General features: G+C 38.6%; 4 protein-coding genes across 8 annotated transcripts; 3 read left to right on the top strand and 1 right to left on the bottom strand.

The window, feature by feature from the left end:
* Positions 1 to 13,517: 13,517 nt before the first annotated feature.
* Positions 13,518 to 35,251, bottom strand: LOC143041163 (uncharacterized). 2 transcript variants are annotated; one of them, XM_076212981.1, is made up of 2 exons: positions 35,149 to 35,251; positions 13,518 to 16,393 (listed from the first exon to the last, which is right to left on the bottom strand). In XM_076212981.1, the coding sequence occupies exon 2, from the start codon at positions 16,248 to 16,250 to the stop codon at positions 14,127 to 14,129; it is 2,124 nt and encodes a 707-aa protein (XP_076069096.1). In that variant the 5' UTR covers positions 16,251 to 16,393; positions 35,149 to 35,251; the 3' UTR covers positions 13,518 to 14,126. The 2 variants fall into 2 exon arrangements, with proteins under 2 accessions (XP_076069096.1, XP_076069097.1); XM_076212982.1 differs by lacking the exon at positions 35,149 to 35,251 and adding an exon at positions 34,999 to 35,120.
* Positions 35,252 to 38,599: 3,348 nt separating this feature from the next.
* On the top strand, positions 38,600 to 45,673 carry LOC143041162 (uncharacterized). The gene is made up of 2 exons (XM_076212980.1): positions 38,600 to 39,303; positions 43,861 to 45,673. The coding sequence occupies exon 2, from the start codon at positions 44,239 to 44,241 to the stop codon at positions 45,667 to 45,669; it is 1,431 nt and encodes a 476-aa protein (XP_076069095.1). The 5' UTR covers positions 38,600 to 39,303; positions 43,861 to 44,238; the 3' UTR covers positions 45,670 to 45,673.
* A 4,618-nt stretch (positions 45,674 to 50,291) lies between these two features.
* LOC143041161 (uncharacterized) lies at positions 50,292 to 59,158 on the top strand. 3 transcript variants are annotated; one of them, XM_076212979.1, is made up of 3 exons: positions 50,292 to 50,846; positions 55,465 to 55,653; positions 55,689 to 59,158. In XM_076212979.1, the coding sequence occupies exon 3, from the start codon at positions 55,843 to 55,845 to the stop codon at positions 57,187 to 57,189; it is 1,347 nt and encodes a 448-aa protein (XP_076069094.1). In that variant the 5' UTR covers positions 50,292 to 50,846; positions 55,465 to 55,653; positions 55,689 to 55,842; the 3' UTR covers positions 57,190 to 59,158. The 3 variants fall into 3 exon arrangements, with proteins under 3 accessions (XP_076069094.1, XP_076069093.1, XP_076069091.1); XM_076212978.1 differs by lacking the exon at positions 50,292 to 50,846 and adding an exon at positions 50,854 to 51,315 and having other exon boundaries at positions 55,465 to 59,158; XM_076212976.1 differs by lacking the exon at positions 50,292 to 50,846 and adding an exon at positions 50,854 to 51,330 and having other exon boundaries at positions 55,465 to 59,158.
* Positions 59,159 to 62,451: 3,293 nt separating this feature from the next.
* LOC143041160 (uncharacterized) lies at positions 62,452 to 69,165 on the top strand. 2 transcript variants are annotated; one of them, XM_076212975.1, is made up of 2 exons: positions 62,452 to 62,815; positions 67,454 to 69,165. In XM_076212975.1, the coding sequence occupies exon 2, from the start codon at positions 67,912 to 67,914 to the stop codon at positions 69,106 to 69,108; it is 1,197 nt and encodes a 398-aa protein (XP_076069090.1). In that variant the 5' UTR covers positions 62,452 to 62,815; positions 67,454 to 67,911; the 3' UTR covers positions 69,109 to 69,165. The 2 variants fall into 2 exon arrangements, with proteins under 2 accessions (XP_076069090.1, XP_076069089.1); XM_076212974.1 differs by having other exon boundaries at positions 62,452 to 63,299.
* The last annotated feature ends 2,924 nt before the right edge of the window (positions 69,166 to 72,089 follow it).

Below are 72,089 nucleotides of genomic sequence, written 5' to 3'. Positions count from 1 at the left end.
TCCTTTATAATTCATGTTTCTCTCATCCAACTTTGTAACCAGTCCCTGAATGCTCCCTTCTCTTCTACCTTCTTCACTTCATCATCCCACCACTCATTACCCTTCTTTCTATTCCCTCCCATCTTTCTTGTTCCACATACAATCTTTGCACACATTGTCACTTCCTCCTTGAAACCCCCCATTCCTTTTCCAAACCAACTTCCATTCTATCCTTCACCACTCCCCACACTTCTCTCAAATTCTCCTTGTACTCTTGATTTTTTTTCCTTCATATTTAAACAGTTTATTCTAAGCACCTTCCACCAAAAAATCTGATATTCCAAAACATGTCCTCTTCTCCTGGGTACCACTATATATATATATATAGTTGATATATTTTCACTTGTTAAATTATATAGACCACGGACTAAAATCTATCATTTCCAAATTTACTGATGATACAAAACTTTGAGGAATGGTAAATGATCAATTAAATCAATTAGATATTCAAGAAGATTTAGATAAATCACAGCAATTGTCTGAAAAGTAGCTAATGAAATTTAACACAAGTAAATGCGAAGGTAATGCACATAGGTAAAAATAACAGTATGATTACAAGTTATTTGGAAAAAAATTAACAAAAGTGGATAATGAAAAGGATCTCAGCATAATTATCAGTAATGATCTCAAATCATCTGAGCAGTGTATTTCAGCCTCTGAGAAGCAAACAAGATTCTAGGACTAGTTCATCCACATTTGGAATATGCTGTTTCCATATGGTCACCGAATCTCATTAAAGACAATGACAGATTGGAAAAAGTGCAATGGCGAGCCACAAAACTGATTCCAAATATCAAAAATAAATCATACAAAAATCAACTAAAACATATGAATCTGTTTTCCCTAAAAAAGCATAGACTCAGAGATGACTTGATACAGGTCTGAGATTCTAAAGGGAACTGACATCAAAAGTGACAGGAAATAGATTTAATTTGGAAGTGGGTAGAAACAGTTTCCCTATGTAGTTAATGAAAGGAATAAACTTCCTACAGAGGCAGTGCAATGTAGTTGAGTTTGAAACTTTAAGAATCATTTAGATAAGCACCTAAGCAAAATGCTGTAATGACTGTCATTTGTATTATTTGTTTGATCAATTGTCTGTTTATTATCATTTACTTGATTCTCATTTATTACCTACATGACAAGTTATTATTTGCTACTTACCTGTTTGATTATTTTATTATTTAACTATACCTTTCCATTTATGTATTTTATTTATTATTATTTACATTATTATAGTTTTTTTATTTATTCATTTAATATATATATTTTTTCGTATCCAACCAGGATATGGAACAAAAAGTCTCCTGTCGGCATGCTCTGCCTTTGTAAACCTTTGTTGATGGCTGCATATTTTGAGGTGACAGTGTTAAATGGGGTTAAATCCCACTGAATTAAATTTGCTTAGGGAGCACCCTTTGTGAAATGTTGATATGGTTGCTAGTTTATTTGGGGTTTGAATCAACATCAATTAATTCATGAAGTCTGTCTGACATTGAAGAGTCATGTTCTTCCCAAGTTGTACTTATCAACAAACTTTGTGTAGTCAAGCAGATTTATTCTCTGCACTCTCTCAATAAGCAGATGCTGAATCATCAATTTGAACACATTAAATTCACTGGTGTACCTGAGATTTTTATGCCTAATAACCATGGTCATGCTACTTTTACTATGGGAACTTCCCAAAAGAATTGAACTTTGCAGGATTTAACACTAACTTGAAAGTGTTCAACATTTTATACTTAACTGTACACAATATAATAGATTTGATAAAAAAAAAAAAACACTCTTTAAAAGGAGGCATGCACATCACATGGACACCATTTAGTGTCCCAGCCATGTGCCCCTTCCATAACAAAATGCTGATTTATATGCCAAGCCTCAAGGTGCCCATCTATGTATCCACACAACTCACCACCAACCACTTCACTGCTGTTAACCACTTCCATATGATGATGCCTGCGTAGGCATCATGAGGCACAAGGATGTCGGCATCTGCATATTGATTATATCTGTTCTGTAGTTGTAACTGAGTGGCCCCCAAATTCTGTGAACTGGTTTGATCCTTTTTTTTTTTTTTTTTTTTTTTATTACTACTCAGACTGAAAGAGAATGAGTAATAATGCAGTGACTCTTGATATTATGATGTGAGCAGTGTGATCCATCATACATTTGGCATTTGATGCTGTATGCTACAATCTGACTTATCACACACACATTATATCAACTTTATATAGTGGAAACTCCAACAATTGTAAACTGGTCATTATAATGGTGTTTCCTTTGACCCATTCCTAACATTTCGTATTACAATGTAAACAAACACATAGTTGCCAGATAAATTCTCTGACATGAACCACTGTCTAATCTGTGTACCAGTTATAATTGCTGGTAATATTACCAATAGGCCCATTCATCCTAAAAGGGGCACGGCAGAGTCAAAGCATACATTTTACCCATCACACACCCTTTCATTGGTCTTGCAATCGCTTAATTATGGGTTTAGATCCCATACCTCTCTCCAATTCTTAATAGTTACTCTTAATTACCTGCCCAAACAATCCAAGCACATATGGTATAGATGATGACGTTGGCCTCAGCCATGCACCTAGTGAAGGCTGATCAACTACCTAATTTCTGCAGAGGCCCACCTGTGCAGGTTGCTGAACACTGACCTATACCTACATAGGCTTGGGTTGGCGGTTAGGTTACTCACCCCCCCCCCTCCACCCCTCAAACAACCCCTGCCAAACAAATTTTGTAAGGTTAGCTTATTGAGTAACAGTTACACAGTGAGAACAGCTGTATTTGTGAAGTTCTGTCTCATCCACTTGCACATAAGAATTTTGTACATTCTTTGCATCTACATTACAACATTCCAACAACTTTTTTCAGTAACGTTTCTTGCAAATATTAATACTAAGGGATGGTGAAAAAATTATTCCCACAACCTTCCCACAAGCCACCATTTCTTCTCTCCCACTCCCACAGAAAATTGTACATTTTTTGCATCTATATGAGTATATCATGACAATAATATTTAGGTCAACATCTTGCAATTTAATATTAAGGGATGGTGAAAATATCGTCACTGCAGCTTTCCCTGCCACATAAGTGGTGTTATGGCTGTACAATGTGCAAGATGTCTGTACCAGCACACAATTTTTTATAGTTTAGGTGGGTAGGTTAGTTTATTTATGTTAGGTTAGAATATGGAGAAGAAAAATCACAAAAAAATTGAGCAATGCCCTCAAAAATGATGCTTCAGTGCTGGGTAGCAAGAATTTTTTTCACCATCCAAGTGCACACCTACGCGACAGAGCAACTGAAAATTAATCATAATTTTTGCAAATTATAATACATCGTAATATATGTTATCCTTGGAGGAAATCATTAACGGAAAAAGTTGCTAAAAGCTATACATAAACTGCTTGACATGCCATCTTTGTTTTGGCAGATGCAGTGGTAGAAGAAATTTCAGTATGATAAATTAATCTATTCTAACCTAACCTACCTATACTGTATTAAATAATGCGGTACCTGTACTTCTAGAGATCATCAAGGTGCTTGTCGTCTTCGACCTCCGAACCCATTTAAACAAAGATGGCGTCCAAAAGTAGATGCGGCTTTGTTTGCTTGTGCATAGCTTACAGCAACATTTTGTTATTAATTCCCATCAATAATTGTTTTTCTATTGATGTATTATAACTTACAAAATTAATATTTCATTTTCTACTATATCACGTTGATGTGCACTTCTAAAAAATACCCAAGAAACATTACTAAGAAAAGTTGTTGTAGTTGTAATATAGATGCAAAAAAATATATATATAAAATGCTGTATGAACCAGAGACAAAACTACACAAATTCCAGAACAGCTGCTATAAGCGAGATACAATTAAATTTGTGTGACAATTTTACTCATAAATTAGAATTACAGCTAAAACTTATTTTAGGTAGTCCAAGATCGTCCACTGATCTGTAACCAAATAAGCTCATATACTTATTTTGTGTTATCCCCGACAGTTGCAATTTCGAACAATGTGTTTTTATCTGTATTTGATGTTTAGTATTACAATTATTATATCTGGTAACTGCATGCCTGACATGCGTGAAGGTAAACACTGAACAAGCGTTTCAAAGGCCGATTTCATTCGGTCTGTAAAATTGGCAGCGGCGATCAAACCCAATGATAAACCAGGCCACAAACAACCCAAAGCGGCGACACGCGTTTCTCTTGTTGAGATCATAGACTATATAGAAAAGATGGGAAAGCTCACGGAGAGCCGCATCGTCCACATACATTTTAGTGTGCGGCTCTCTATATACACCTTGACTGGGCCCGTCGGCCGTCAGGCGTCGCCGCGTCAGTCCGTCACTCAGTACTAGTGCTGGGCAAATACCGCTAATTTCAATACCGGAATTACCCGTGAACAACAATACCGTTACCGAAATTACCGGCAGTTTACCGGTAAAAGATTCGTGAGGTGGTAGTGACGTCCCAAGTTCGAGTCGAGTTCGAAAAACCAATGTTTTTGTCCTTTAATAAGCTATATCTCTGGTTCTATTTTACATATTACTTTTATTGCTGTCATTGTAAAGGGAAAAAGTCATACTTTAATTGGTGCTACTATAGTATGCTATATACCGCGCGAGTGAGTGAATGGAGGGTGTCTTCTCTTGAATCTAACGTACAAATTTGCCACGGCACACGTAAAATTAGTCATATTTGTTTGAAAATAGCTCCCAGCAGATCTAAGAGGCTATTCTTTACAAAAATGTCGTTAACTTCGTACGTTCGCCACCACTGTTATTTTTTATCTCACTGATTATCTTCATATACAGGACGTGACAGTGATATCCATTATTTTTCAACACTCAGATAAAATGCACAAACCGAAATCAACATCCTCTTATTTTTACTGCTCATAGTTACTTCAGTAAAAATAATTACCTATTTTTAGTTTTACCTTATAATTAAATTAACAAAGCCTTAACACACGCCAATAAGTAAAAATTATAACATTAAGAGTCATGTTTTTAATTTTAAATACATCTATGCAGCAATTTATGGCGTATCTTTTTTTAGATATCGGTTTCCAAATTAGCTAAGTCACCCCTTTGCCGCGTGAAATCCGAGACAATTGAAAATTCTAGCACTAATAGGAATCTACGAGCCTGACTTCGAAAGGTCCCATTGGACAGCCTATGTGTGATATTGCAAGGGGAGGTCTACATGAACAAATATATATTTTTCTTGGCGTGAGTTGGACATGTGTATGATAGGAATATCTTGTTCATAGGCGTACTAGAGCTTTTTCAGAATGTCGGTTATTTTGACATGAAGGGTGGTGTAGGCAAGGTTATCATATTTAGACAGCAAGGCTGGACTCAGTAGTGGAATTAAATTTGACAAATTTAGGTTTAAAAAGGAAATAGGCAGGAACTGATTAACAGTGGTCAACAAATGTAATAGACTTTATAACCAGGTAGTGATCACTGAAACAATGGTTTGGCTCAAGGTAAGATTATATAAATTTATGGATAAGAATGCCAGGTGGTAAGGGGCAAGGAACTAACTATTGTAGGCAATGCAGTCTCCTACATTCATATGTTCTTAGGTACTGGTAATGGAGTGAGTCGACTGGTCATCATCATATCTTGTCGCACCAGAACCATGTCCATATAAGGGCAGTTTCATTTGCTTCCCTAAGGTCTTGGTCGGAGCAATGGGGACTCAATGGACATTCCCGGAGGACGTGGACCATCGTCTGTACTTCGCCACAGGGACATTGGGGGCTATTGGTGTATCCCCACTTGTGTTGATTTTCTCTCGTTTTGCCCACCTTGGCTCTTCCTCTGTTTAAGGTAACCCAGTCCTTCCTGGTTAGGTTTGCTCCTGGGGGCAAGGTCTCGTTTGGGCATGGTATGGCCTCGTTATGGCCCAGATTGTCGACTGGTGAGGAAACGGCCTTGGAAGCTTCTTCTCTGCCTTGAACTCCCACGTGGAATGGCACCAAGCAAGATACAGATTTGAAACAGGTAGAAATTTATGAGATCCATGAATGAATTTTGCGGACTAGCAGGTGGCGGAACTTGTTTATAAGTTATTTCGTTTTATTATTCTAAATTGACATCTGTATAACAAGTGAGCGGGTCACTAGCCCGCCAATAGAGGCTTGCTTCATCACGCCCTTTTTTGGAGACAAGAGTCTTTCAGAAAAAAAAAATATATATATATATATATATATATATATATATATATATATATATATTCATACATACATATATATATATATATATATATATATATATATATATATATATAATAATATATAATAATAATAATAATAATAATAATAATAATAATAATAATAATAATAATAATAATAATAATAATAATAATAATGATAACAACAACAAGGTGGAGACACACGGCACGCCACCCCGGATAGTGTCGACGGAGCTGTTCGTGTAATAAATTGCAATGCCTGGGATATCTGCCTGAGCCACATATATAAGCGCGTATTGCACAGGCTCATGCTGTGTGTAGTGTGTCTTGCGTGTGCAGATTGATCATATGGTAATTGTGGCTCAATAATTACAAGAATGTCCGAGAACTTACTTGGTTGAGTTCTCAGACAACAGGTCTGAAGTTGTAGTGAATTCTTGATGGCTTCGTGAGAACTGTAAAAATCCTAAGCCGAGGTTTCTTGAGAGAAGCGTCTGGAACCAGCGCTGAAGGTGACCTGACGGCTGGGATTCTTACGAGCTCGTAAAAAGGCTTCGAAGCCACGGGAGAACTTATACTTTAAGCAAATTCTCAAACTTCCCATTCTATTAACCAAAATTACATCATAGGTTAAATAAAATAAAGAGGGGGAGGGAGTTAAATAGTATCTTAATTAAAGTTACTATAGTATGGTTCGGAGTTTCAGGAAAGGTTCCTGAATCGAAATTAAACAAGCCTTGCGGGAAATCGCCGTAACTTAAGGTAAATAATGCAATTCCCTAACAATAATTACCACAATCACATGGTGGTGGTGCGACGTAGGTGGTGGAAGGCATGTTAGGTCCTCCCTTCTGCAACATTTTGCTGTCCAACAGGGTGTTGGCGGCGTCAGCAATACTTCTCAACAAGCTGTTACGACTGAAGAAGTCTCTTCGCTGTGGAAAAGCCCTCGTGGTTTTCATGTGTGGGGTGGATTCTCCGTTCAGTTAAAGAACTTTGGCTACTCGGCAAGTCACAACCCGCTGGACACTTGCTGTAGTCCATCGAGGTCCACCCAGCATAGCCTGCATTGCATTGTTTTGCACCACTTCGAGCCATTTTTGCTGTGTAGGTGACACAGCGATAAGTACCAGTGCCCTGTAGTCTACTAGTGTACGGATGGCCTGCACATAGTATAGGCGTAACACGGAGAAGGAGGCCCCAGCATGTGCCCTTGTCATAACGTTCGTCCATGAGCGAATTAGTTCTCTCAGGTAGGTGACATGGGTGCTTAAGGTCAACCCTTACACCTAGGTACTGGTAGGTACGGGTAAAGACTTGATGAAAAAACAAATAATAATAATAATCGCGGGGTTTTTTTATTAAAAAAAAAAATTATTATTATTTTTTTATCTCATCTAATTTTTTCAGATATTAAATATTTAGTATATAAAAACAGGTGCAATTATGTTATTCATCCCTCCACATATGTGCATCTATCTTATTCACAGAGGCATTAGATAGAGTATAAAAATAAACAAGTAATTGACCATTTTAGTCACTGTCAGATGCTGCAAGCCTGCAACAAGTGTAGATACTGTATATGGGGCAGTATGGCTATTGGCTAGCTACCTTACAAAATTTACCTTTTATCTTAGCATACTCTTCAAAAATTAAACACTCCAATTTCCCATAGTGACCCTGGACGTTGCCTAAACACAGATCCGCCACTTGGAAAGTGGAAAAGGGGTTAACATAGTAATGGGGGGAAACTGTTGTACTCCCCGCCACCCATCAAGGCTCAGAGCTTACTTTCTACCTGATTTTTTGCTCGCTATCCCTTAACTTTAACCTACAATCATAACATAATTGGATCACAAGCCCTCTGCTGAATAAATAAATGAAAATACTGTAATTGATTTAATAATAGGGTTATCACATAACTTATAAGTATACGAGTTAGTTTTGTTAGTTTGTCACTACACTCAACACCACTCACAGCTTGAAGCTGGTTGTTAGTCTACCATCGACCATTACGTGAATGGATTCCTGCGTTCTCTTTCCTCTGCAACGTATATTAATTGTATTACTTGTCAAATAGGAGTGATAGATGTCATTAGTAAGTCAAGAAAAATGTGTCGTCTGCTACACCATTTTGAGTATTTCGCTGTTTGTCACATTTTCAAGGTAGTTACTATTTAGCAAAAAAAAAAAAAAAAAAAGAAAAAGAAAAAAGCATGTAAATGAACAGACACAAAAATGTAATAAAAAGAATACTGGGCGAGTTGCTATTCTTGTCCGAAACATTTTTAAAAATGTGCCAAAACTAAGTGGGGCAACTGTACACCGTAAAATAAATAAAACACATCAAAACATGAAACCACAGAAAATGGAAGTGCCCTAACACCATAGAAAACCTTAATTGAGGGATATACTGATTTATTTGGTATTCTAGCATAGAAAAATTATTGTAATATGGTTCTTTTCCTTGCTGAGTTATTTTAAAACAATAGATAAAAAACGAATATATATATATATATATATATATATATATATATATACACATATATTATTTGGTCGTTTTTTTTTTTTGCAAAAAATTTATATATATATATATATATATATATATATATATATATACATATATATATATACATATAATATATATATCCCTTTTTTTTTTTTTTTTTTTTTTTTTTTTTTTTTTTTTAAGTTCCATCTCAAGTAAAGACTAGTCTGACACCTTGAATCCGTAGGTGACAATCGTGGGTAGTAGCTTTGATCATGATTTTTCATTTCTCCGGTGAGATCTTAAGTCCAAGTTCCATCCATTTGTCAATGAGGTCAAGGGCCTGCTTTACTTTTGTGACGTTGTTGCCCTGGCCAGCGATGACAAGGGCGAGGTCGTCAGCGTAACCGAGGAGCGCTGTATGGCCCTTTAAATGTAGGTTGACAAGCTACTCCACCAGCAGGTTGAACAAAAACGGGCTGAGTACCCCGCCCTCTGGTGTACCGCTTTCCAATATACGGTATTGTGATAGTTCTTTCTGGAATCTGACTCTTGCCTGCCGGTGCTATACCTCTTTACTGCTTCAGCCTTTGAATTTACTGCACTAACTCCATGCCTGTCTATTTTATGCCCCAAATCAATAACAATGTCCTGTAAAAAATCCCCGAGTCCAATTTCAAACCTCTTATTCTAATTGATTCTGGAATTGTTAGATTTTCAGTCCACAGTGACTCCTTTCAACTGTAATTTCACCTTGTTAATTGCTTTGGAGTGTGATAACGTCGACTTTATTACGCCACCTTCCACAATTAGCAAAGCTTTCTTTGAAGTTGATGAATTATGAGCAATTTCTGGGATTTCTTGAACACCTGAGTTGGGTTCACTATGGGACTTTATTTTCTGTTGGTCTTATTTGGTCTTGAATGGACGGCTCTGCCCCGATATAATCCAATCTAGCATTGTTATCTACCCCATCTATTTCTAAAGATTATATTACAGATACTGGCTCTAAGCCTGGTTGATTTAAAATGGGATTAACTTAGTAGGACATATGACCATGCCCTCTTTCCTCATAGTTGGAAATCTTATCAATAAATCTCTTAGGAAAACAGATTCTTCTACAACTGTCACTGGAATGTGCAAGTGCTCATTCTTGTATAAAATGACATCTGATTCAACCGTACCTAATGTTTTTAATTGACTTTCAGTTACTCCTTGTAATGAGTAATGGATTGGTTCCAAGATGTTCACCCCTAGTTTTAATTGGTTTAAATATTTGCTAGTTATAATATTAACTACAGATCCTATATCAATGAATATTTGAATAGATTTATTGAACACTCAATCCCCAATGAGAGATCTTACAGAAGTCCTTCCTATTGTTATAGTCAATTCGCAATTGTCTTTGATGTCGGTGTTTTTTTCACATTTCTATCACTCTGGTCTCTAACACAATATTGTTTATTTGTATCTCTATGGTTAGCTCTGTAGTGTTGTCTTCTTTTGTGGCTGGGGGTTTTCCTCTTGTTTCTGGGTGAATACGAAAAATTGGAATTGTTCTACAACCTGTGTTCTATGTCTTGCTCTCTGGTGATACAAAAAGAAAGGTGGGTTTCTACAATGACACTTATCATGACACTCATATTTGCAGTTTCTATAGTTTCGTAATAACATTCTTGTGCTCTATGCCCCTATTTATTAAATTGTAACATTCAATTGTAGCATTCTATGAAGTACTTCTAACTCTATGTTCAGATCCTCTGTTTCTGTAACAATTCATAGAGTTTCTAGTTTCTCTCTGTTGTTACATTCCCACCGTCATCAAATATGGACTAATTGCTTTATTTTCACTATAACCTTGAAGGTAATCTACCTCCCCTAAATAATTTTTTTTATATTTTTATACAAAATTTTTGCAGTTATCTCCTGAAAAATTACGTACCAATAATAGAAATGCAATTAACTTAGTAACCTGAGAAACTCTTATTTTGTCACTAGATCTTTCTATCCAATCTGAATTCCTCAACATAGATATCATGTCCTTGGACCATCTGCCTAATTTGGTTAAATATCCTGTGTTTGATTCATTTGTTTTTACTTTCTTTATCATTCTAAATAAAGACCTGATAGGATCCCGATCACTGATGCGCCTCTTAACCATGACTGTAAACAAAGAGTATTTACAAAATTATTCAAAGTTCCAGTGGATGGGTGAAAAATATATGCATTAAATAGTTTTTCGTGTTTCACGTACAATCACAAATTAATGAAATATCTACATAAAGGGGTACGTTTTATAGTCACTAAAATACGGTAATTAACTTACTGGAATCAGCGGGAACAGGTAGAAGCAATAGAAGCAGAAGTGAGCGGGAGGAGGCAGGCAAAGGTGGCGAGCGTGACGGAAGGTTGAGTTGTACTGGTGGTTGAGCGGCTGTGGATTGCTCTTAAGAGCGGTCGGCCGCCAGTTGACAGATGGCGTGACTGCAACAACGACTCCCAATGAGACCAGTGGCCGATCGGTCGCCCACCACTCGCCAATCCATGGGCAAGCGCTCGTCCACCAACAAGCAACCACTCGCCGAGTAGTGGGCGACGGGACGAGCAGTACTCAGTTTTGACAGCTCCTGATTGATCTTCGACCACCTACAACCACGTGCGTCTGATCGGCCACGACCTACGACTGGACGCTCATCGGTTGGCCACCGGTGTTCGACCGATCTTAGTCTGGTGGACAACCTCCAGAGGAATCTGCCGTCCAAACTGGTCGCAGGTGGTTTTCGATGTAACATCGACAACCACCGGAGACCAGTCCTGCTCGGCCGACCAGCTTTGGCTGTTGGCCTTTCAGCGGGGATGGTGTGTTGCTACATTGTCCCTCATCCAAGCAGTGACCAAGGAACAGGGATATTCAAAGTGGCACACACTTTTGATCATAATATATTAGTTTGATTAACTTAGAAACTGAGCCTTGCTGTTATTGTTTCCAATTTGTTACTGAAACTAATTTGAAAACTATGTATGTAGATCTCAAAAAATCCAGATAAAAGACAAGAATTGTAACTCGTGATGACGTCACTGGTCAGGCCACCATGCAAAGCCTGGGATTGGCTGGCTGACTGAGTGGTAGTCATAGACGAGAACAAGATAACTATGGTTGGCTGTTTTCCATAGGCTTTGGTGTCTGAAACTGACTTTCATTGCCATATTGCCCTTCAAGCTATTTAGGCATGTCTACCTACAAGAAAACCAGAGTTCAGATGGTGTATGTCCGGTTAATTCCAGAAGTTGATGGATCATTACATAATGTGCTGGAGTGGCTGGACAAACTCGAGTTGGTGTGCCGGTTTCTCGGAACTGCAGGACATCGTACCACTGAGACTTGTGAGTGGTGCGTTTGTCGTCTACCATGAACCGAGCAACAACGGCAAGTTGCTGTACAACAAGATCAGAGAAGCTTTTATCTCTACATTTCCTACGGACCGCTTCTGCGCTTATGAAGAGTTTATTGCTCGAAGGCTAGGTGGCGGTGAGTCTGTGAATGTCTACCTATCCGATCTACGTCATTTAGCAACATTGAAGAAATACAGGGTGCTGGGTTAGCTTGTGCTTTTGTTACTAGCCTGCCCGATACTGCCCGTGGCATCGTACGGGATGGATTACGCATGACATCCATGAACATCGAACAGATCATGAATTGTGCTCGAGTCGTGCTAGTGGGAGACGATGGAGTGCGAGTGGTTCGAGGTAAAGGTGGCGCTGTGCCAGGGATGTGTCAAGTTGCCATGGTTATTCATTGTGTAAATGGATGGAATGGTGTAGGGGGTGAAGGCAATGGTAATGGGAGGGGTCTGGAGATGATTACAGAAAATGAAGAAACGTGGGAGGTGAGCCAGTTGTTCTTTGCTTACGACATGACACATCCCTTTGGCACTTCCGCCTTTACCTCAAACCACCAGCTCTCTCCATTTTCAAGTAAAACACTCCCATGTGCCTTCCCAACTACGCTCCGGCGGGATCTTTGCCTTTCCGCCTCTAGTGCCTGCACCTTTGGTCTGAGTGGTTGCCAAGTGATACCCACAGAAGGCTTCGTGGCCCTCGACCTGTTGGTGAAACAGTGGCCCAACCGGAACCAGTGGCCAAAATAACCAAAAATCTCGCAGGGATTTTTTTTTACCAAAGTCGTCAGGTCGGCCGATTTTGCCCACCCTTACTCCAGAAGGGATAGACGTATAGAGAGTACTATAAGGTACATGTATGGAGCCTTGGCCCAAGGGTATGTGTGTGCGACTCAGCCAAATTTGAGGCTCTGGCTGAATTTCTGCCTTCCCGCCTCTAGCGCCCACACCTTTGGCCTGTGTCATTTCCGAGTTTTACCCGCAGGCCTCATGGCCCTCGACCTGTGATGAGATAGTGGCCCAATCGTAGACTGTGGCTAAAATGACCCAAAAATCTCACACGGGTTTACTCAAGCATTTTTTACCGCAATCGTCAGGTCGGCAGATTTATCCAAGTTTACCCCCTGAAGGAAGGAATTGTATATAGGAGACTGAGATGCATGTGGTGAGCCTGGACCCAAGGACGGGTAGATGCGGCCCAGCCAAAGTTGATGCTCTGGCTGGATTTCTGCCTTTTCTTAGGGAAGTTTTTCCTTCAAATTAATATTAGGGGATGATGAAAGAATAATTCCCGCAACCTCCCCGCCATTGAAATAAGACTCGTGTCTCGAAGGATAAAATAATACTGTTGAATATGTTGCCACATATATATTTACAGTAATACAAATTACAAGGAACAATGGTGAATACTCCAAATACTTTACACAATGTTATGGTAAACAGAACATCTGTAGGTAATGGCATGCAGATATCTTTATCTACGAGTTAGCCAATGCTCTAATATTCACGACTGTTTTTCGTATTACAACATTTACTCACTTTAATGGAACACTCAATGTTTGATTAGGAACAAGCAAAAATGTTATAACGCAATAGGCCAACAAAATAACTGCACAACTAAGAGTAAAACGATTACCATTTACAACTGACAGTAAGCGTGTATGACGACTCATCTACCAAGAACGTGATATTTAAGAACCCTTTTTTTTTTTAAGCTGCACCACACAGGTCACACTCTAAAGGCTTCTCTCCAGTGTGGGTCATCACGTGATATTTGAGATGACCCCTACGTGAGAAAGTATCTCAGTCTCCAGTGTGGGTCATCACGTGATCTTTAGGGTGTTCTTTTGTGAGAAAGCTCCGTCACACATCAAACTTAAAAGGCTTCTCTCCAGTGTGGGTCATCGTGTGATGTTTGAGATGACCCTTCTGTGAGAAAGATGCATCACACAGGTCACATTGGAAAGGCTAGTCTCCAGTGTGGGTCATCAAGTGTTGTTTGAGATTACCCTTACGTGAGAAAGCTGCATCACACAAGTCACATTTGAAAGGCTTCTCTCCAGTGTGGACCATCATGTGATGTTTGAGAACAAACTTTCGTGAAAAAGATGTATCACACAAGTCACACTTGAAAGGCTTCTCTCCGGTGTGGGTCATCATGTGATATTTGAGAGGACCCTTCTGTGAGAAAGATGCATCACACAGGTCACACTGGAAAGGCTTCTCTCCAGTGTGGGTCATCATGTGACGTTTGAGAGGACTCTTCTGTGAGAAAGATGCATCACACAAGTCACAATGGAAAGGCTTCTCTCCAGTGTGGGTCATCATGTGATGTTTGAGATGAACCTTCAGTGAGAAAGATGCATTACACAGGTCACATCGGAAAGGCTTCTCTCCAGTGTGGGTCACCAAGTGTTGATTGAAATGACCCTTTTGTGAGAAAGCTGCATCACATAAGTCACATTTGAAAGGCTTCTCCCCAGTGTGGACCATCATGTGATGTTTGAGAACAAACTTTCGTGAAAAAGATGTATCACACAAGTCACACTTGAAAGGCTTCTCTCCGGTGTGGGTCATCATGTGACGTTTGAGAGGACCCTTCTGTGAGAAAGCTGCATCACACAGGTCACAATGGAAAGGCTTCTCTCCAGTGTGGGTCACCAAGTGTCGTTTGACATGATTCTTTTGTGAGAAGGCTGCATCACATATGTCACATTTGAAAGGCTTCTCTCCAGTGTGGGTCATCATGTGATGTTTGAGAACACACTTTCGTGAAAAAGATGTATCACACAAGTCACACTTGAAAGGCTTCTCTCCGGTGTGGACCCTCCTGTGAGGTTTGAGAAGACCCTTCTGTGAGAAAGATGCATCACACAGGTCACACTTGAAAGGCTTCTCTCCAGTGTGGGTCATCAAGTGTCGTTTGAGAGGACCCTTTTGTGAGAAAGATGCACCACACAGGTCACACTGGAAAGGCTTCTCTCCAGTGTGGACCATCATGTGATGTCTGAGAGTACTCTTCCGTGGAAAAGATGCATCACACAAGTCACACTTGAAAGGCTTCTCTCCCGTGTGGACCATCATGTGATATTTGAGGTTGCGCTTCTGTGAGAAAGCTGCATCACACAAGTCACATTTGAAAGGCTTCTCTCCAGTGTGGGTCATCATGTGACATTTAAGAGAATGCTTTCCCATGAAAGATGCATCACACATGTTACACTTGAAAGATTTCTCTCCAATGTGGGTCATCATGTGATATTTCAGAGCACTCTTCCTTGAAAAAACTGCATCACACAAGTCACACTTGAAAGGCTTCTCTCCGGTGTGGGTCATCATGTGAGATTCGAGATAACTCTTCCTTGAAAAAGCTGCATCACACAAGTCACACTTGAAAGGCTTCTCTCCAGTGTGGGTCATCATGTGATAATTCAGAGCACTCTTCCCTGAAAAAGCTGCATCACACAAGTCACACTTGAAAGGCTTCTCTCCATTGTGTACCATTATGTGATATTTCAGAGCACTCTTCCCTGAAAAAGCTGCATCACACAAGTCACACTTGAAAGGCTTCTCTCCAGTGTGGACCAACTTGTGACATTTCAGATCACTCTTCCTTGAAAAAGCTGCATCACACAAGTCACACTTGAAAGGCTTCTCTCTAGTGTGGGTCATCATGTGAGATTCGACATGTCTCTTCCTTGAAAAAGCTGCACCACACAAGTCACACTTGAAAGGCTTCTCTCCAGTGTGGACCATCATGTGACATTTGAGTGACCACTTCTGTGAGAAAGCTGCATTGCACTGGTCACATTGGAAAGGCTTCTCTCCAGTGTGGGTCGTCATGTGACGTTTAAGAGCAGTCTTTCCTGATAAAGCTGTATCACACACGCCACATTGGAAAGGTTTCTCTCCGGTGTGGGTCATCACGTGGCATCCGAGATGACCCTTCTGTAAGAGAGCTGCATCACATTGTCTATACTTGAAAGGCTTCTCTCTAGTGTGGGTACTCATGTGACATTTAAGAATATCCTTTTGTGAGAAAGCTGCACTACACAGGTCACACTGGAAATGTTTGTCTTCAATGTGAGTCATCATGAGTCATTTGAGAACACTCTTTTCTAAGAAGCTGCATTACACATGTTGCAAGATGATTGAAGCAAATATTCAATCCTTTAGATGTCCAGCATGCACACACACACACCCGGTCATTTGGACAGGGCGTAAATGGACACCTGCATCTGAAATTGCAAACCGCAAGTCATCATGTGATTGATATTATTTTTAATATATGTTTTCATTGCTTGTATATATAACCTATACATAAATGCTCAATATCCATACTAGGTTCATGTATTGTATATTGTAGAAGTAGAGTGGGCAGTAGATAATAGAGAATAAATAGTATATAGCCCTTTCATTTGGCAATAGCCACAGTGTGTATGTAAATACACCACAGGCAACTACCACCATTTTCCTTGTTGAATGTTCAGAGATGTAGATCAGTCTAGATGGAGAGATTAAAGCAAACAAACCAGAACTTTGTTTCTCTTAATGCCTCCAAATTCAAAATAGACCACAAACCAAATCTACACATATCTCACACTTGAAAGGCTTCTCTCCAGTGTGGGTCATCATATGATGACCCTTCTTTGAGAAAGCTACATCACACAGGTCACATATGAAAAGCTTCTCTCCAGTGTATGTCATCACATGATATCTGAGAGAACTGTTTCAAGAGAGAGCTGCACCGCACATGTCACATCGGAAAGGCTTCTCTCCAGTGTGGGTCATCATGTGATATTTGAGATAACCCTTCTGTGAGAAAGCTGCAGCACACAGGTCACACATGAAAGGCTTCTCTCCAGTGTGGGTCATTATGTGACATTTGAAATGATCCTTTCATGAGAAAGCTACCTTTCCACAAGTCACACTGGAAAGGGTTCTCTCCTGTGTGAGCCATTATGTGATATTTGAGACGATTCTTTCCCGAGAAAGCTCCATCACACATGTCACACTGGAAAGGCCTCTCTCTCATGTGGGCCATTGCGTGATATTGTGAAAAATGCCACACCAAATTTTATTATATGGTGAATAATCCTTCGGATACCTTTTGAAGTAAATGTTGATATTTACCCTTGACCTGAAAGAAAATATATGATAAGTTTGATATCTAATGTGAGAGAATGTAGTGGGAGTAACACGAGTGTATACAAATACAGTAGGATATCAACCAAAATGTAGTAGGGTAAGGAAACATACACACAGGCCGTATCAAAGAAGAAACTTAAAGAAATGGAAGGTTGAACAAATACTAAAATCTATGGGGCTGCAAAAAAAAAAAAGACTGGCAAAGCAATAGTTGCTAGGAAATAACAAGACAAAAGAATGGTTGAAAAAAGACTGCAAAGAGACAGAGGATGTAGGATACAATAGCATAATTGGAAACAAGATTATTTGTCATATTTTCACATAGGACCACTATATTCACACACCAATCATGAGAATATGATATGGATTTCTACACCAAATCTCTTTCCATTTTCCGATGACCACCCTACCCTTAGGATTGGCAAGAGAATGGTTAAGATCCTGCACAAATACCACCAGAATCCTATAGAAGAAACTATGAAATATTGATTTCTGACATCCTTCAGTGAGAAATAAATCACTTCTAGTGAATCTATCCCAACCTGTCCGTATGTAACTTTGGTTAAATTCAACCCTCCCTTCCATCAGTTACTAAAACAAGGCGCACAATGGGAGTAGTTTTCTGAGTTATGGCTATTCAGTGGAAACAACCACTTCAAATAAGTTACAAATAATTGCATGAATATTTGTATCCCATAGCAACCTTACTCGTAAATCATCATTAGGTAATAAAAAAGGTAATATTTCCCACCCACCTATAGAAATACACTGAAGCATTTTTAGAGAAATTTTATTATTTCCTGCATAATCAATATTCATTTGGCACGACAATGCCCTAGTGCTCTAAATGCAACAACAATGATACTATACAATGATAATAAAATCGAGAGTATTACTGTACTCACTTGGATTTATTCTTCCATAAAATGACTATTACAGGTCTTATGTTGTAAACTTTATTGGTGCAATTTATCTTATCCTTGATATCTTTTCGTGGTAGGGTTGTTCCAGAAACTAAAGTATATAAGGCGTCAGATAGCAATGACAATTACGATGTTATTTACCTAGACTTTAGCATTGTTTGACAAGGTGCCACACCAGAGACTACTAAATCAATTCAAAGCCCATGGCATAGGAGGAAAAGTGTTAGAATATATTAGAGCTTGGATAAATAACAGAAAACAACGGGTCACCACAAATGGAGTAAAATCTACGTGGGGCAATGTTACTAGTGGGGTCCCCCAGGGCTCGGTTTTGGGTCCCTTATTGTTCATTATGTACATAAACAACTTAGACGATGGGATAAATAGTGATGTTATTAAGTCTGTGGACGACACTAAAATAGGACACCTAATTAGGTCAGGAGACAACGCAGAGATTCTGCAGGATGATCTTAACAAATTGTTCACATGGACAGTGAAATGGCAAATGACCTTCAATATCTCTAAGTGTGTTAAATGTAGGGCTACACAACCCTAAAAATAGATACATCTTAGATAACATGCTTTCAGAGAAAACTGAGTGCGAGAGAGACTTGGGAGTTCTAGTGAGTCCAGACCTTAAAACCAGGAATAAAGCCAACAGAGCATTAGGTTTCATTGCTGGGATGGTAATGAATAGAAGTGCAGAGGTAATTATCAAACTCTGTCTAACGATAGTTAGACCCATCCTTGATTATGTGGTACAGTTTTGGTCCCCTGTCCTACAGAATGGACATCAATTCACTAGAATCACTACAGAGAATAATGACCAAAATGATACATGGACTCAGAAATTTGCCTTATGAAGAGAGGCTTAGGCACCTTAACATACACTCTGGAAAGACGCAGAGTGCGGGGTGATCTAATAGAGGTGTTCAAGTGGATCAAAGGCTTTAACAAGGGTGATGCAAACAAGGTCATCATATTAAAACAACAGGGCAGGACTTATAGTAATGGTTTTAAACTGGACAAATTTAGATTTAAAAAGGAAATAGGACAGAATTGGTTTACTAATAGGGTGGTCGACGAATGGAATAGACTTAGTAACCATGTAGTAAGCGCTGAAACTATCAGTTGTTTTTAGAAATTATTAGACAACTTTATGGATGGGGATGACAGGTGGTGATGGATATGAAGCTGCCTAGTGTAGGCCTTATGGTCTCTTACAGTCTCTTTCATTCTTATGTTCTTATCATGACAACTTTGAAATGTTATTTCTGATTTCTCTATATAATTTCACAAGTAATTCATATGTAATCTTGAAATAACAATATGTTTTAAATCTTGATTTTAGTCTTTGATCCTTGTAATTCCATGCACAATAATTTAGGAATTTTAGTCTCCCCTTAACTTTCTATTGCAAGTGTATTTTACTCGTAAATGATCACCACTAGAAAAATTTGAAAGGATCACTTTTTATGTGGTATAATTTTTTATTTTTTAGGTAACTAGGAAAATGAAACATTCAGTATATCAGAATAGTAAAAATTATAAAAAGCCACAGGAGTGGATGAATGGAAATTACAAAGAGAAAGAGACTACAAAAAAACGACAAGAAAAAATCAGAGTATGATGAAAGACACAATAGTACAGATAACTGAAAGTAAGAAATCAATGATGTCAGAAATTAATGTGTGATTATTGCGAATCCTTTGTTGGTTTCCATTTCTCAAGGAATACTGCCCCCATCCCACAGGAAAAATGAATAAATGATTGAATTTTGGCATTAAAAAAGATAGTCAACTGAATGTAACCTATTATGTACCTGCTGAGACTATTCCTATGGTAGAAATATGCATTTTCTACGGTGTCCATTACAAATGTATATAATTTAAAGCCAACTCTCCAAATGATATATGGATATGATCCTGGGCTTAACAATAATACCACATGTCATAATGTCCACAGACAAATTGCCAGAGACCTACATTTTTTTTTTTTTTTTTTTTACTATAATATTTTTCATATAAATTTAGAAGAAATTTTATATATATATATATATATGTATATATATATATATATACACACACACACATATACATATATATATATTTAAGATTATTTCAGACAAATGAGAGAGAATGTGGGTGGGGAAGGGCAAACGAAGATGTGTTAGGAATAGAGTTTATTGCCCTAACGTTGCGACCAACTTGGTCTTATTCAGAGGACTACAGCATTACAGACGGATCACAATTCTTATATTCGTAGTGAGAGGGAACCCGCCAAGGTATGAGCGTCATGTTTTCCCTTTGGCTAACGATTTAATTATTAGGACACTTGCTGCTTTCGAGAGGCATTTAAATCCGTCTCTGTCGTTGTTGTTCTTGTTGGCGGCGATATGTGCAGCTTCCACAGTTTTTCTCATTCTCTTCTCAAATCCCTCGTGTAGAATTTCTGCGTTGTTCCAATCAGGTAGATGTCCACATTTGTCCAGGTGACGAACCAGGGAGTTAGATGTTCTATGAGCCCTGAGATCGTTTTTGTGCTCATTCAAGCGTTTATTGAACCCTCGACCTGACTCACCGAAATAAGATGATGGACAACCGTTGCATGGAATACGGTAAATGACACTGAGATTATTACGCATATTATTATGTTTCTTAAATATTTTTTTCCTATTTTATTGGAAGATATTTTTGCTATATTTATTCCACCTTTTAACAAATAATCATCAATAGCTATGGTGTTTATAGAATTAGGGACAGAAATAAAATGAGACTTATCCTTTTCCGGGGTCCGGACGTTTGAGCCATCGTAGATCTTCTTGGCTTTCCTCGTTGTCCTGGTGATCAAACCTCCGGGGTATTTCAGCTTCCTAAAGGTATTCTTGATGTAAGTAAGTTCATCCTCTAGGAATTCTTCACTGCAGATACGAAAAGCTCTGAGAAAGAAACCTATTAGAACACCCGTTTTAACACGTCTGCTGTGTGCTGAAAAATAATGGACAAAGTCGTCCCTATTGGTGGGTTTCCTGTACACCGAGAAACTTACCTGTTGAGAACCTCTGTGTATCAACGTGTCTAAAAATGGTAAATTACACTCTTTTTCTAGTTCAACTGTGAATTGAATGTCTTTATTCACAGCGTTGAGTCTTCTCAACTTATTTTCTATATTAGTTCTTTTTGGCATCACCACGATTATGTCATCCACGTACCTTAACCAAGTGGTACCTCTTCCCATGTGTGTCAAATTTGGATATTTTATGTTTAACAACATTGAATTTAAACAGATTAGAGGTCTCGCAATGGGGAGTCCATTATCTGCTGTCATGGCATGTTTATTAATGGAAGTATTAGAAATGGACAAATACATCAACATCATGGGATTTTCTATATTAGTTCTTTTTGGCATCACCACGATTATGTCATCCACGTACCTTAACCAAGTGGTACCTCTTCCCATGTGTGTCAAATTTGGATATTTTATGTTTAACAACATTGAATTTAAACAGATTAGAGGTCTCGCAATGGGGAGTCCATTATCTGCTGTCATGGCATGTTTATTCATGGAAGTATTAGAAATGGACAAATACATCAACATCATGGGAAGAGGTACCACTTGGTTAAGGTACGTGGATGACATAATCGTGGTGATGCCAAAAAGAACTAATATAGAAAATAAGTTGAGAAGACTCAACGCTGTGAATAAAGACATTCAATTCACAGTTGAACTAGAAAAAGAGTGTAATTTACCATTTTTAGACACGTTGATACACAGAGGTTCTCAACAGGTAAGTTTCTCGGTGTACAGGAAACCCACCAATAGGGACGACTTTGTCCATTATTTTTCAGCACACAGCAGACGTGTTAAAACGGGTGTTCTAATAGGTTTCTTTCTCAGAGCTTTTCGTATCTTCAGTGAAGAATTCCTAGAGGATGAACTTACTTACATCAAGAATACCTTTAGGAAGCTGAAATACCCCGGAGGTTTGATCACCAGGACAACGAGGAAAGCCAAGAAGATCTACGATGGCTCAAACGTCCGGACCCCGGAAAAGGATAAGTCTCATTTTATTTCTGTCCCTAATTCTATAAACACCATAGCTATTGATGATTATTTGTTAAAAGGTGGAATAAATATAGCAAAAATATCTTCCAATAAAATAGGAAAAATATTTAAGAAACATAATAATATGCGTAATAATCTCAGTGTCATTTACCGTATTCCATGCAACGGTTGTCCATCATCTTATTTCGGTGAGTCAGGTCGAGGGTTCAATAAACGCTTGAATGAGCACAAAAACGATCTCAGGGCTCATAGAACATCTAACTCCCTGGTTCGTCACCTGGACAAATGTGGACATCTACCTGATTGGAACAACGCAGAAATTCTACACGAGGGATTTGAGAAGAGAATGAGAAAAACTGTGGAAGCTGCACATATCGCCGCCAACAAGAACAACAACGACAGAGACGGATTTAAATGCCTCTCGAAAGCAGCAAGTGTCCTAATAATTAAATCGTTAGCCAAAGGGAAAACATGACGCTCATACCTTGGCGGGTTCCCTCTCACTACGAATATAAGAATTGTGATCCGTCTGTAATGCTGTAGTCCTCTGAAGAAGACCAAGTTGGTCGCAACGTTAGGGCAATAAACTCTATTCCTAACACATCTTCGTTTGCCCTTCCCCACCCACATTCTCTCTCATATATATATATATTTATATATATATATATATACATATATATATATGTATATATATATATATATATATATACATATATATACATGTATATATAAATTTTTGTGCACTTCTCATCATAATTGCAAAAATACCACAAAGTCAAAACCTGACAAAATGACAAAATTCCAGTCCTACATTTTCTTGCTTACTATAAAACATTTTTTATAGATGAGTTTGATGTGGCAGTTGACCTCCTCACAAAAGCAAAAACATCTCTGACTAACTACAGAAGAACTGGCTTCACTTCACCTCAGGCCTCTACTAAAGACATGTGTGAGGAAATCAATGTAGAGGATGTACTCAGAGAAATTATTAAGAAACACAAAAAAAGCACTTTGCTTATGAAGCCCCAGATGAGCCCACTGCAGATGCCATGGAGAGGCTAGAAGCAACTTTTTTAATGTTGTTGTTAACACAGCCACTCAATCCTTAACTGATAGGCTTGAAATACTAGGTGAAGTGAAAGACAGATTTGGAGTACTGCTTAATTTCCAAAAACTGGATGATCAGCCGAACAACCAGGATGACAGCCTTTCCATGACATTAAGCACTGGAAATGTAAGTGACACTGATAAAAATGAACTGCCTGTGGAAGTCAAAAACTTGCCAAGCTTCCCTCAGATGACGAGTAATCTTGAGCTCCTCACTTTTATAAAAAAAAAAAAAAAAAAAAAAAAAAAAATTGGAGGAACTGTATCCTGATCTGTGGATTGCCCTGAGCTTCACCTGCACTCTCCCTGTGACTGTGGCCTCAGCAGAGGGGAGTTTCTCAAAGCTGAAGCTCATCAAGACCTATCTAAGGTCTTCCATGGGACAAGATCGATTCACTGGTCTTGCAATAATCAGCATCAACCATGAGGTGGACAAGCAGGTCATCATTGATGACTTTGCAATTAAAAAGCCAAGAAGCAGATATTTTGAGGACAATACAATGTTACTCTGAATAATGTATATTATTTGTTGTTTTCCTGGTGTGTGACTGATGTTAATTAAGCATTATTCTAAGTATTATTTTTTTCATTATTATTATCTTTGCACTTTGAAACAGATGTAAAATAAATAAATGTGAAGTGTAATAGTTTCTTGCATCTTAGTAGACTTGCTTCATCACAGACTGACAAACCCCTTGGGGATAAATGAAGTGCCTTCACACCTATCTCTCTAGGGCCCCTCAAACAGCATCTTGCCTAGGGCCCCCGTAAGGCCAAACAGCCCTGATTGGAACGAATTAAAAATAGAGAGATTGTCGGAAATGTGTGTGGAGCAGGAGATTGTGGTTGGAAATCATCCCCTCTAAAATATTAAGTTAGGTATTTATCGAGCCCCAAGCAGTTGTTGACCCTTTGGATACTTGCACTGACCACCATGGGGGGTCGAAATCGAGCGCTTTGGAGACCTTTGATTTGGCCAGTACTTGGAGAGTATGTATCACACGGCTTCTGTCAATGACTTTACCCTATTGGTGTTTAAAATGGCAGAATATCTTGATTTTTTGGTGCCTGGGGACTCAATGGCTTTCTTCCTGTGATAGAACATCGGACCTTGTTATGGAAAGAAGGATCTCTTTGCAGCTTTTTTGCTTTCACACTGTAACTTGTGGCCATTCAATGGCGGCTCATGCTACCCAACCACATTGCCAGAGGCCTTCTGATCATTATGTCCCGATGATCGATATCAATTTTACTGATATTCATTGGGTGTCAGACAATTACTTAGTGCAATGTAGAAGAAATACATGTCATGTACAATCTACAACCTAATTATGTTCTAACCAAGAATAAAATCACAAATATTTCCACTTGCGTAATACTTTACTTTAGAAAATATCATCTTACAGGTCTACATGAGCTTCATGCAATAGACTTGAGGGAAATTTGGTGAAAAAAGTATTGTATTATTCAAAGTTACATTCCATTTAAGGATATAAATCCAAATATTTGCAAAACACCCAACAATTTGTTTTGCAAAAAGAAATTTTTTAAATATATTTATATATGTACATATATGTATATATATATATATATATATATATATATATATATATATATATATATATAATATATATATATATATATATGCCAAGGCTTTTTCCCCCTTACAAGGTAGTCAGAAAGGAAAAGGCATAAAATCATTCCCACCCATTCCATCCCTGAATACACTCCACACCCCCTCCACCCTACCTCTTAGTACCTCCTGGATGACAGGTCATCCCTGCACCTTCTCCACTGCCCTGGGTCAGAAGCAGTGTCGCAAGGCTGCTTCATTAAATTGGCGACTCCCCCTCTCCGTCCCTCCATGCATTAAAGGAGAAGACGGGGAGAAATTCCTTTGGGCTGCGTCAAATTTTGCTCACACATACTACCTCATCCCCCATCCCCCCTGCCCATTACACCTCATGCATCACAACATCATCCATATACAACCATTCCCCATTCACCCTTGTCTTCTGCCCTCTCTCAATAGATGGGTGGTCTAACATCCATAATGAGCCCATAATATGTGTCACTCTAACAACATCCACTGGTCAGATTTATTTAGTTGACACAATAGACACATCAGGGAAACCACACATTGCTGAATATCTTCTAAAACTTGTACAAAATTCGATCAAGAAGGCTGAACAAGATTTTGGTTGTCACATTGGAAGTGTTGTGACAGACAATGCAGCAAATGTCACCAAGATGAGAAAACTTGTAGGAATCAAGTGAACCTGAGCATACCGTCCTCACATACGGCTTATATCCTTGTATACTTGTGGCAAGTCTGTATAACACTGCTCCTTATATCGATATACTAAAAATGTCCTTTAGCAATCAGATCACATATCAAATAGCAATCCCACAATATTTAAAATATAAAAAAAAAGCTGTTTGAATCTATATATATATAAATATATATATATATATATATATATATATATATATATATATACATATATATATATATATATATATATATCTTAAAAAGATAGAAAAAAAAATCACCAACCCTGGAGTCCACTAACCTCATACAATAATACCTGTTAAGTCCGGTTAAAATTGTCATTTCAAAACATAATAGTGCCTAAAAAATAGTTTCTTATTTCACTTTAAAAGTTTATATTAACTTATAATGCATTAAATAAGTCAATAGTTTATATATTTGTCCTTTATACAATGTTAGGTTTCTAGTTTTGATATATTTGTCCAATACAAAATGTATAGGCTACATAAGGGGGGACTTGATGTGGTCAAGATAAACTCCAAAACTGGAGTTTCTTCTATTTACTTATAACAACAGATGTATATATGGGCAATATACAATAAGTGCCAGGCCTTGACCAAGGGCACAACTGGCTGGCAGCCTCTCAGCCTGCTCAGCTCTGCCTGTCTTGGTGACATAGGTGTCATTAATAAAGGGGTTAGTAGGGTGTCGTAAGTAAAGGTGTTAGTTGCTATTCTTAGGATTTGGTGTTGTTGTTGTTGTTCCCTAGACTGTCTGTCTGAGCAGTCCCGTCTCCCCAAGGAATGCCACAGCCAAAATTGGGTTTTCCCACAAATCCTTTATAGAGTGTATGTTGTGTTGTTTGCGTGCATGATTGTGTATAATGCAGTCTTCCATTATGTGTTGTATGGTATGGGGTGAAGTGTTACATCCTGGGCAGCTGTTCACAATGCGGTCATCCAGCCTTTTCTGGTAGCTTAGAAGTGCTGGGTGGTGGCCACACCGCAGTCTGGCCAGGTGGACTCTGTCCTTTTGTGGGAGAGAGGATTCAGAGGGGTGGATATCAGGGGGTCTGGCATGCAGCAGTGTGTTGTCTTTCAGTGTGTTAATGGAGGGGTGAGTGATATGTTTATGAATATGTTTCCGGAGGCTGGTATTTGGTGGTTGTGGAGGAAGAGAAGAGAGTATCTGTGTGTGATAAAGGTCTTTGGGTGTTGTTTTAATGTTTCTTGGTGTGTGTGGGTGTTCTGCTATGTAGTGTAGTGGGAGTGATGTGTTTGTGGTGGCTGCAGCAAGTATTTGTGTGCCTCTCATGTCGAGGTGGTCCTTGACTTTGAGGACTTTTGTTTCATGGTGTAAATGGTCTGTAGGTGTTGTATTTGTGCAGCCTGTAATTGTTTTTAGGGCTTTGTTTTGTATGATTTGAAGGGTGTTGTGGTGTGTCTCACTGAGATTAGGAGCCCATGCAGGACTTGCATTATTCATCACTGAGTGTATGCATTGTTTGTACATTATATTGTTGAATTAGTTTCTTTGTTTTGTCCAAATGTTGTTCCAGCGATTGATTTAAGTGCAATAAGTCTAGGTGTGCATTTGTTTTTTATGTTTGTGATGTGTTGTTTGAAAGACATGGATGTATTGCATGTTGCATCAAGAATTTTCGGTGTGTTTGTGTGTGGTATTAGTGTTGTTGATGTAGAGATGAGGTATGTATTTGTGTTCTTTTGTCCAGTTGGTGAGAAGTATTGCTGTAGATTTGGTTGGAGCTATTTTGAGTCTGCTTGTGATGAACCATGTGTCGAGTGCATCAAGGTATGGCTGGATCATTTCTGCAGCTTTGTCTGTGTTATGATGTGTGCATGTGATTGTTATGTCGTCTGTGTAGGAAGAGATTTGTATTTCTGAGGTGTCTGGTGTGGGTAAGTCATGCATGTATAGATTAAAGAGCGTGGGTGATAGAACAGAGCCCTATGGTACTCCATTCTTAATGTTTCTGATGTGCGATGATTGGCCATTATATGACATGTAAGCATTCCTACCAGCCAGATAATTGGCCAGCCATCTTTGTGTGTTATTGTGCATGTTTGTGTTATATATTTTATTTGTTAGGTTGTGGCGGGGGATAGCATCAAAAGCTTTACTAATGTCTAATGTTATAAGAAGTGTTCTGTGGTGAGGCCTATCCGAATTGATGCCATCTAAAATTCTTTGTGTGAGGTTTATCAGAAGAGTGTTTGTGGAGTGTAGTGGCCTAAAACTGTGTTGTGAGTCAGCAACGGGAATATGTGGTGTGAAAAGTTTAAGTATTAGGCGTTCAATGACTTTAGAGGGGGTGCAGAGAAGTGTGATTGGGCAATGCGATGTTGGGATTGTTGGGTCTTTGTTCGGTTTTGGAATGGTGATTATTCTACCATGCTTCCAGATGTCAGGTGTAGTGTTGTGTGAATAGCTGTAGTTTGCAATATTTGTGAGTGCGTGTATACCTTGTGGTCCAATGTGTTTTAGGTGGATGTTACTTATGTTATCAGGACCACAGGCAGATGAGTGCTTGAGATTATGTATTATGTGTTTTGTCTGACTGTCTATGAAGGGTGTATAGTCTGAGTCTGTGGGAAAGTCTTTCTAACATCAAATAGTGCGTCGGTCGTCAGGGTGAGAAGTGAGATGGCTTGTCTGTGCAAAATGATTTATGAGTGTGTTTGCAGTTGTCTGTTTGAGGGTAGGTTGTCTGTTGTTGTGATTATTGCTGTGTGAGAGCATGTTGTGTTACTGTTGGATAGTGTAATGCTGTTGAGTGTTTTGTACAATTTGCTGGAGTTTGTTTTGTGATCAAGTGTATTGATAAAGTTTTGCCAATTTTGTGTTTTTTGTTTGTGTATTTTATTGGCAATCACAGTGTTTAGTGTTTGTATTTGGTCTGCTGTGTTTTGAGGGATAGGTGTGGGGGTATTGTGTTTAAGTGTGTCTCGTTGTCTAAAGAGGCCTTGGATTTCTGGTGTGAAGTTGGGGTTGTGTGATTTTCTGTTGCCTCTAGGGATGTATCGCTTGTCTGTGTTTTGTATGATTGTATTAAAAGTGTGCACAGCATTATGTTTGTGATTGGTGTACTGTTAAGTATTTCAAAATGTTGTTCTGTCTCTTCAGTAAAAGCTTCCCAGTTAGCTCTCTTGTAATTGGTGTATGTGTGTCTGTGGCCAACTGGGGTGCATCTTGTTTTGGTGGTGATGATGATTGGGAAGTGGTCAGAACCAAGGGTTCCGACCACTCTCCATGATGTTGTTGGGGATAGGCAGGGGGAGCAAAAGGTGATATCAGGAGAGGAGGGAGTATAGAGGGCTTGGTGTGGGATATGTGTATGATTATGTGTGTTGTTCATGATAGTCAATAAGTCAAACTGAGTCTGTATATCAAGCCCTCTGTGTGTGTCAGGGTTGTCGACATACCAGGCAGACGACTTGGCGTTGAAGTCACCACCCATGATCAGGTTGGGGATTGAGGCTAGTTGGCTAAATTGAGGCCTGAAGGTGTTTGGAACTGTGGGGGATGATTAGGGGGGAATGTACATGTTAACTATTGTCAGTGTTGATTTGTTGCCTGTGCAGATTCGAATGGATTGGATTTCTGTAATGTTACCTGTGGTAGGGAGAATTCTGGTTGTGGAGTTAGTTCTATCTATTGGGGTTAATCATATGATTGGTGGGTATGATTAGACATGGTATATATATGTTAGCTTATCGGTAATATAGTAGGGGCAGTTATAATTAAGGGGATTTAATGGGTTAGTCTGGTGATATTGGGCATCTATATCATGTTTGTCTTGAAATCTGCTGCATTAGTTATATGTTCTGGGAAAGCAAAGTCAGCTAGAGGGGGAGGTAGTGCCATCTTGCAAGCATGTGGATCATGTGCATGGTGGGTGATGTTTAGTAATGGTTACATATATATATATATATAATATATATATATATATATATATATATATATATATATATATATATATATATATATATATATATATATATATATACATATCTTCTTCCTAATATTGACAATACTGTGGTGTTTAACTCCGTGTATATCAAGGAGAACTTGCGCCCTAAGTATACGATATATATATATATATATATATATATATATATATATATATATATATATATATATATATATATATATATATATATATATATATATATATATATATATATATGTGTGTATTTTGGGAGCAGGTTCTCTTTTAAACATGTTTGATTGAATACGACAGCATTCTGGAAGTTGTTGATTTTCTTTCTTGTGTTTACTATTTTTCTAATTATGTTCTTTCCTCGGATAGGGTGGGCATAAACCAAATCCTTATACTTCTCCATTTTACTACACGACGTTTCGTCTCTAATAAGACATCTTCTGGTATTTCTGTTATAAAGATACAATATATGATACTACAAGTTTGAATTACATTGATTGTTGCACATTTACAATTTATATCAAGTCTTACATTTAAGTTTTACATTTAAATTTGAATGAATAATAACACTATTAATATTATTATTATTATTAGTGTTATTATTCATTCAAATTTAAATGTAAAACTTAAATGTAAGACTTGATATAAATTGTAAATGTGCAACAATCAATGTAATTCAAACTTGTAGTATCATATATTGTATCTTTATAACAGAAATACCAGAGGAAAGAACATAATTAGAAAAATAGAAAACACAATAAAGAAAATTAACAACTTCCAGAATGCTGTCGTATTCGAACAAACATGTTTATATATATATATATACATACATATACCAAGGCTTTTTTCCCCCTTACCAGGGAGGTAGCCAAAAAGGACAAGGCATAAAAACATTCCCACCCATTCCATCCCCGAAAACACTCCACACCCCTCCACCCTCCCTCCCATCTTAGCACCTCCTAGATGACGGGTCATCCCGGCACACTGTCCATTGCCCTGGGTCAGAAGCAGTGTCGCAGGACACAGCACATCCACAGCAAGGCCGCTTCATTAAATCGGCGACCCCCCCCCCTCTCCGTCCCCCCACATAAAGGAGAGGATGGGGAGAAATCCCTTCGGGCTGCGTCAAAAATTTTTGCTCACACATTACCTCACCCCCCATTCCCCCATCCATTCCGCCTCATGCATCACAACATTTTCCATATACAACCATTCTCCATTCACCCCTGTCTTCTGTCCTCTCCTGTCCTTCCTCCACAGACATTCCCCTCTTCCCCAAAGCCCCCTTTACCCCATCCATCCATCTCATCCTAGGACGTCCCCTCATGTTCACTCCCCCCACATCTGCCTTCCATACCTCCTTTACTAGTCTTTCTTCACTCATTCTTTCCATGTGTCCAAACCATCCTAATACTCTTTCATCAACCCTATCTCCCAGCTCCCTTTCCACCCCTGTTCTCCTCCTCACCTCCTCATTTCTCACTCTATCTAGCCTTGTAACCCCCATCATACTTCTCGGACACTTCATCTCAAACACATTCAAGTTCCTTCTCTCTTCCTCTCTTATGTTCCATGTTTCTGCTCCATACAGCTCCCAATCACTCCTTCATACAGTCTCCTCTTTGCATCCATTCCCAAATTTCTATTCCTCATTACACTTTTTAATCCACCAAGGCATTTACTCGCTTCTCTCAATCTACATTCTACCTCCACCTTCACTCCACCCTTTCCTGCCACATTTGCACCCAAATATCTAAAACTATCCACTTCCTCCAGTTGCTCTCCCTTAATGCTCACTTCCAGTCTGCTGCCATTTTCACCCCTTGTACATCTCATCACCTTACTTTTACCCACATTTATCTTCAGCTTTCTTCTATCACAAACTCTCCCAAACTCTGTTACCAACTTCCTCAATCCCTCCTCCGATCCTGCCACAAGTGCAGTGTCGTCTGCAAACAACAGCTGGCTCACTTCCCACCTTTCTCCATTTTCCTTAACCATCTCCAATCCCTGACCCACTACCCTTGCATTCACCTCTCGTACCACCCCATCCATGTATAAGTTCAAAAGCCAGGGTGACATAACACATCCCTGACGAAGTCCCACCTTTACCTCAAACCACTCACTCTCTCTATTTCTAATCCTGACACAAGCTCTACTACTCTCATAAAAACTCTTGACAGCTCCCAAAAGCTTTCCTCCTATCCCGTATATCCGCATAACCTCCCACAGTGCCTTTCTGTCTACCCTGTTGTAAGCCTTTTCCAGATCCATAAAGGCCCAGAAAACATCCTTCCCCTTACCTATAGCTTTCTCACATATCTGTCTTACTATAAAAATCTGATCTACACAACCTCTACCTGTCCTAAACCCACACTGTTCCTCACCAATTACTCCCTCTGTTCCTCTCCTAATCCTCTCAATCAAGATCCTCCCATAAGCCTTCCCAACTACACTTAACAAGCTAATCCCTCTGAAACTACTACATTCACACTTGTCCCCCTTCCCCTTGTAAAGTGGAACTATATAAGCACTCCTCCAGTCCTCTGGCACTCTACCTTCTCTCCAGGAAACATTAAATAACCTCACCAGCCAGTCCACCATCACTATACCTCCTTTTTTTAAGACATTCTGCATGGCATCCATCCATACCAGGTGCCTTACCTGCTTTCATCATCTTAACTGCTGCCTTCACTTCATCCTTCCTTATTTCTCCTCCAATTTCCTCACTCATCACTCTCATTTTCTAAGCATTTCCCACTGCAGCTATCTTTCCCTCCCTATCCTCCTTCACATTAAGCAACTCCCTAAAATATTCTGCCCATCTTCCCCTTACTGCCTTCTCCTCTATCATCATCTCTCCATCTGCTCCTTTTACCTTTTCTTCTCTACTTGATTCACCTCCTCTTCCTCTCTTAATTTCTTTCCAAAACATCTTTTTATCACTTTCAAAATTTTCTGTCATACTCTTACCCCATTTCACATCTGCTCTCCTCTTTGCCTCCTTTACCTTTTTCTTTACTTCTCTTTTCTTTTCCCTGTACATCTCATATGACTCCCTCATCCTACTTTGTAACCAATCTGTGAAAGCTCGCTTCTTCTCTTCTACAACCTTCTTCATTTCCTCATCCCACCATTCACTACCCTTCCTTCTATTTCCTCCTGACCTTCTCGTTCCACATACCATCTTTCCACACTTTGTGACTCCCTCCTTGAACCATCCCCATTCCTCCTCCACACCTACCTCTACTCTATCCTTCACTCCCTCCCACTCCTCCTTCAGCTTCCTCTTGTACTCTTTCTCCTTTTCCTCTTCGTTTAAAGAGTTCACTCTAAGCACCTCCCTACCTTTAGTCCCTTTCCTCTTCCTCCATCTGTCCTCCACTCTCAACTTACCTTCCACCTGAAAATTATCTGATATTCCCCCACCCTCTCCCCTTAGCATATGTACATCCCTAACTCTTCCTATCATAATCCTATTTACCACCACATAGTCCATTGAAGCTCTATCCACCACCCTCTCCCATGTGTACTTATGCTTGACTTTCTTCCGAAACACTGTATTTGCTATCATCAACTCTCTTTCTAGACACATTTCCACCATCAACTCTTCACTACGATTCTTTCCTGGAACTCCACATTTCCCAACCACTCCATCAATTGGACCATTTCCTACCCTAGCATTAAGGTCTCCCAGTACTATTACATTTACACTTCTCCCTAAACCCTCTATGCACTTATTTAAATTTATTCAAAAGGCCTCCCTTTCTTCTACATTCTTCTCACTGCCAGGCCCATATGCACTTACAAAAACCCACATCTCCTTTCCCAGTTTCACCTTCATCCACATTATCCTTGAGGAAACCTCCTTCCACTCCACTAAACGTTTACCTAACTCTTCACTTACTAGTATAGCCACCCTTCCCTCCCTCGCACTCTCTTCACTCCTGATAACCTCCCACTTACACTCCCAAACTTACAATCGCCCTTCCCTTTCAGCTTAGTTTCACTCAAAGCCAACACATCCATCTTTCTTCTCACAAACATACTACCTATCTCTTCCTTTTTACTCTCATCTGTACCACATCCACGCACATTAAAAGACCCAAACCTTAAGGTGCTGGACTGAGGCCCTCCAGCCCCTCTTATGCCTCTACCTTTTCTTTTAGGAATTTCCCCTGTGGGGCTACAAGGAGAAGGATGCCTAGTCCCAATCCCTGTCCCTTTTTTCTCGCCTCTTACGATCCAAGTGGGAATACTTGCTGGCAGTATTCTTTTCCCCCACCATAGAAAAAGAAAATACTCATAGAAATGGTACAGTACAGCAACAAGGGTTGGGGGACAGCATAACGGAGGGACAGTCATAGTATAAAAGTGTCATAATTTCTCTATGAACAGAGTTTTACTCTATCATAGACAAAATGATGTGTAGCTCTGGTCCATAGGGGCGCCCCATATAGACCCTAAAGTATCGACTGCATGCTACTTTGCCACAGTAACAAGCAGCCAATACCCCAATATATATATACTGTATATATATATATATATATATATATATATATATATATATATATATACATATGTATATATATATGTATATATATCCCTCTCTTTTACAGAGACCAGATTTTTTCACTGGCATTTGTATATATTATTTCTTGCATTTGATGCGAGATAATTTTCATTCTCCACCTGCATTTCTTTTATAACATGTAGTAATGTCTGCATACCTGTATTCAAACATGTTTGCCAGCCTACAATTCTTTCCTAAATCATCAGCTAACTCTTGTTATCCTTAATATTTTTAACTATATATATATATATGTACAGCAAATTTAAAGTAACATCAGCAGCGATTTTCAAATAGTTAAGATGGGCATCATTTTATCTATCAAGTTAGGCTAGGTTACATTGTTTTAAATTTCATGCAATTCTTATCTATATCACTAACTAGCTCTCTTCATACTTAGTATTTTCAACATCAGATATGAGTACAGCAAATCATTAGTATCAGTGGTAGTGATAAAAAGATGCAGAAATATTTATATCTAATTTTACAATTACCTAGGTGAAATTTATCTTTATTATTTGGAAATGTTCTAAACATCAGTATCAGAGTGCCTTCTATTTCCTAGTTCTTGAAAGGGTACCTTTATCTGAAATGTTTTCTTTGTATTTCGAATACCCTAACCCAAAACAAAGTTTAAACCCCTCCAGCCAGCCCCCTATACAAATTTTGAAACGCTGGTTCATCTAATATGACCTCATTATTGACTTATAACACTCTTTCTAAAGTATCCAATACCTAAACAGCTACAACCATGATGGTCTGCAACTTAATGTTCTAGCTGCCTAGCGAATACTTACATTAAATTTTTCATCACCTGTGTTGATGATTTTGTTGATGATTCTGTTGATGATTGAATTTGCTGATCTCAACACTATTTTAATTTTTTCTAGTTTCTTATTATTTTTCAGCATTTTAAAATTTAAGTATTATATTCCTTATAACCTTACCTTTCCAATGGTATCAAATGTTTTGAAAAAAGCCCCATGTTGAGGTGGGTGTTTTGATGAAATATAGGAAGCCGTTTTTGCGCATTTTAAACGGCCATTTTGGATTTTGCTGAGCTTATAAAATTAAATTTAAGTATTATATTCCTTAAAACCATACATTTTCATTGGTATCAAATATTTTGAGAAAGTCCCATGTTGAGGTGGGTGGTTTTGATGAAATATACGAAGCCGTTTTTGTGCATTTTAAACGGCCATTTTGGATTTTGCTAATCTTTATTCCCAAAGTATTTTTACTGAATACTGAAAAATAAAGAAATGAGAAAAGAATGAAAATAGTGTATGAGATCGGCAAATTCATCCTCAGAATCATTAGCATTTTACAATCTTCGTGACACAAATGTCCAAACAATTTCAAATATTCTTGCAACAGGGTTGCCACATGAAAATGTTCACAACACATAGGATTGAGACCAAAAGTTGAGCACCAATATATTAAAGGAACATGGCATTATGAATCAGGAACAACAGAATTGTACTACAGTAAAAGGTACCAAAACAATAGGAGTACCAAATAGGTGTAGCTTCATTAGTGATATACTACAAAAATTGTAGTGAAGCTAAGGACAAAAGAGACAAAGCTTGGGAAAAATGGAAAAGAGACAAGAAACCAAACAAATTGCATACATACATCAAACTGAGAAATGGATATGTAAAAGTACGCAGAGATGAAAAGAGAAAATACGAAAAAATGATATTTGATCAATGCAAGGCAGAACCCAAACTAATTTACAAATATGTAAATGGAAAACTAAAAAACAAACAAGAAATAGAAACACTGCGCCAGGACAAAAATGAATATATGGAGGAACTAGAAATGGCGGAAATTATGAACAACCACTTTAAATCAGTGTTCACATTAGAAGGTTCACCTGACTGAAGAAATCGAGAGAGAATTATCCCCCGCAATGAAAGAAATAATCGTAACACAAAAAGAAATCAGCGACAAAATTAAAACCCTTGATATTAGAAAATCACATGGCCCAGACGGAATTGCAAACTGGATACTGAAAGAATATACGGAAGAATTAACTGACAAAATATACATTATAATTAAAATATCGCTTTAAGAAAGAAAAATGCCACTGGACTGGTAAAAAGCCAAACATTGTATCAATCTATAAGGGAGGTAATAAAGAAGACCCATCTAATTACAGACCTGTATCACTGACAAGCACAATAGCAAAAATTTGTGAAAGAATTGCCAAAAATAGATGGGTAAAGCACCTGGAAAAAATATATATATTAAATCCAAATAAATTTGGATTCAGACAAAGCAGATCATATATGTACAACAGTTTTGATCTGCTTCTATTCATGATTAATAGATATAATACAAAAAAAAAAAGATGGGTGGCCAGACTGTGCCTTTCTCGACCTACAAAAGGCATTCGACAAGGTACCACATATTATATATATATATATATATATATATATATATATATATATATATATATATATATATATATATATATATATATATATATATATAAGATAGAGTCAAAAGGTGGTATCAGAGGAAAATTATTGAAATGGATGAAAGACTTCCTGAACGGGAGAAAAATGAGAGTTGTAATTAGAGAAAAATTCTCAAACTGGGAAGAAGTGAAAAGAGGTGTCCCGCAGGGATCAGTACTGGCCCCGATCATGTTTGCTATATATATTAATGACATGGATGAAGATGTAGAGTGTTATATAAATTTCTTTGCAGATGATGCAAAGATACTACAGAAGGTAAAAACGGAGGAAGACTGCAACTCAATGCAACAAGATTTGGATAAGATCTGGAATTGGACCCAAAAGTGGGAAGTAAAATTCAATATGAAGAAATGTAGTATAGTGGAGTTTGGAAAGAGTAAAAACAGAATGTCAAAAGATTACAAAATTTGTGAAGAAAAGGTCAAAAAGTAAAATAAAAAAAAGATCTTGGAGTGATGATTGTCAAGGACATGACACCAGATAAGGATATTAACAAAATATTCGGAGAAACCTACTATTTACTGAGATCAAAGTAACGTTTGCCTATTTGGACGAAGAAATGATAAAGAAAATCATAACTACGCTAATAAGACCAAAACTCGAGTACGCAACAGCACTCTGGACACCCAGTACCCCCCCCCCCCCAAAAAAAAAAAAAAACTAGAAAGGCTACAAAGAGCAACAACCAAACTAGCACCAACTCTTTCCGAACTAACATATGAACAAAGACTGTCCAAATTAGAACTACCAACTTTGGAACAGAGAAGAGAAAGAGGTGACCTGCTGACTATCTACAGAATAATGAAAGGAATGGAAATTTTAGATAGGGATGACTTGTAAATATGGGACAACGGTAAAACGAGAGGACACGAAAAGAAACTAAAAAAGATAGTTACAGAAGAAATTTAAAAAGGAACAGCTTCCCACACAGAGTGATAGATACATGTAATAAATTAGACAACGAAACAGTGTGTGCAAACGCTATATAAGATTTTAAGAAAAAAAACTTGATGCTGAGAGATACAAAGACGGGTCATCACGAGCATAGCTCCCTTCCCGTATAATGCAACTAGGTAAATACAACTACATTATTCTACAGCTGTAGCAGCAAGTGTAGGACAATAATAGGGGGTCCACCCCAGGGTATGAGTAAATATCAAGTATTATGGGGCAGAAGGTTGCAGGCCATCAACAATATCAATAATGTAGTTATAGTGAAGCTACATGACAGCTTGAGTCACATATTAATCACAGATTAATTCGTTAATTACAAAAATTACCTATACTACAGGACAGAGTGCACAATAACACATTATTTTGAGCACCAGGAATTGAATATGCATTATAATTTGTAGCACCAGAAGTAAGGGTACAGGAGATCAGTACAGGCTACGGACAAAACCCCAAAGGACAAAACCGCAATGGACAAAAACCCAGCCCAAAACTTCCATAATAAGAGAAGCGGACAAAACCCCAAGAAAGAGTTTCCCCTGTGAGCTCATAATTAGTGTTTGCCTATAAAGCAGCAATCAAATGTCGCTGTGTCACTAGATCATCATGGAGATCATACGTTACAACAAGGATGGACAAAAGTTATGCTAACTTGGCCATATGTATACCAAGAATGCTACCAGCTCCAAGACTATACGATGGGAATGTTCTAAAAGAACATTGGAGTCATGCCAAGGAAAAGCCACCACTGACTTGGAAATCCAAACAATTATTTCTTTTCTTTTTGTTTTTGGGGTTTTGACCGACTGGGTTTTGTCGGTTGGGCTTTTATTCGTTGGGGTTTTGTCCACTGGGGTTTTGTCCTAGACCCTACCAGTAATGGTATGAGTAAAACAACAAGGTGCTGAAGGGAAAGGTCCAATTACCTTGTTGCCTGGTACCCTGATTCACTAGACTAGCAATATGATCAAATCATTACTGTTCTCAGAGCATACCTGAAACATATACCAAACTATTACCTATACCCTGTGTTGGTATAGGTCAGTTATTGGCAACCTGCGGCTCTTTCAAGCCACTTGTGTGGCTCCAGAAGCCTCTTACAAAATAATTATTGCATGAAGACAAAGACGATTTACTGTAAATACATAAACATTCATGTGAATTTCATATGTACAGTTACAAAAATATCTATAGCCATCGATTATCATGATTTGTAGAAAGATATTTCATAATAGAACTTATTTGAATATATTTGAAAAGTGCACACCTACACGATATAGCATTAGAAAATTAGATATGTAAGTTATAATACATCACTATAACATATTTATATTGGTAGAAATCACAAATCATTGCTAAAAGCTAGAATTCGTTTTTGATCGATTCAGCGGTTGATGACGATGACCTCTACTATAGGTACATTACTAAATACAAGATAGATAGGTTAGGTTTGACTTGACGAATTTATCATACTTAAATTTCTTCGACCTCCATATCTACCAAAACAAACATGGTGTCTCAAGCAGTCAAACGGTTGCTTTTTCTGTTATAGATTTTCACCAAGAATAATGTTAATTTACAAATTTATTATTTAATTTTCTATTGCTATATCACATAGGTGTGCTTTTCTAGAATTTACCGAAGCATGAAATCTAAACCCATAATCAGGTGAGTGTGAGACCAATGAAAGGGTGTGTGATGGGTGAAAGGTATGCTTTGACTCTGCCACCTCTTTTAGGAAAAATGGACCTATTGGTATGTAATATTGCCAGCAATTATAACTGGTACACATTTTAGCCAGTGCTTCATGTCAGAGAATCAATCTGGCAATTGTGTTTGTTTACATTGTAATACGAAATGTTAGGAATGGGTCAAAGGAAACACCATTTTTATTGACCCATTTGCCATTTTTGGAGTTTCCACCATATGAAGTTGACATAATGTGTATTTATAGGTATGATATTGAAATGCTCAAATAAGTAATCAGTGACCAATATTAACAGCAGTCAAGTTGTGATTGGTGGCAACTTGCAAGTAGTGTGGAAACATAGGTGGGCATGTTCAGGCTGGGCATGCAAAGCAGCATATTGTTATGGAAGTGGCACAGGGCTAGGACACTGTAAATGGTGTGGATGTGATGTGTATGCCTCCCATTTTGATGGGTGTTTTAAACCAATTCTATTTTATTGTATGCAATTTCGTATAAAGTGTTAAAAGGTGATAAACACCGTCAGATTCAATTCACTTGGGGGGGGTTCCCTTAGTAAAATTATTTTTATGATTATTAGGAATCAAAATAATCATAAGCACCAGCATTTTTAATTGGTTCACATTGACAACAACTCAGCATCTACTCATTGAGAGAGCACAGAGCCAAATCCACTCTGCCATTCAAAGTGTGTTGATAAGTACAGCCAGTAAGGAACATGATGTCCTAAATGCCAAACCTAAATAATTGATTGATATAGGAGGTTGATGGACCAATTACTTAATGTATTGTTGCATATAAATCTTTTTATTCAAAATTTATTTACTATGGTAGATGCATGGTTTTTTACCCTCACTGAAGGGTGATACAGACAGGATGCAGGAGCATGTAGAATTTTATATTAATGTCACCAACACGACATAGACACCTGAAGAGTGTCAGTGTCATATCATGCAGTGAGAATTGATATTTATGTAGAGAATGTATAACATATGGTTATATGTGCAAAAGCAGTAATTGTATTAAGACAGACACATGTCTGCTGTTGTTGCCATCAAGCATTTCAACTACTGGCAACTCTCAGTGATAATTACCAAGTTATAGTGGTATCTCAGTTTCTTTTAAAACAACCAGTAATCTCTGTGCTTACTTCGTGATTACTAAGAATGAAATGGCGATCATGTCAAGATTAGTGAACCCAATATCTCCATGAGAACAGTGAACCCAATGCTCCTCATGTCAAGAACAGTAAACCTAAAGATTCTCATGTAAAAAATGGTCAACCCAAATGTCTTCCCATAAAGAAAAGCAAACCTTTGGCATTAATTTTAAAAATATGTTAATTTATATTGATGAATAAATAATGAAAAAATATGCTAACATAATGTTCAATTTCCATAAAAATAAACTTGTTATTGAAAGGATAATGCATGGTGATTGCATTACAGAAACCTGATAACCTGTCACCCATATAACTAACATAACCATGAGACTTCCTGGATATCTGAATACAGAAATTAAAACCAGTATATGAAAACTGCTATTAAACCAGTAAGGATTCATAAAGGTTAACTAGTGAACAAAAGCTTTGAAATTTAATCAGCTATTAAAATGTTCTGTGTGTACCAAAGTATTTATGTCAAGAACAGTGAACCTGATTATACTCATAAAGAATAATGAACCCAATAATTTTCTTGTAAAGAATAGCAAGTCCTGCTGTGATTGGGTTTGCCAGTCTTTGCATGATCCCAAAATAGACTTGGTAACCATGTAACAAAATCTGAAACTATTGGTTGTTTTAAGGGAAGGTTAGATAACTCTAAGGATGTTGATGATAGGTGGTAAAGGACATGGAACTGCCTAGTGTAAGCCATATGGTCTCTGGGAGTTTCATTCGTATATTTTTACATACTTTGTCCTTTCAGTCTTGCTGCATTGCATTTGACCCAGGGGAGTTGGCGACAGATGCAGGGATGACCCATCATCCATGAGGAGCTGAGTTGGAGAGGTGGAAAGGGAGTGAAATGGGCGGGAATAGGTACATACCTCTGACTAATCTACCTCCCATATAAGGGGAAAAAGGTCTTGGTATATAGATAGCTCTTTCAGTGCTGATATTGAGTTCTTTGGGCAGCTGAGTGGAATAAGGCTGTGCACTCTATCAGTGGTCAGACAGTGAGTTGTTGATTCAAACCCCACAAACAACACTGGCTGCTATATGGACTGTATTTCCTAGTAACCATACAAACATTTTATGAAGGGTGCTGCTCAAGCAAACTGAATTTGGTGGAATTTAACACCTTTTACTGCACTACCTCAAACTGTGTAACCATCAACAAAAAGTACAATATATATATATATATATATATATATATATATATATACATATATATACATGAATTTGGGGAGCAGGTTTTCTTGGATATATTTTCTATTAAATAATACAGCATACTCAGCACTGGAAATCTTCTTCCATAAACTTTCTATTCTTCTCACTATTTTCCTTTCTGTGGGAGGAAGGGAGAACACAATATCAGCAAATGAAACCATAGTGATTTTGGAAATAAAAACAAATCCATTACAACATTTTGCCTATGCTTTAGGCATCTTCTGGTAATTTTTATTTTGAATCTACAAATCATGATCATATATACAATGTACAAAATAAACTAGGATAGGTACTTTGGTTTAATTCCTTCTTGGCGCCCCGTGGGAATGCCTAAAGCATAGGCGAAACGTTGTAAGTAATGCATTTGTTTTTATTTCCAAAATCACTATGGTTTCATTTGGTGATATTGTTCTCCCTTCCTCCCACAGAAAGGAAAATAGTGAGAAGAATAGAAAGTTTAAAGAAGAAGATTTCCAGTGCTGAGTATGCTGTATTATTTAATAGAAAATATATATACATATATATACACACACATACATATATATATATATATATATATATATATATATATATATATACACATATATATGAATAAGGAAGTTGAAGATAAATGTGGGTTAAAGTAAGGTGATGAGATGTACAAAAGGAGAGTATGGCAGCAAATTGGAAGTGAGTATTAAGGGAGAGAGACTGGAAGAAGTGGATAGCTTTAGATATTTGGGTGGGAAAGGGAGGAGTGGAGATGGAGGTAGAATGTAGATTGAGAGAAGCAAATTAATACCATGGTGGATTAAAAAGTATAATGAGAAGTAGACATTTGGGAATGGATGCTAAGAAGAGACTGTATGAAGGAATATTTGTGCCGACAGTACTGTGAGGAGCAGAAACATGGAACATAAGAGAGGAAGATTTTAAATGTGTTGGAGATGAATTGCCTGAGAAATATGGTACAGGATATTAGGCTGGATAGAGTGAGAAATGAGGAGGAGAGTGGGGGTAGAAAGGGAGTTGGGAGATAGGGTTGATGAAAGAGTATTGGGATGGTTTGGATACATGGAAAGAATGAGTGAAGAAAGATCAATGAAAGAGGTGTGGAAAGCAGAGGTGGAAGGAGTGAACATAAGGGGCAACCAAGGATGAGATGGATGGATGGGGTAAAAGGGGCATTGGGATAGAGGGGAATGTCTTTTGAGGAATGAAGGGAGAATGGTTGTGTATGGGTGATGCTGTGATGCATGGAAGGGAGTGGGTGGGGATGATGAATGATATTTTGATGCAGTCTGAAGGGATATCTCCTTATCTTCTCTTTTTTTGCATGAGGGGATGGAGACAGGGTGTCACTTATTAAATGAAGTGGCCTTGCTGTGGATGTGAGCTGTGTCTTGCTACATTGTTTCTGACCCAGGGCAGTGGGCGAGATGCAGGTATGACCGGTCGTCGAGGAGGAGCCAAGATAAGAGGGAGGGGGGGGGGAATGGAGTGTGTGGGGATGGAATGGGTGCGAGTGGATTTTATGCCTTTGTTTTTTGGCTACCTCCCTTGTAAGGGGGGAAAAAGCCATTGGTATATGTATAAATGTATGTACCTCTAGTTTCTTAGATCACATTTATTTATTGTGTCTTGCTAAAATATAACACAAGTACACTGTGTATCTTAATGTCACTCACATCATTTCTTTTAGTCAGATGAGTAAGGTGAACTGAATGACCCACCCTAGAGTAGGTAATTTTTAGATGTAGGTCTTGTGAGCCCAAACACTGAATGTTATGGAGTTATGTTAAAATATGACTGATATACCCAGCTGGGTCATTCACCCCTCCAAATCTCATGACCAGATAAAAAAAAAAAAAAAAAAAAATTGAGTCATTCTGGCCATGAAGGTGTGAGTATGCATGTAACTATTGGATGGTTTTCAGTGCATTACTAATGAAAAAGTAGAATATATATCATAGGACCACATTTGTTAATATTTCTACCTATTTTATGTTAGGTGATGGCATGTACACATGTTCTGTTTAGGTACAAAGGGACTTGAGAATGAAATGATATGGTATAAAACACCCACAATCCTATTATTACACACCTCAAAAAATTAGATGTCAATCTTATGATTTTTTTTACTTTCCAGGAAAAGGGTAACTATCAACATTTCTCTGGGAAAGCTATCCGTAGATTCTGTGTCATTGTCATACATTGAAGAGACTGGTGTGATATCTGTGGCAATTACCTCATGAATCATCTTTAATATCATGTGATGACCTACACGGAAGAGAAGCCTTTCCAGGGTGACCAGTTTGGTACAACTTTCTCAACAAAGGTTAATCTTAAATATCACATGAGGACCCACACAAGAGAGAAGCCTTTCCAGTGTAACCTGTGTGATTCTGCTTTCTCACAAAAATGTGTTCTCAAATGTCACATGATAACCCACACAAGAGAGAGGACATACCAGTGTGACCTGTGATGCAATTCTGCTTTCTCATGAAATTGTGATCTCAGATCTCACATGATGAACCACACTGGAGAGAAGTCATTCCAATGTGACCAGTGCTGTTCAGCTTTCTCACAAAAGGGTGATCTCAAAATTCACATTATGACCCACACAGGAGCAAAGCCTTTCCAGTGTGATCTGTGTGATTCAGCTTTCTCACAAAAGGGTAATCTCAAACGTCACATAATGATCCACACAGGAGAGAAGCCTTTCCAGTGTGACCTGTGTGATTCCGCTTTCTCACAAAAGGGTCAACTTAAAGATCACATGATAACCCACACTGGAGAAAAGCCTTTCCAGTGTGACCTGTGCAGCTCAGCTTTCTCACAAAAGATTAAGCTTAAATATCACATGATGAACCACAGAGGAGAGAAGCCTTTCCAGTGTGACTTGTGTGATTCTGCTTTCTCACAAAAGTATGATCTCAAACGTCATATGATGAACCACACAGGAGAAAAGCCTTTCCATTGTGACCTGTGTGATTCTACTTTCTCACGAAAGGGTGATCTTAATCGTCACATGATAACCCACTCAGGAGAGAAGCCTTTCCAGTGTGACCTGTGTGATTCAGCTTTCTCACTAAAAGGTAGTCTTAAAAATCACATAATGAACCACACAGGAGAGAAGCCTTTCCATTGTGACCTGTGTGATTTAGCTTTCTCACAAAAGGGTAGTCTTAAATATCACATGATAACCCACACAGGAGAGAAGCCTTTCCATTGTGACTTGTGTGATTTAGCTTTCTCACAAAAGGGTAGTCTTAAATATCACATGATAACCCACACAGGAGAAAAGCCATTCCAGTGCGACCTGTGCAATTCTGCTTTCTCAAATAAGGGCAGTCTTAAACGTCACATGCTGACCCACACAGGAGAGAAGCCTTTCCAATGTGACCTGTGTGATTCAGCTTTCTCACGAAAGGGTAGTCTTAAATCTCACATGACAACCCACACAGGAGAAAAGCCATTCCAGTGCAACATGTGCAATTCTGCTTTCTCACAAAAGGGTCATCTTAAACGTCACATGGTGACCCACACAGGAGAGAAGCCTTTCCAATGTGACCTGTGTGATTCAGCTTTCTCACAAAAGGTTAGTCTTAAATATCACATGATAACCCACACAGGAGAGAAGCCATTCCAGTGTGACCTGTGCGATTCAGTTTTCTCACGAAAGACTCGTTTTGAATGTCACATGCTGATCCACTCAGGAGAGAAGCCTTTCCAATGTGACCTGTGTAATTCAGCTTTCTCAGAAAAAAGTGGTCTTAAACGTCACATGTTAACCCACACAGGAGAGAAGCCTTTCCAGTGTGACCTGTGTGATTCCGCTTTCTCACAAAAGTGTCATCTTAAAGGTCACATGATAACCCACACTGGAGAAAAGCCTTTCCAGTGTGACCTGTGCAGTCAGCTTTCTCACAAAAGATTAAGCTTAAATATCACATGATGAACCACAGAGGAGAGAAGCCTTTCCAGTGTGACTTGTGTGATTCTGCTTTCTCACAAAAGTATGATCTCAAACGTCATATGATGAACCACACAGGAGAAAAGCCTTTCCATTGTGACCTGTGTGATTCTACTTTCTCACGAAAGGGTGATCTTAATCGTCACATGATAACTCACTCAGGAGAGAAGCCTTTCCAGTGTGACCTGTGTGATTCAGCTTTCTCACTAAAAGGTAGTCTTAAATATCACATAATGAACCACACAGGAGAGAAGCCTTTCCATTGTGACCTGTGTGATTCAGCTTTCTCACAAAAGGGTAGTCTTAAATATCACATGATAACCCACACAGGAGAAAAGCCATTCCAGTGCGACCTGTGCAATTCTGCTTTCTCACAAAAGGATAGTCTTAAACGTCACATACTGACCCACACAGGAGAGAAGCCTTTCCAATGTGACCTGTGTGATTCAGCTTTCTCACAAAAGGTTAGTCTTAAATCTCACATGATAACCCACACAGGAGAAAAGCCATTCCAGTGCAACCTGTGCAATTCTGCTTTCTCACAAAAGGGTCATCTTAAACGTCACATGCTGACCCACACAGGAGAGAAGCCTTTCCAATGTGACCTGTGTGATTCTGCTTTCTCACAAAAGGTTAGTCTTAAATATCACATGATAACCCACACAGGAGAGAAGCCACTCCAGTGTGACCTGTGCGATTCAGTTTTCTCACGAAAGACTCGTTTTAAATGTCACATGCTGATCCACTCAGGAGAGAAGCCTTTCCAATGTGACCTGTGTAATTCAGCTTTCTCAGAAAAAAGTGGTCTTAAACGTCACATGTTAACCCACACAGGAGAGAAGCCTTTCCAGTGTGACCTGTGTGATTCAGCTTTTTCACAAAAGGGTAGCCTTAAATATCACATAACAACCCACAGGAGAGAAGCCTTTCCAGTGTGACCTGTGCAATAAAACTTTCTCTCGAAAAAGAGTCCTCAAACATCACGTGTTAGCCCATACAGTGTGACCTGTATTATGTAACTTACAAGAGACATCATGATTTTACCCACTGGAGAGAAGCCTTTTACAGTGTTACCTGTGTGATGCAGATTTCTCAAGTAAGGAGGATTTCAAATATCATGTGAGGTTCCACACCAAAGAAAGGCCTTTCCAACAGGGTATTCTGAAGTAGCACTTGATGTTCCACATGCATATAATGATCAACATTGTAGATATGACTTTCCAGTATCACTCGTGTGATGCAGCTTTCTCATAAGATGCTGTCAAAAGTCACATAACACACAAAAGCAAAACTTTTCTAGTGACATTTTGTTGCACATTTCTCTGTAAAGACTGGAGTTGTGTGGGAAGTTCTTAGATTCAAACTCAGACCTATGGCATTTGAGGTAGAAACGAATGTGATATATTCCTCAAAAAAATATATATTGTTCTTTTTTTGTGTTTTTGAAAGTGTTCTTTAAATGCAGGTGCTTCTTATGAACAAGTACTGGATGACATTGTTATTATGTATTTAATGATGCTGTGGTAACTTCCTACATATACCAGTGGAGTAGTTTTAGTAAATGTTTTATAGGACCATATCTAAAATCTGTTCAATATCTCAATTTGCATTTGTTGGAAATGATATAATTTAAGCTTGAATCTGATATGTTATAGGACCCATGGAATGCTACTTGACCTTTACAAAAACAAATGAATAAATGAAATAGATTAGTAAACAGATAAATGAATGATTGTAGTACCATTCATCAGTATTGTGAAACTTCACAGTAAAGAAAACACAATAGAAATACGGTTTCATTGTAATACTAGATATGGATCAAAAGGTCTCCTGTCGGCATGCTCCGCCTTTGTAATCCTTATGGCTTGGTTATCAATTTGAATAAGAGCACTGAAGAAAGTGACCTTTATGTAAATTAGTATATGACAAAAATATTATGACTTGGTATTATAATGAACAAATAAATGAGAACAGTAGATGTTTTATTTTTCTTGCAAATATCTACATATATAAGGATGGATAGTTTAGTCTTTCAATTTACCCACATTAAATGATCAGCTGCAAAGGAAGCCTATGCCAGAGGGTTAAATAGAAGTAAAACCAGGTGAGTAAAATGAATTGTGGGGGCACTGGGCACAATAGGTTGTTGCAATGAAGAAGAGACTAAAATAGGGCACAGTGACTTGAATATTTTTGTTTGATTACCTATTTTTCTCACCAAAGTTAAAAATATTCCTATGGCTTTATTGTTGGCCACCATGAAATGATTGTATTTTTAAGTGTAGCCAGAATTGTGACTTTTTTTCTGAATTGATCACCATACATCAAAAGTATAGCCAAAGCTGGAACAATACAGAAATTGAAATCTATGTATGATATTTGGATAATAAGGACAGAGGCCAAGTTGAAACTTGCATACATGTATACTAAGTGTACATATGGAGAACTATCAATGGGTTTCAATCAGTAAGAGTTCTTATCAAGGTTGCCTCAGTTGGGAGGTTCTTGATGGGGAATCCCCAGTAGGGGATCATATATATATATATATGATATAGGGGTTATCATAAAGTTGTAATTATGACCATGAAGCAAACAGGTCAGAAACTTCATTTTTATCTGTGGTCCTTAAGACTTCTCTACATAGTCACCATCCAGAGTAACACATTTCACCCATCGTTTCTTGACCTCCCGCAAGCCGCCGTTGTATAAGTCCTCGGATTGCGATGCGATGAAGACCACTGTTCCACCTCTTGAATGACTTCATCTGTGTCGTCTAATCGCCGACCCCTCAGTGGATTTTTCATCTCTGAGAACAAGAAAAAGTCGCTTGGGGCGAGATCGGGAGAATAAGGTGAATGCGGCAACATTTGATTGCACTAGGACACCATTCAGACAAAAGGCACGGGTGCCAGAGGCGGAAATGGGGGGGAAATGCTCAAGTTTGGCTAGTCACCACGCACATGCACTTGAGTCCACATTCCTCCCGTCTACCTCGTCGTACTCTGTGCACGACTCTCTCCCTCTGGGGGATAAGATTGGGACAAATCAGCGACAGACCCGTTTTCGGCAAAATGAGTTTTTTGGGTGTCATTCTAGTCACTTGCCCCGATTGGGTCACCACGTCACCCACAGATCGAGGGCCACCAGTGCTCCTGTAGATTGCACTAGGACACCATTCAGAGGCGGATGGGGAAAAAAGCTCAAATATGCATCTGAGCCCAGGTTCCTCCCGTCTACCTCGCCGTGCCTTTTGTCTGAATGGTGTCCTGGTGCAATCCTGTGGGTGACGTGGTGACCCAATTGGGGCAAGTGACCAAAAAAATCTCCAAGGGGGCAACCCACGGATTTGTCCCAAAATCAGTATGTCACTGATTTGTACCAAACTTAGCCCAGAAGGAGAGAACCGTGCACAGAGTACGGCTAGGTAGTGTAGAAGCCTACCTGGGGTCGCCATTTGTAGTAGCTGGCAAAGGAATGCCATCGTTGCTACTACTAAACATTTGGTGGTAGAGTGTACCGGTAAGAAGAGGTTAAGAAAACTTGTTTATTACCTTCCCTCTTTATTAATACAAAATTACAACAACTTTATGAATGGGCGAGATGACTCGCCGGTGAACATAGTCTCTGAGTAAGAAAGGCACATTACACATCAAAGAGGAGTGAATATAAGTTACATAATGGTAATAGTTACGTGTCACTACAGTAGACGGGAGGAACCTGAGCCCAAGGGCCTGAGCGTGGCGACCAGACAAAGTTGAGCGTGTTCTCCGGTTCTTCACATTTCCGCCTCTGGCGCCCGCACTGTTGGCCTGAGTGATGTCCAAGTGCAGTCCACAGGAGCTCTGGTGGCCCTTGACCTGTGAGTGACGTGGTGACCCAATCGGAGCAAGTGACCAAAATCGTCAGGTCACCAATTTGGCTCTCGACCTACTACAGTGCTATAGTGCATTACGGTGCTACAACAGTGGTAGTACGACGCACTATAGTGCTAGTAGAGTGACTACGTTCCTAGTACAGTGGTAATAAAGTGAACTACAGTAGTAGTACATTGCAGTGCAAAGTACAGTGCTAGTACAATGCTCTGCAATACTAGTACATTGAACTACAGTACTGGTACAATAAACTACAGTTCTAATATAGTGCACTACAGTACAAGTACAGTGCACTAGAGTGATAGTACAGTACAACTACTGTGCACTAGTGTTAGTACAGTGGACTACATTGATAGTACATTGTACTAATGCTAGAAGAATCCACTACAAAAGAACATTGGAGTCATGCCAAGGAAAAGCCACCACTCACTTGGAAATCCAAACAATGATTTCTTTTCTTTTTGTTTGGGTTTTTGACCGACTGGGTTTTGTCCTAGACCCGACCAGTAATGATATGAGTAAAACAACAAGGTGCTGAAGGGAAAGGTCCAATTACCTTGTTGCCTGGTATCCTCATTCACTAGACTAGTAATATGATCAAATCATTACTGCTCTCAGAGCATACCTGAAACATATACCAAACTATGACCTATACCCTGTGTTGGTATAAGTCAGTTATTGGCAATCTGCGGCTCTTTCAAGCCACTTGTGTGCCTCCAGAAGCTTCTTACAAAATAATTATTGCATGAAGACAAAGACGATTTGTAAATAAACATTTCATTTGTAGTTACAAAAATATCTATAGCCATCGATTTTCATGATTTGTAGAAAGATATTTCATAATAGAACTTATTTAAATATATTTTAAAAGTGCACACCTACACGAGATAGCATTAGAAAATTTGATATGTAAGTTATAATGCATCACTATAACATATATCTTTATTGGTAGAAATCACGTAAATCGTTGCTAAAAGCTAGAATTATTTTTTGTTTTGATCGATTCAGCGGTTGATGACGATGACCTCTACTATAGGTACATTACTAAATACAAGATAGATAGGTTAGGTTTGACTTGACGAATTTATCATACTTTAATTTCTTCGACCTCCATATCTACCAAAACAAACATGGTGTCTCAAGCAGTCAAAGCGGTTGCTTTTTCTGTTATAGATTTCCACCAAGAATAGTGTTAATTTACAAATTTATTATTTAATTTTCTATTGCTATATCACATGTGTGCTTTTCTGAAATTTACCGAAGCATAGAATCTAAACCCATAATTAGGTGAGTGTGAGACCAATGAAAGGGTGTGTGATGGGTGAAAGGTATGCTTTGACTCTGCCACCCCACTTTTAAGAAAAATGGACCTGTTGGTATATAATATTGTTAGCAATTATAACTGGTACACATTTTAGCCAGTGCTTCATGTCAGAGAATCAATCTGGCAATTGTGTTTGTTTACATTGTAATACGAAATGTTAGGAATGGGTCAAAGGAAACACCATTTTATTTACCCATTTGCCATTTTTGGAGTTTCCACCATATGAAGTTGATATAATGTGTATTTATAGGTATGGTATTGAAATGCCCAAATAAGTAGTCAGTGACCAATATCAGCAGTCAAGTTGTGGTTGGTGGCAACTTGCAAGTGGTGTGGAAATATAGGTGGGCATCGTCTTAACCCCTTCCATACAGGCTCGGCATGCAACACAGCATTTTGTTATGGAAGTGGCACAGGACTAGGACGTAAATGGTATGGATGTGATGTGTATGTATCCCACTTTTATGGGTGTTTTAAACCAATTCTCTTTTATCGTGTGCAATTTTGTATAAAGTGTTGAAAGGTGATAAACACTGCCAAATTCAATTCACTTGGTGTGGTTCCCTTAGTAAAATTATATTTATGATTATTAGGAATCAAAATCTCAAAGCACCAGCATTTTTAATGGATTCACATTGACAACTCAGCATCTACTCATTGAGAGAGCACAGAGCCAAATCCACTCAGCCATTCAAAGTTTGTTGATAAGTACAGCCAGTAAGGAACATGATGTCCTCTATGCCAGACCTAATGAATTGATTGATATAGGAGGTTGATGGACCAATTACTTAATATATTGTTGCATGTAAATATTTTTATTCAGAATTTATTTACTATGGTAGATGCATGGTTTTTTACCCTCAATGAAGGGTGATACGGACAGGATGCAGGAGCATGTAGAGTTTTATATTGATACCACCAACACAACATATACACCTGAAGAGTGTGCTCATATCATGCAGTGAGAATTGATACTTATGTAGAGAATGTATAACATATGGTTATATGTGCAAAAGCAGTAATTGTATTAAGACAGACACATGTCTGCTGTTGTTACCATCAAGCATTTTAACTACTGGCAACTCTCAGTGATAATTCCCAAGTGATAGTGGTATCTAAGCTTCTTTTAAAACAACTAATAATCTCTGTGCTTACTACATGATTTCTAAGAATGAAATGGTGATCATGTCAAGATTAGTGAACCCAATATTTCCATGAGAACAGTGAACCCAACGATCCTCATGTCAAGAACAGTGAACCCAAAGATCCTCATGTAAAAAATGGTCAACCCAAATGTCTACCTGTAAAGAAAAGCAAACCTTTGGCATTGATTTTAAAAATAGTATACAAATTTTATATTGATGAATAAATAATGAAAAGAAATATGCTAACATAATGTTCAATTTCCATTAAAAAAAAAACCCTCTTAAACTTGTTATTGAAAGGATAATGCATGGTGATTGCATTACAGAAACCTGATAACCTGTCACCCATATACCTAACATAAGCGTGAGACTTCCTGGATATCTGAATACAGAAATTAAAACCAGTATATGAAAACTGCTATTAAACCAGTAAGGATTCATAAAGGTTAACTAGTGAACAAAAGCTTTGAAATTTAATCAGCTATTAAAATGTTCTGTGTGTACCAAAGTATTTATGTCAAGAACAGTGAACCTGATTATACTCATAAAGAATAATGAACCCAATAATTTTCTTGTAAAGAATAGCAAGTCCTGCTGTGATTGGGTTTGCCAGTCTTTGCATGATCCCAAAATAGACTTGGTAACCATGTAACAAAATCTGAAACTATTGGTTGTTTTAAGGGAAGGTTAGATAACTCTAAGGATGTTGATGATAGGTGGTAAAGGACATGGAACTGCCTAGTGTAAGCCATATGGTCTCTGGGAGTTTCATTCGTATATTTTTACATACTTTGTCCTTTCAGTCTTGCTGCATTGCATTTGACCCAGGGGAGTTGGCAACAGATGCAGGGATGACCCACCATCCATGAGGAGCTGAGTTGGAGAGGTGGAAAGGGAGTGAAATGGGCGGGAATAGGTACATACCTCTGACTAATCTACCTCCCATATAAGGGGAAAAAGGTTTTGGTATATAGATAGCTCTTTCAGTGCTGATTGCGAGTTCTTTGGGCAGCTGAGTGGAATAAGGCTTTGCACTCTATCAGTGGTCAGACAGTGAGTTGTTGATTCAAACCCCACAAACAACACTGGCTGCTATATGGACTGTATTTCCTAGTAACCATACAAACATTTTATGAAGGGTGCTGCTCAAGCAAACTGAATTTGGTGGAATTTAACACCTTTTACTGTACTACCTCAAACTGTGTAACCATCAACAAAAAGTACAATATATATATATATATATATATATATATATATATATATATACACATATATATACATGAATTTGGGGAGCAGGTTTTCTTGGATACGTTTTCTATTAAATAATACAGCATACTCAGCACTGGAAATCTTCTTCCATAAACTTTCTATTCTTCTCACTATTTTCCTTTGTGTGGGAGGAAGGGAGAACACAATATCAGCAAATGAAACCATAGTGATTTTGGAAATAAAAACAAATCCATTACTTACAACATTTTGCCTATGCTTTAGGCATCTTCTGGTAATTTTTATTTTGAATCTACAAATCATGATCATATATACAATGTACAAAATAAACTAGGATAGGTACTTTGGTTTAATTCCTTCTTGGCGCCCCGTGGGAATGCCTAAAGCATAGGCGAAACGTTGTAAGTAATGCATTTGTTTTTATTTCCAAAATCACTATGGTTTCATTTGGTGATATTGTTCTCCCTTCCTCCCACAGAAAGGAAAATAGTGAGAAGAATAGAAAGTTTAAAGAAGAAGATTTCCAGTGCTGAGTATGCTGTATTATTTAATAGAAAATATATATACATATACATATATATACACACACATACATATATATATATATATATATATATATATATATATATATATATATATATATATACACATATATATGAATAAGGAAGTTGAAGATAAATGTGGTTTAAAGTAAGGTGATGACATGTACAAAAGGAGAGTATGGCAGCAAATTGGAAGTGAGTATTAAGGGAGAGAGACTGGAAGAAGTGGATAGCTTTAGATATTTGGATGGGAAAGGGAGGAGTGGAGGTGGAGGTAGAATGTAGATTGAGAGAAGCAAATTAATACCATGGTGGATTAAAAAGTATAATGAGAAGTAGACATTTGGGAATGGATGCTAAGAAGAGACTGTATGAAGGAATATTTGTGCCAACAGTACTGTGAGGAGCAGAAACATGGAACATAAGAGAGGAAGATTTTAAATGTGTTGGAGATGAAATGCCTGAGAAATATGGTACAGGATATTAGGCTGGATAGAGTGAGAAATGAGGAGGAGAGTGGGGGTAGAAAGGGAGTTGGGAGATAGGGTTGATGAAAGAGTATTGGGATGGTTTGGATACATGGAAAGAATGAGTGAAGAAAGATCAATGAAAGAGGTGTGGAAAGCAGAGGTGGAAGGAGTGAACATAAGGGGCAACCAAGGATGAGATGGATGGATGGGGTAAAAGGGGCATTGGGATAGAGGGGAATGTCTTTTGAGGAATGAAGGGAGAATGGTTGTGTATGGGTGATGCTGTGATGCATGGAAGGGAGTGGGTGGGGATGAGGGGTAAGGGAGTATGTGTGAATGATATTTTGATGCAGTCTGAAGGGATATCTCCTTATCTTCTCTTTTTTTGCATGAGGGGATGGAGACAGGGTGTCACTTATTAAATGAAGTGGCCTTGCTGTGGATGTGAGCTGTGTCTTGCTACATTGTTTCTGACCCAGGGCAGTGGGCGAAATGCAGGTATGACCGGTCGTCCAGGAGGAGCCAAGATAAGAGGGAGGGGAGGGGAATGGAGTATGTGGGGATGGAATGGGTGCGAGTGGATTTTATGCCTTTGTTTTTTGGCTACCTCCCTTGTAAGGGGGGAAAAAGCCATTGGTATATGTATAAATGTATGTACCTCTAGTTTCTTAGATCACATTTATTTATTGTGTCTTGCTAAAATATAACACAAGTACACTGTGTATCTTAATGTCACTCACATCATTTCTTTTAGTCAGATGAGTAAGGTGAACTGAATGACCCACCCTAGAGTAGGTAATTTTTAGATGTAGGTCTTGTGAGCCCAAACACTGAATGTTATGGAGTTATGTTAAAATATGACTGATATACCCAGCTGGGTCATTCACCCCTCCAAATCTCATGACCAGATTAAAAAAAAAAAAAAAAATTGAGTCATTCTGGCCATGAAGGTGTGAGTATGCATGTAACTATTGGATGGTTTTCAGTGCATTACTAATGAAAAAGTAGAATATATATCATAGGACCACATTTGTTAATATTTCTACCTATTTTATGTTAGGTGATGGCATGTACACATGTTCTGTTTAGGTACAAAGGGACTTGAGAATGAAATGATATGGTATAAAACACCCACAATCCTATTATTACACACCTCAAAAAATTAGATGTCAATCTTATGATTTTTTTACTTTCCAGGAAAAGGGTAACTATCAACATTTCTCTGGGAAAGCTATCCGTAGATTCTGTGTCATTGTCATACATTGAAGAGACTGGTGTGATATCTGTGGCAATTACCTCATGAATCATCTTTAATATCATGTGATGACCTACATGGAAGAGAAGCCTTTCCAGGGTGACCAGTTTGATACAACTTTCTCAACAAAGGTTAATCTTAAATATCACATGAGGACCCACACAAGAGAGAAGCCTTTCCAGTGTAACCTGTGTGATTCTGCTTTCTCACAAAAATGTGTTCTCAAATGTCACATGATAACCCACACAAGAGAGAGGACATACCAGTGTGACCTGTGATGCAATTCTGCTTTCTCATGAAATTGTGATCTCAGATCTCACATGATGAACCACACTGGAGAGAAGTCATTCCAATGTGACCAGTGCTGTTCAGCTTTCTCACAAAAGGGTGATCTCAAAATTCACATTATGACCCACACAGGAGCAAAGCCTTTCCAGTGTGATCTGTGTGATTCAGCTTTCTCACAAAAGGGTAATCTCAAACGTCACATAATGATCCACACAGGAGAGAAGCCTTTCCAGTGTGACCTGTGTGATTCCGCTTTCTCACAAAAGGGTCAACTTAAAGATCACATGATAACCCACACTGGAGAAAAGCCTTTCCAGTGTGACCTGTGCAGCTCAGCTTTCTCACAAAAGATTAAGCTTAAATATCACATGATGAACCACAGAGGAGAGAAGCCTTTCCAGTGTGACCTGTGTGATTCTGCTTTCTCACAAAAGTATGATCTCAAACGTCATATGATGAACCACACAGGAGAAAAGCCTTTCCATTGTGACCTGTGTGGTTCTACTTTCTCACGAAAGGGTGATCTTAATCATCACATGATAACCCACTCAGGAGAGAAGCCTTTCCAGTGTGACCTGTGTGATTCAGCTTTCTCACTAAAAGGTAGTCTTAAATATCACATAATGAACCACACAGGAGAGAAGCCTTTCCATTGTGACCTGTGTGATTCAGCTTTCTCACAAAAGGGTAGTCTTAAATATCACATGATAACCCACACAGGAGAAAAGCCATTCCAGTGCGACCTGTGCAATTCTGCTTTCTCACATAAGGGTAGTCTTAAACGTCACATGCTGACCCACACAGGAGAGAAGCCTTTCCAATGTGACCTGTGTGATTCAGCTTTCTCACAAAAGGGTAGTCTTAAATCTCACATGACAACCCACACAGGAGAAAAGCCATTCCAGTGCAACCTGTGCAATTCTGCTTTCTCACAAAAGGGTCATCTTAAACGTCACATGCTGACCCACACAGGAGAGAAGCCTTTCCAATGTGACCTGTGTGATTCAGCTTTCTCACAAAAGGTTAGTCTTAAATATCACATGATAACCCACACAGGAGAGAAGCCATTCCAGTGTGACCTGTGCGATTCAGTTTTCTCACGAAAGACTCGTTTTAAATGTCACATGCTGATCCACCTAGGAGAGAAGCCTTTCCAATGTGACCTGTGTAATTCAGCTTTCTCAGAAAAAAGTGGTCTTAAACGTCACATGTTAACCCACACAGGAGAGAAGCCTTTCCAGTGTGACCTGTGTGATTCCGCTTTCTCACAAAAGTGTCATCTTAAAGGTCACATGATAACCCACACTGGAGAAAAGCCTTTCCAGTGTGACCTGTGCAGTCAGCTTTCTCATAAAAAATTAAGCTTAAATATCACATGATGAACCACAGAGGAGAGAAGCCTTTCCAGTGTGACTTGTGTGATTCTGCTTTCTCACAAAAGTATGATCTCAAACGTCATATGATGAACCACACAGGAGAAAAGCCTTTCCATTGTGACCTGTGTGGTTCTACTTTCTCACGAAAGGGTGATCTTAATCGTCACATGATAACCCACTCAGGAGAGAAGCCTTTCCAGTGTGACCTGTGTGATTCAGCTTTCTCACTAAAAGGTAGTCTTAAATATCACATAATGAACCACACAGGAGAGAAGCCTTTCCATTGTGACCTGTGTGATTCAGCTTTCTCACAAAAGGGTAGTCTTAAATATCACATGATAACCCACACAGGAGAAAAGCCATTCCAGTGCGACCTGTGCAATTCTGCTTTCTCACAAAAGGATAGTCTTAAACGTCACATGCTGACCCACACAGGAGAGAAGCCTTTCCATTGTGACCTGTGTGATTCAGCTTTCTCACAAAAGGTTAGTCTTAAATATCACATGATAACCCACACAGGAGAAAAGCCATTCCAGTGCAACCTGTGCAATTCTGCTTTCTCACAAAAGGGTCATCTTAAACGTCACATGTTGACCCACACAGGAGAGAAGCCTTTCCAATGTAACCTGTGTGATTCAGCTTTCTCACAAAAGGTTAGTCTTAAATATCACATGATAACCCACACAGGAGAGAAGCCACTCCAGTGTGACCTGTGCGATTCAGTTTTCTCACGAAAGACTCGTTTTAAATGTCACATGCTGATCCACTCAGGAGAGAAGCCTTTCCAATGTGACCTGTGTAATTCAGCTTTCTCAGAAAAAAGTGGTCTTAAACGTCACATTTTAACCCACACAGGAGAGAAGCCTTTCCAGTGTGACCTGTGATTCAGCTTTTTCACAAAAGGGTAGCCTTAAATATCATATAACAACCCACAGGAGAGAAGCCTTTCCAGTGTGACCTGTGCAATAAAACTTTCTCTCGAAAGAGAGTCCTCAAACATCACGTGCTAGCCCATACAGTGTGACCTGTATTATGTAATTTACAAGAGATATCATGATTTTACCCACTGGAGAGAAGCCTTTTACAGTGTTACCTGTGTGATGCAGATTTCTCAAGTAAGGAGGATTTCAAATATCATGTGAGGTTCCACACCAAAGAAAGGCCTTTCCAACAGGGTATTCTGAAGTAGCACTTGATGTTCCACATGCATATAATGATCAACATTGTAGATATGACTTTCCAGTATCACTCGTGTGATGCAGCTTTCTCATAAGATGCTGTCAAAAGTCACATAACACACAAAAGCAAAACTTTTCTAGTGACATTTTGTTGCACATTTCTCTGTAAAGACTGGAGTTGTGTGGGAAGTTCTTAGATTCAAACTCAGACCTATGGCATTTGAGGTAGAAACGAATGTGATATATTCCTCAAAAAAATATATATTGTTCTTTTTTTGTGTTTTTGAAAGTGTTCTTTAAATGCAGGTGCTTCTTATGAACAAGTACTGGATGACATTGTTATTATGTATTTAATGATGCTGTGGTAACTTCCTACATATACCAGTGGAGTAGTTTTAGTAAATGTTTTATAGGACCATATCTAAAATCTGTTCAATATCTCAATTTGCATTTGTTGGAAATGATATAATTTAAGCTTGAATCTGATATGTTATAGGACCCATGGAATGCTACTTGACCTTTACAAAACAAATGAATAAATGAAATAGATTAGTAAGCAAACAGATAAATGAGTGATTGTAGTACCATTCATCAGTATTGTGAAACTTCACAGTAAAGAAAACACAATAGAAATACGGTTTCATTGTAATACTAGTGTAATGTTATGAACTTGTTCAAATACTATGGCTTGGTTATCAATTTGAATAAGAGCACTGAAGAAAGTGACCTTTCTGTAAATCGGTTTATGACAAAAATATTATGACTTGGTATTATAATGAACAAATAAATGAGAACAGTAGATGTTTTATTTTTCTTGCAAATATCTACATATATAAGGATGGATAGTTTAGTCTTTCAATTTACCCACATTAAATGATCAGCTGCAAAAGGAAGCCTATGCCAGAGGGTTAAATAGAAGTAAAACCAGGTGAGTAAAATGAATTGTGGGGGCACTGGGCACAATAGGTTGTTGCAATGAAGAAGAGACTAAAATAGGGCACAGTGACTTGAATATTTTTGTTTGATTACCTGTTTTTCTCACCAAAGTTGTAAATATTCCTGTGGCTTTATTGTTGGCCACCATGAAATGATTGTATTTTTAAGTGTAGCCAGAATTGTGACTTTTTTTCTGAATTGATCACCATACATCAAAAGTATAGCCAAAGCTGGAACAATACAAAAATTGAAATCTATGTATGATATTTGGATAATAAGGACAGAGGCCAAGTTGAAACTTGCATACATGTATACTAAGTGTACATATGGAGAACTATCAATGGGTTTCAATCAGTAAGAGTTCTTATTAAGGTTGCCTCAGTTGGGAGGTTCTTGATGGGGAATCCCCAGTAGGGGATCATATATATATATATGATATAGGGGTTATCATAAAGTTGTAATTATGACCATGAAGCAAACAGGTCAGAAACTTCATTTTTATCTGTGGTCCTTAAGACTTCTCTACATAGTCACCATCCAGAGTAACACATTTCACCCATCGTTTCTTGACCTGCCGCAAGCCGCCGTTGTATAAGTCCTCGGATTGCGTTGAATGACGTCATCTAATCGCCGACCTCTCAGTGGATTTTTCATTTCTGAGAACAAGTAAAAGTCGCCTGGGGCGAGATCGGAAAAATAAAGTGAATGCGGCAACATTTGATTGCACTAGGACACCATTCAGACAAAAGGCACGGGTGCCAGAGGCGGAAATGGGGGGAAATGCTCAAGTTTGGCTAGTCACCACGCACATGCACTTGAGTCCACATTCCTCCCGTCTACCTCGTCGTACTCTGTGCACGATTCTCTCCCTCTGGGGCAAGTTTGGGACAAATCAGCGATAATCCCGTTTTCGGCAAAATCCGTGGGTTACCCCCTTTGAGTTTTTTGGGTGTCATTCTAGTCACTTGCCCCGATTGGGTCACCACGTCACCCACAGATCGAGGGCCACCAGTGCTCCTGTAGATTGCACTAGGACACCAGAGGCGGAAATGAAAAAAACAACAACTCAAATTTGGCTAGTCGCCACGCACATGCATCTGGGCCCAGGTTCCTCCCTTCTACCTCGCCGTGCCTTTTGTCTGAATGGTGTCCTGGTGCAATCCACAGGAGCTCTGGTGACCCTCGACCTGTGGGTGAGGTGGTGACCCAATTGGGGCAAGTGGCCAAAAAAATCTCCAACGGATTTGTCCCAAAATCAGTATGTCACTGATTTGTACCAAACTTGGCCCAGAAGGGGAGAGCCGTGCACAGAGTACGGCTAGGTAGTGTAGAAGCCTACCTCGTGTCGCCATTTGTAGTAGCTGGCGAAGGAGTGTACCGGTAAGAAGAGGTTAAGAAAACTCTTGTTTACTACCTTTCCTCTTTATTAACACAAAATTATAACTTTATACATAGGTGAGACGACTTGCCGGTGAACAAAGTCTTTGAGTAAGAAAGGCACATTACAAATCAGTCAAAGACAACGGGTGACTATAGATTACACGGATTTTGCCTTAGATGGGTAGGTCGCCGATTTGACCCAAACTTAGCCCAGAGGGAGAAAGCCGTGCACAGAGTACGGCTAGATAGTGTAGTAGCCCACCCGGGGTCGTCATTTGTAGTAGCTGGCGAAGGGGTGCCACCGCTGCTACTACTAAGCACTTGGTGGTAGAGTGTACCATTAAGAAGAGGTTAAGATAACTCTTGTTACTCAATTCTCACCTTCCCCTTTCCATTAATAAAAAATTACAACAACTTTATGAATGGGCAAGATGACTCGCCGGTGAACATAGTCTCTGAGTAAGAGAGGCACATTACACATCAAAGAGAAGGGGGTGAATATAGGTTACATAATGGTAATAGTTACGTGTCACTACAGTAGACGGGAGGAACCTGAGCCCAAGGGCCTGAGCGTGGCGACCAGACAAAGTTGAGCGTGTTCTCCGGTTTTTCACATTTCCGCCTCTGGCGCCCGCACTGTTGGCCTGAGTGGTGTCCAAGTGCAGTCCACAGGAACCCTGGTGGCCCTCGACCTGTGGGTGACGTGGCGACCCAATCGGAGCAAGTGACCAAAATCGTCAGGTCACCGATTTGGCTCTCGACCTACTACAGTGCTATAGTGCATTACGGTGCTACAACAGTGGTAGTACGACGCACTATAGTGCTAGTAGAGTGACTACGTTCCTAGTACAGTGGTAATAAAGTGAACTACAGTAGTAGTACATTGCAGTGCAAAGTACAGTGCTAGTACAATGCTCTGCAATACTAGTACATTGAACTACAGTACTGGTACAATAAACTACAGTTCTAATATAGTGCACTACAGTACAAGTACAGTGCACTAGAGTGATAGTACAGTACAAGTACAGTGCACTAGAGTGATAGTACAGTACAACTACTGTGCACTAGTGTTAGTACAGTGGACTACATTGATAGTACATTGTACTAGTGCTAGAAGAATCCACTACAAAAGAACATTGGAGTCATGCCAAGGAAAAGCCACCACTGACTTGGAAATCCAAACAATGATTTCTTTTCTTTTTGTTTGGGTTTTTGACCGACTGGGTTTTGTCCTAGACCCGACCAGTAATGATATGAGTAAAACAACAAGGTGCTGAAGGGAAAGGTCCAATTACCTTGTTGCCTGGTACCCTGATTCACTAGACTAGTAATATGATCAAAGCATTACTATTCTCAGAGCATACCTGAAACATATACCAAACTATGACCTATACCCTGTGTTGGTATAAGTCAGTTATTGGCAACCTGCGGCTCTTTCAAGCCACTTGTGTGCCTCCAGAAGCTTCTTACAAAATAATTATTGCATGAAGACAAAGACGATTTGTAAATAAACATTTCATATGTACAGTTTCAAAAATATCTATAGCCATCGATTATCATGATTTGTAGAAAGATATTTCATAATAGAACTTATTTAAATATATTTTAAAAGTGCACACCTACACGATATAGCATTAGAAATTTTGATATGTAAGTTATAATGCATCACTATAACATATATTTTTATTGGACAATTTATATATTCACACAACGGTACAAGTTGATATATGGCTCATGTGTTTCTAGTGATAAATGATGTGATATGAACCATGGTGTACTTCATTTCCTTCGGAAGTGCGTAGTTTTATAGATATTAATTGTTAAATAATGCACTTATTTTTTGTTTTGATCGATTCAGCGGTTGATGACGATGACCTCTACTATAGGTACATTACTAAATACAAGATAGATAGGTTAGGTTTGACTTGACGAATTTATCATACTTTAATTTCTTCGACCTCTATATCTACCAAAACAAACATGGTGTCTCAAGCAGTCAAAGCGGTTGCTTTTTCTGTTATAGATTTTCACTAAGAATAGTGTTAATTTACAAATTTATTATTTAATTTTCTATTGCTATATCACGTGTGCTTTTCTGAAATTTACCGAAGCATAGAATCTAAACCCATAATTAGGTGAGTGTGAGACCAATGAAAGGGTGTGTGATGGGTGAAAGGTATGCTTTGACTCTGCCACCCCACTTTTAAGAAAAATGGACCTGTTGGTATATAATATTGTTAGCAATTATAACTGGTACACATTTTAGCCAGTGCTTCATGTCAGAGAATCAATCTGGCAATTGTGTTTGTTTACATTGTAATACGAAATGTTAGGAATGGGTCAAAGGAAACACCATTTTATTGACCCATTTGCCATTTTTGGAGTTTCCACCATATGAAGTTGATATAATGTGTATTTATAGGTATGATATTGAAATGCCCAAATAAGTAATCAGTGACCAATATCAGCAGTCAAGTTGTGGTTGGTGGCAACTTGCAAGTGGTGTGGAAATATAGGTGGGCATCGTCTTAACCCCTTCCATACAGGCTCGGCATGCAACACAGCATTTTGTTATGGAAGTGGCACAGGACTAGGACGTAAATGGTATGGATGTGATGTGTATGTATCCCACTTTTATGGGTGTTTTAAACCAATTCTCTTTTATCGTCTGCAATTTTGTATAAAGTGTTGAAAGGTGATAAACACTGCCAAATCCAATTCACTTGGTGTGGTTCCCTTAGTAAAATTATATTTATGATTATTAGGAATCAAAATCTCAAAGCACCAGCATTTTTAATGGATTCACATTGACAACTCAGCATCTACTCATTGAGAGAGCACAGAGCCAAATCCACTCAGCCATTCAAAGTTTGTTGATAAGTACAGCCAGTAAGGAACATGATGTCCTCTATGCCAGACCTAATGAATTGATTGATATAGGAGGTTGATGGACCAATTACTTAATATATTGTTGCATGTAAATATTTTTATTCAGAATTTATTTACTATGGTAGATGCATGGTTTTTTACCCTCAATGAAGGGTGATACGGACAGGATGCAGGAGCATGTAGAGTTTTATATTGATATCACCAACACAACATATACACCTGAAGAGTGTGCTCATATCATGCAGTGAGAATTGATACTTATGTAGAGAATGTATAACATATGGTTATATGTGCAAAAGCAGTAATTGTATTAAGACAGACACATGTCTGCTGTTGTTACCATCAAGCATTTTAACTACTGGCAACTCTCAGTGATAATTCCCAAGTTATAGTGGTATCTCAGTTTCTTTTAAAACAACTAATAATCTCTGTGCTTACTACATGATTTCTAAGAATGAAATGGTGATCATGTCAAGATTAGTGAACCCAACATTTCCATGAGAACAGTGAGCCCAACGATCCTCATGTCAAGAACAGTGAACCCAAAGATCCTCATGTAAAAAATGGTCAACCCAAATGTCTTCCTGTAAAGAAAAGCAAACCTTTGGCATTGATTTTAAAAATAGTATACAAATTTTATATTGATGAATAAATAATGAAAAGAAATATGCTAACATAATGTTCAATTTCCATTAAAAAAAAAAAACTCTTAAACTTGTTATTGAAAGGATAATGCATGGTGATTGCATTACAGAAACCTGATAACCTGTCACCCATATACCTAACATAAGCGTGAGACTTCCTGGATATCTGAATACAGAAATTAAAACCAGTATATGAAAACTGCTATTAAACCAGTAAGGATTCATAAAGATTAACTAGTGAACAAAAGAAAGGTAGAAATCACATAAATCGTTGGTTTGGCAACCTGCGGCTCAGCTATTGAAATGTTCTCTGTGTACCAAAGTATTTATGTCAAGAACAGTGAACCTGATTATACTCATAAAGAATAATGAACCCAATAATTTTCTTGTAAAGAATAGCAAGTCTTGCTGTGATTGGGTTTGCCAGTCTTTGCATGATCCCAAAATAGACTTGGTAACCATGTAACAAAATCTGAAACTATTGGTTGTTTTAAGGGAAGGTTAGATAACTCTAAAGATGTTTATGATAGGTGGTAAAGGACATGGAACTACCTAGTGTAAGTCATATGGTCTGTGGGAGTTTCATTTGTAAATTTTTACTTTGTTCTTTCAGTCTTGCTGCATTGCATTTGACCCAGGGGAGTTGGCGGCAGATGCAGGGATGGCCCATCATCCAGGAGTAGCTGAGTTGGAGAGGTGGAAAGGGAGTGAAATGGGTGGGAATAGGTACATACCTCTGACTAATCTACCTCCCATATAAGGGGAAAAAGGTCTTGGTATATAGATAGCTCTTTCAGTGCTGATTGTGAGTTCTTTGGGCAGCTGAGTGGAATAAGGCTGTGCACTCTATCAGAGGTCAGACAGTAAGTTGTTGATTCAAACCCCACAAACAATACTGGCTGCTATATGGACTTTATTTCCTAGTAACCATACAAACATTTTATGAAGGGTGCTGCTCAAGCAAACTGAATTTGGTGGAATTTAACACCTTTTACTGCACTACCTCAAAGTGTGTAACCATCAACAAAAAGTACAATGTATATATATATATGTATATATATATATACATATATATACATGAATTTGGGGAGCAGGTTTTCTTGGATATATTTTCTATTAAATAATACAGCATACTCAGCACTGGAAATCTTCTTCCATAAACTTTCTATTCTTCTCACTATTTTCCTTTCTGTGGGAGGAAGGGAGAACACAATATCAGCAAATGAAACCATAGTGATTTTGGAAATAAAAACAAATCCATTACTTACAACATTTTGCCTATGCTTTAGGCATCTTCTGGTAATTTTTATTTTGAATCTACAAATCATGATTATATATACAAAGTACAAAATAAACTAGGATAGGTACTTTGGTTTAATTCCTTCTTGGCGCCCCGTGGGAATGCCTAAAGCATAGGCGAAATGTTGTAAGTAATGCATTTGTTTTTATTTCCAAAATCACTATGGTTTCATTTGGTGATATTGTTCTCCCTTCCTCCCACAGAAAGGAAAATAGTGAGAAGAATAGAAAGTTTAAGGAAGAAGATTTCCAGTGCCGAGTATGCTGTATTATTTAATAGAAAATATATATACATATACATATATATACACACACACATTCATATTATATATATATGTCTATATATATATATATATATATATATATATATAGATATATATGAATAAGGAAGTTGAAGATAAATGTGGGTTAAAGTAAGGTGATGAGATGTACAAAAGGAGAGTATGGCAGCAAATTGGAAGTGAGTATTAAGGGAGAGAGACTGGAAGAAGTGGATAGCTTTAGATATTTGGATGGGAAAGGGAGGAGTGGAGGTGGAGGTAGAATGTAGATTGACAGAAGCAAATTAATACCATGGTGGATTAAAAAGTATAATGAGAAGTAGACATTTGGGAATGGATGCTAAGAAGAGACTGTATGAAGGAATATTTGTGCCGACAGTACTGTGAGGAGCAGAAACATGGAACATAAGAGAGGAAGATTTTAAATGTGTTGGAGATGAAATGCCTGAGAAATATGGTACAGGATATTAGGCTGGATACAGTGAGAAATGAAGAGGAGAGTGGGGGTAGAAAGGGAGTTGGGAGATAGGGTTGATGAAAGAGTATTGGGATGGTTTGGATACATGGAAAGAATGAGTGAAGAAAGATCAATGAAAGAGGTGTGGAAGGCAGAGGTGGAAGGAGTGAACATAAGGGGCAACCAAGGATGAGATGGATGGATGGGGTAAAAGGGGCATTGGGATAGAGGGGAATGTCTTTTGAGGAATGAAGGGAGAATGGTTGTGTATGGGTGATGCTGTGATGCATGGAAGGGAGTGGGTGGGGATGAGGGCTGAGGAAGTATGTGTGAATGATATTTTGATGCAGTCTGAAGGGATATCTCCTCATCTTCTCTTTTTTTTTGCATGAGGGGATGGAGACAGGGTGACACTTATTGAATAAAGTGGCCTTGCTGTGGATGTGAGCTGTGTCTTGCTACATTGTTTCTGACCCAGGGCAGTGGGCGAGATGCAGGTATGACCGGTCGTCCAGGAGGAGCCAAGATAAGAGGGAGGGGGGGAATGGAGTATGTGGGGATGGAATGGGTGTGAGTGGATTTTATGCCTTTGTTTTTTGGCTACCTCCCTTGTAAGGGGGGAAAAAGCCATTGGTATATGTATAAATGTATACCTCTACAGTTTCTTAGATCACATTTATTTATTGTGTCTTGCTAAAATATAACACAAGTACACTGTGTATCTTAATGTCACTCACATAATTTCTTTTAATTAGATGAGTAAGGTGAACTGAATGACCCTCCCTAGAGTAGGTAATTTTTAGATGTAGGTCTTGTGAGCCCAAACACTGAATGTTATGGAGTTATGTTAAAATATGACTGATATGCCCAGCTGGGTCATTCACCTCTCCAAATCTCATGACCAGATAAAAAAAAAAAAAAAAAATAATTGAGTCATTCTGGCCATGAAGGTGTGAGTATGCATGTAACTATTGGATGTTTTTCAGTGCATTTCTAATGAAAAAGTAGAATATAGTATATCATAGGACCATATAAGTTAATATTTCTACCTATTTTATGTTAGGTGATGGCATGTACACATGTTCTGTTTAGGTACAAAGGGACTTGAGAATGAAATGATATGTGTATAAAACATCCACAATCCTATTAATACACACCTCAAAAAATTAATGTCAATCTTATGATTTTTTCTCTTCTTCCCAGGAGGAGGGTAACTATCAACATTTCTCTGGGAAAGCTATCCGTAGATTCCATGTCATTGTCATACATTGAAGAGACTGGTGTGATATCTGTGGCAATTATCTCATGAATCATCTTAAATATCATGTGATGACCTACACAGAAGGGAAGCCTTTCCAGTGTGACCTGTTTCATGCAGCTTTCTCACCAAAGGTTAATTTTAAATGTCACATGATGACCCACACAAGAGAGAAGCCTTTCCAGTGTGACCTGTGTGATTCTGCTTTCTCACAAAAATATGTTCTCAAATGTCACATGATAACCCACACAAGAGAGAAGCCTTTCCAGTGTGACCTGTGTGATTCTGCTTTCTCACAAAATATGTTCTCAAACATCACATGATAACCCACACAAGAGAGAGGACATTCCATTGTGACTTGTCCAATTCTGCTTTCTCATGAAAGGGTGAGCTCAAATCTCACATGGTGGCCCACACTGGAGAGAAGACATTCCAGTGTGACCAGTGCTATTCAGCTTTCTCACGAAAACATGTTTTCAAACTTCACATGATGACCCACACAGGAGTGAAGCCTTTCCAGTGTAATCTATGTGATTCAGCTTTCTCACAAAAGGGTGATCTCAAACGTCACATAATGATCCACACAGGAGAGAAGCCTTTCCAGTGTGACCTGTGTGATTCCGCTTTCTCACAAAAGAGTCATCTTAAAAGTCACATGATAATCCACACTGGAGAAAAGCCTTTCCAGTGTGACCTATGCAGCTCAGCTTTCTCACAAAAGATTAAGCTTAAATATCACATGATGAACCACAGAGGAGAGAAGCCTTTTCTTTGTGACCTATGTGATTCTGCTTTCTCACAAAAGCATAATCTCAAACTTCACATGATGAACCACACAGGAGAAAAGCCTTTCCAATGTGGCCTGTGCGATTCTGCTTTCTCACGAAAGGGTAATCTTAAACGTCACATGGTAACCCACACAGGAGAGAAGCCTTTCCAATGTGACCTGTGTGATTCAGCTTTCTCACAAAAAGGTAGTCTTAAATATCACATACTGAACCACACAGGAGAGAAGCCTTTCCATTGTGACCTGTGTGATTCTGCTTTCTCACAAAAGCATGATCTCAAACGTCATGTGATGAAACACACAGGAGAAAAGCCATTCCAGTGTGACCTGTGCAATTCTGCTTTCTCAATAAAGGCTAATCTTAATCGTCACATGATGACCCACACAGGAGAGAAGCCTTTCCAGTGTGACTTGTGCAATTCAGCTTTCTCATTAAAGAGTAATCATAAAAATCACATGACAACCCACACAGGAGAGAAGCCATTCCAGTGTGACCTGTGCGATTCAGTTTTCTCACGAAAGGCTACTTTTAAATGTCACATGCGGACCCACACAGGAGAGAAGCCTTTCCAGTGTGACCTGTGTGATTCAGCTTTCTCACAAAAAGGTGGTCTTCAACGTCACATGTTAACCCACACAGGAGAGAAGCCTTTCCAGTGTGACCTGTGTGATTCAGCTTTCTCACAAAAGGGTAGTCTTAAAGAACACATGATAATCCACACAGGAGAGAAGCCTTTCCAGTGTGACCTGTGCAATAAAACTTTCTCTCGAAAAAGAGTCCTCAAACATCACGTGTTAGCCCATACAGTGTGACCTGTATTATGTAATTTACAAGAGACATCATGATTTTACCCACTGGAGAGAAGCCTTGTACAGATTTCTCAAGTAATGATGATTTCAAATATGTGAGGTCCCACACCAAAGAAAGGCCTTTCCAACAGCGTGACCTGTAACATGGACCTTTCTTATGTAAGGGCATTCTGAAGTAGCACTTGATGTTCCACATGGAGAGAAGCATTTCTACTGTGAACTGTGCAGTGCAGCTTTCTCTTGAAGGAGTAATATCACACAGCATATGATGATCAACATTGTAGATATGACTTTCCAGTATCACGTGTGTGATGCAGCTTTCTCATAAGATGCTTTCAAAAGTCACATAACACACAAAAGCAAAACTTTTCTAGTGACATTTTGTTGTACATTTCTCTGTAAAGACTGGAGTTGTGTGGGGAGTTCTTAGATTCAAACTCAGACCTATGGCATTTGAGGCAGAAACGAATGTGATATATTCCTCGAAAAAATATATATACATTGTTCTTTTTTGTGTTTTTGAAAGTGTTCTTTAAATGCAGGTGCTCCTTATGAACAAGTACTGGATGACATTGTTATTATGTATTTAATGATGCTGTGGTAACTTCCTACTTATACCAGTGTAGTAGTTTTAGTAGATGTTTTATAGGACCATATCTAAAATCTGTTCAATATCTCAATTTGCATTTGTTGGAAATGATATAATTTAAGCTTGAATCTGATATGTTATAGGACCCATGGAATGCTAGTTGACCTTTACAAAAACAAATGAATAAATGAAATAGATTAGTAAACAGATAAATGAATGATTGTAGTACCATTCATCAGTATTGTGAAACTTCACAGTAAAGAAAACACAATAGAAATACGGTTTCATTGTAATACTAGTGTAATGTTATAAACTTGTTCATATACTATGGCTTGGTTATCAATTTGAATAAGAGCACTGAAGAAAGGGACCTTTCTGTAAATCGGTTTATGACAAAAATATTATGACTTGGTATTATAATGAACAAATAAATGAGAACAGTAGATGTTTTATTTTTCTTGCAAATATCTACATATATAAGGATGGATAGTTTAGTTTTTCAATTTACATACATACATATACCAAGGCTTTTTCCCCCCTTACAAGGGAGGTAGCCAAAAAGGAAAAGGCATAAAATCATTCCCACCCATTCCATCCCTGAATACACTCCACGCTCCTCCGCCCTCCCTGTGTGATGCAGATTTCTCAATTAAGGATGATTTCAAATATCATGTGAGGTCCCACACCAAAGAAAGGCCTTTCCAACAGCGTGACCTGTAATATGGACCTTTACCTACATTCAATGATCAGCTGCAAAGGAAACCTATGCCAGTGGGTTAAATACAAGTAAAACCAGGTGAGTAAAATGCATTGTGGGGACACTGAACACAAAAGGTTGTCGCAATGAAGAAGAGACTAAAATAGGGCACAGTGACTTGAATATTTTTGTTTGATTACCTGTTTTTCTCACCAAAGTTGTAAATATTCCTGTGGCTTTATTGTTGGCCACCATGAAATGATTGTATTTTTAAGTGAATGGTGTCCTGGTGCAATCCACAGGAGCTCTGGTGACCCTCGACCTGTGGGAGACGTGGTGACCCAATTGGGGCAAGTGACCAAAAAAATCTCAAAGGGGGTAACCCACGGATTTGTCCCAAAATCAGTATGTCACCGATATGTACCAAACTTAGCCCAGAAGGAGAGAGCCGTACACAGAGTACGGCTAGGTAGTGTAGAAGCCTACCTGGGGTCGCCATTTGTAGTAGCTGGCGAAGGAGTGCCATCGTTGCTACAACTAAACACTTGGTGGTAGAGTGTACCGGTAAGAAGAGGTTAAGAACATAAACATAAGAATAAAGGAGACTGCAAAAGACCACAAGGCCTACACTAGGCAGCTCCGTATCCATCACTACCTGTCATCCCCATCCATAAAGTTGTCCAATCGTTTTTTAAAACAGCCGATAGTCTCAGCGCCTACTACACGGTTACTAAGTTTATTCCATTCATCGACCACCCTATTAGTAAACTCTTGTTTACTACCTTCCCTCTTTATTAATACAAAATTACAACAGCATTACATATGGGCGAGATGACTCGCCGGTGAATATAGTCTCTGAGCAAGAAAGGCACATTACACATTAAAGACAAAGGGTGACTCAAGGTTACATAACGGTAATAGTAACGTGTCACTACAGTAGACGGGAGGAACTTGGGCCCATGGGCCTGTGTGTGGCGAGCAGACAAAGTTGAGCGTGTTCTCCAATTTTTCACATTTCCGCCTCTGGCGCCCGCACTGTTGGTCTGAGTGGTGTCCAAGTGCAGTCCACAGGAGCTCTGGTGGCCCTCAACCTGTGGGTGTCGTGGTGACCCAATCGGAGCAAATTACTAAAATGACACCCATTTTGCCCAAAATGAGTATGTCGCTGATTTGTCCCAAACTTACCCCTAGAGGAAGAGAGTCGTGCACAGAGTACGACGAGGTAGACGGGAGTAACATGGACCCAAAACCATGTGCGTGGACTCTAACCAAACTTGAGTTGTTGTTTTTTCTATTTCCGCCACTGGCACCCGTGACCTAGCTCAATCCACAGTAGGGCTAGTGACCCTCGACCTGTGGGTAACGTGGTGACCCAATCGGGTCAAGTGACCCAAAATCAGTATGTCACCGATTTGACCCAAACTTACCCTAGAGGAGGAGAGCCGTGCGCGGAGTACGGCTAGGTAGTGTAGTAGCTCACCCAGGGTCACCATTTGTAGTAGCTGGCGAGGGGGTGTCTTTGTTGCCACTAAGCACTTGGTGGTAGAATGTACCGGTAAGAAAAAGTTAAGAAAACTCTTGTTCCTCAATTCTCACCTTTGCACCTTCCCCTTTTTATTAACCCAAAATGACAACAACTTTATGAATGGGCGAGATGATTCGCCGGTGAACATATAGTCTCTGAGTAAGAAAGGCACA

The sequence above is a fragment of the Oratosquilla oratoria genome, chromosome 30 (genome assembly GCF_046742065.1).
Source record: "Oratosquilla oratoria isolate Oo_2021 chromosome 30, ASM4674206v1, whole genome shotgun sequence".
In the NCBI taxonomy this organism is placed as follows: Eukaryota; Metazoa; Arthropoda; class Malacostraca; order Stomatopoda; family Squillidae; genus Oratosquilla; species Oratosquilla oratoria.
This window is presented reverse-complemented; position numbering and strand designations above follow the sequence as displayed.

What these genes read in the sequence shown, in the direction of transcription:
- LOC143041163 (XM_076212981.1), bottom strand. Translation starts at nt 16,250, where the DNA reads ATGATGACTCACATTGAAGACAAACATTTCCAGTGTGACCTGTGTAGT.
- LOC143041161 (XM_076212979.1), top strand. Translation starts at nt 55,843, where the DNA reads ATGATGAACCACACTGGAGAGAAGTCATTCCAATGTGACCAGTGCTGT.
- LOC143041162 (XM_076212980.1), top strand. Translation starts at nt 44,239, where the DNA reads ATGATGAACCACACTGGAGAGAAGTCATTCCAATGTGACCAGTGCTGT.
- LOC143041160 (XM_076212975.1), top strand. Translation starts at nt 67,912, where the DNA reads ATGGTGGCCCACACTGGAGAGAAGACATTCCAGTGTGACCAGTGCTAT.